The 64,045-nt window shown below is 35.1% G+C and overlaps 7 protein-coding genes across 8 annotated transcripts; 1 reads left to right on the forward strand and 6 right to left on the reverse strand.

Moving 5' to 3' along the window:
- Window positions 1-1,514: 1,514 nt before the first annotated feature.
- Window positions 1,515-4,021, forward strand: LOC143530684 (TPD1 protein homolog 1-like). The gene is made up of 3 exons (XM_077026152.1): window positions 1,515-1,644; window positions 1,752-1,874; window positions 3,518-4,021. Exons 1-3 carry the CDS (start codon window positions 1,548-1,550, stop codon window positions 3,880-3,882), a joined length of 585 nt encoding a protein of 194 aa, XP_076882267.1. The 5' UTR covers window positions 1,515-1,547; the 3' UTR covers window positions 3,883-4,021.
- A 1,547-nt stretch (window positions 4,022-5,568) lies between these two features.
- On the reverse strand, window positions 5,569-7,100 carry LOC143530685 (uncharacterized). The gene has a single exon (XM_077026153.1). It carries the CDS (start codon window positions 7,009-7,011, stop codon window positions 5,665-5,667), a length of 1,347 nt encoding a protein of 448 aa, XP_076882268.1. The 5' UTR covers window positions 7,012-7,100; the 3' UTR covers window positions 5,569-5,664.
- A 4,265-nt stretch (window positions 7,101-11,365) lies between these two features.
- Window positions 11,366-13,058, reverse strand: LOC143530703 (bidirectional sugar transporter N3-like). Its single transcript, XM_077026170.1, has 6 exons — window positions 12,879-13,058; window positions 12,730-12,766; window positions 12,419-12,629; window positions 12,160-12,321; window positions 11,902-12,021; window positions 11,366-11,825 (listed from the first exon to the last, which is right to left on the reverse strand). The coding sequence occupies exons 1-6, from the start codon at window positions 12,922-12,924 to the stop codon at window positions 11,520-11,522; spliced, it is 882 nt and encodes a 293-aa protein (XP_076882285.1). The 5' UTR covers window positions 12,925-13,058; the 3' UTR covers window positions 11,366-11,519.
- Window positions 13,059-18,062: 5,004 nt separating this feature from the next.
- LOC143530702 (bidirectional sugar transporter N3-like) lies at window positions 18,063-19,729 on the reverse strand. The gene is made up of 6 exons (XM_077026169.1): window positions 19,532-19,729; window positions 19,409-19,445; window positions 19,119-19,329; window positions 18,882-19,043; window positions 18,635-18,754; window positions 18,063-18,565 (listed from the first exon to the last, which is right to left on the reverse strand). The coding sequence occupies exons 1-6, from the start codon at window positions 19,575-19,577 to the stop codon at window positions 18,242-18,244; spliced, it is 900 nt and encodes a 299-aa protein (XP_076882284.1). The 5' UTR covers window positions 19,578-19,729; the 3' UTR covers window positions 18,063-18,241.
- Window positions 19,730-27,200: 7,471 nt separating this feature from the next.
- On the reverse strand, window positions 27,201-29,005 carry LOC143530704 (bidirectional sugar transporter SWEET9-like). Its single transcript, XM_077026171.1, has 6 exons — window positions 28,916-29,005; window positions 28,794-28,830; window positions 28,362-28,572; window positions 28,107-28,268; window positions 27,902-28,021; window positions 27,201-27,677 (listed from the first exon to the last, which is right to left on the reverse strand). The coding sequence occupies exons 1-6, from the start codon at window positions 28,959-28,961 to the stop codon at window positions 27,378-27,380; spliced, it is 876 nt and encodes a 291-aa protein (XP_076882286.1). The 5' UTR covers window positions 28,962-29,005; the 3' UTR covers window positions 27,201-27,377.
- Window positions 29,006-39,456: 10,451 nt separating this feature from the next.
- LOC143530687 (bidirectional sugar transporter SWEET14-like) lies at window positions 39,457-41,702 on the reverse strand. 2 transcript variants are annotated; one of them, XM_077026155.1, is made up of 6 exons: window positions 40,879-41,700; window positions 40,749-40,785; window positions 40,371-40,581; window positions 40,117-40,278; window positions 39,906-40,025; window positions 39,457-39,791 (listed from the first exon to the last, which is right to left on the reverse strand). In XM_077026155.1, the coding sequence occupies exons 1-5, from the start codon at window positions 40,922-40,924 to the stop codon at window positions 40,020-40,022; spliced, it is 462 nt and encodes a 153-aa protein (XP_076882270.1). In that variant the 5' UTR covers window positions 40,925-41,700; the 3' UTR covers window positions 39,457-39,791; window positions 39,906-40,019. The 2 variants fall into 2 exon arrangements, with proteins under 2 accessions (XP_076882270.1, XP_076882269.1); XM_077026154.1 differs by lacking the exons at window positions 39,457-39,791; window positions 39,906-40,025 and having other exon boundaries at window positions 40,053-40,278; window positions 40,879-41,702.
- LOC143530666 (bidirectional sugar transporter SWEET15-like) lies at window positions 39,492-39,974 on the reverse strand. Its single transcript, XM_077026142.1, has 2 exons — window positions 39,906-39,974; window positions 39,492-39,791 (listed from the first exon to the last, which is right to left on the reverse strand). The coding sequence occupies exons 1-2, from the start codon at window positions 39,972-39,974 to the stop codon at window positions 39,492-39,494; spliced, it is 369 nt and encodes a 122-aa protein (XP_076882257.1).
- Window positions 41,703-64,045: the final 22,343 nt, after the last annotated feature.

Consider the following 64,045-nt stretch of genomic DNA (forward strand, 5'->3'; position numbering starts at 1 on the left):
TAGGATTTATTTTAATGTATGTGAACCAAGTATTTAAAAAAACCTTAAATTTTTATTATATGTAAGCTATAAATATGCCTAAAATATTAAAACACCTCAATTTTTATAGAAAATTTAATAATAAACAAGCTGGGTTAACCAGCCACAAACATTCTTGAGCTTTTGACGAGCTAAGCTCAACATTTAAGCCCGTTAAGATAAACGAGCCAGATACGACTCATACAAATCACATATTTTAGATATATGGTCATCATATAAAAAAAATTCTATACGGCCGTATAGGCCTATACGACCGTATAGGGCTATACGAGACACTATAAACGATGCCCGACAACATCAGACACAAACTGACACGATTCAGGTGCTATACAACCGTATAGCCCTATACGAGCCGTATAGAAAAAAAAGTGGTGTGTGAAGATCATGAATGGTGTGGAAGGATCCCTTTGTTCATCTAAAATTCAAATTCCCCATTTGTTCATTTATCAACTCGTCAACGGTTCTCCCCTCAATGTTTAGAATCTCTATATAAAAATGAGACATTTTGGGAATTTTCTTATTTAAATATCCAAAAAATATCTCAAAAAGTACAATTCCTTAAAACACATAATATATACCCGAAAAAAAAACCCGTAAAACCCAAAAATAGTGTTTTTTGAAAATAAAGTATTCAAGTACCCGACTCTATACTCAACGCGAACCCGATGCATATGGTATAGTTTTTAAAGACAATACCCAACCCGTCTCGTGAATTCCTGATACCCGATTTTTCAATACCCGGTCATACATGAACCCGATTTCTTATCCGAAACCAGATATTAGAATAACCCGATTTATCCACCTCTAATAACACCCACGTCCAAACACTACAAGATATTATTATTACCATATTAAAACCCTAACTCCCCTACAAATGCACGGTTACCGGAGCTGATTATTATCATTCCACGGTCTCCAAAACATCCAAAAGGTATCCATTCATCCATGAATCTCACACTATTTGCACCAGCTTTTGATTTATAGCTTTCAGTTTCAGCAGTCTATTCATTCATTAATGGTATACTGCAATTACATACTTTCATGCTTACCATTTCACTGATTCACCTCTTCTTTTCACTGCTTTTTCTGTATTTTTTTCATGCTTTTGTCGGAATTATTTCCGTATTCATCCGCTTCGATTATCCATCCGATATCAATATCTAGTTTCTGTATACATATAAGTTTTTATAAGCATATTTATAAGTATATGAAGTTTGACGTGATGTTTATGTTCTCAGCTTTAAGTTTATATAATAATAATAATAATAATAATAATAATAATAATAATAATAATAATATGAGTTTATAAGTCACCGGTTAATCAAACACAATATTATCTCAGTTTCTGCAAATATTTACAGATTCAATTTATGCTCTCAGCTTTAATAAGCTTATTCTATAATATAATAATAATATGAGTTTATAAGTAACCGGTAGATAAACACAATATCATCTCAGCTTCTGTAAAATTTTGCAGATTCAGTTGAATTTCGTCAATCGGAAGTTACATGACGACTGAACAATCATCTAAGCAGCTGATTCGAGTGGCTATGGCGGCAATTTGTTCATTAATCCTCATTATTTCAATGATTTCGTTCGTTACAGGTGTGTTCATCTGTTATCTGTTATTCATTGAATGATTGATTGATTGAATCTATTATTATTATTATTATTAAGTTAGATTCCAATTAGCTCTGTTTTTTCGTTGTAAGGTGTAACGCAATACACGGTGGAGCTAAAGAGCAGTGGTACAAGTGGCAATGCAGAGAGTACAAACGTCGACAGCGTTAACCGTTTTGGTGTCAATCGGAAGCTGCTGCTGCTTGTTCGTGAAGGTAAACTAAATACTAATTCAAATTCTATCGTTTTTGTTTATTTTATTTTAATTAATAAATTATATATACATATATATATATATATATGTATGTATATGTTTGTTTGTTATTCGTGTGATGGTTGGGTCCACCGTGTTCCCTTGCCGGTGCATAGATAGAACGGCGTCGTTTAGGGTACAGTTTCTGTTGTGGAAATGGTGGATTGGTGGTAGTGATGGTGCACGTATGAATGATTCTAGTGGCTTATTTCACTGTTTCTTTTGTCATTTACCTACACACGTGTAAACGACAAATGGAATTTAATGAAATTGAGATTTAATTGGAAAGTATATTGTAAGATACGAAATATGAATGTAAACAGTTAATGCAAAATGATCAAACTGGACATTTAACCATTCATGGACATTTAATCAAAAACTTCCTTAATGATATGACCGAAATTTTAACCAACCAAATTCTGCCATGTGTTATTAAACTGTCGGATAGTTACTCTAAACATTATCGGAGCCCATCGAGATTTATTTTAGCCCCCGACGGGATTTTTTTAACAATTGACAGATGCTCGTTGGTTAAATATCTTGTCGAGTAATGTTAAAGAGTAATCTAGTTGTCAAGTTTTTGGTCGAATATTATGAACATTGGTTGATTAAATGAAAATTTTGTTAACATTGACGGCTTCAATAGACGTTTTGGTCATTTTTCTAGCAATTAAAGGTTAAAAGTCTTTTAATTTCATTTTAGTCATAATAGACAATTTAAAAAAAAAACTCACAATAAACATTTTGGTCATTCTTCTAACAATTAAAGGTTAAAAAGTCTTTATATATGATTTAAATTAATTCCAAATCATAATGGACAGTTAATAAAAAACTCATAATTAACATTTTGGTCATTTTTGTAATAATTAAAGGCTTTATATTTGATGTAATTTAGTTCTAAACATAATGGACAGCTTAAAAAAACTCATAATAATCATTTTTGGTCATTTTTCTAACAACTATAGGTCACACTAGGGGTGTGTGGTTCGGTTTTCGGCTAAAAGCAAACCGAAAACCAAAACTTCGGTTTCCGTTTTGGTTTCGGTACGGTTTTTTACATTTGAGCTTGGATATTTTGGCCGAAAAAAAAGTTGGCAAAAAATAATGAATTTAGGTATAAATAATTTCGTTAATTGTAAAATAGTATACTATTATAATTTGACTAAAAATATTTGAGTTAGATATTTATTAAATTCTTACAAAAGATTTAATATAAAATATATAAAAAAAACAAAAATTTAGGAATTCGGTTCGATTTTTTCGGTTATTATTATATGCAAACCAAAACCAAACTGTTAGTTCGGTCTTTTCATAAACATAAAACAAATCATCAGTTTTTGCTTCGGTTCGGTTTTCTCGGTTACGGATCGGTTTTTTCAGTTTCGTGCACACCCTTAGGTCAGACAATCGTTTTTCTTGGTTTGATTTAATTTAATTCTAAATTACTAGTCATTTCAGTATTTTCCTAACATGTAGCAATTTTTTTTATTTTTTTTAATAAAGTAACAATTAAAGGTCAAAAAGGGTTTTTATATTGATTAATTTAAATAAATTTAATTCCAACTTTTATATTTATATACATTTTGTCTTATTAACTTTCTGCAGGAGCAGCAGAACCAGCACCAGCTCCACAAATACCTGCCCACCCGACCCGAATATGGGGCGACAAATGTTCAAAATCCGACATAGTAATCAACCAGGGGCCCACATCACCTCTGCCAAGTGGCATCCCAACTTACACTGTAGAGATCATGAACGTTTGCACCACTGGCTGTGACATCTCAGCCATCCACGTGTCATGCGGCTGGTTCAGCTCGGCTCGGCTCATCAACCCACGTTACTTTAAACGCCTCCGTTACAATGACTGTCTTGTTAACGGAGGCAAGCCGTTACTTAACGGCAGAACGGTATCTTTTCAGTATGCTAACACTTTTCCGTACCCCATTTCCGTTACCTCCGTTGTGTGCTGATTGATGGGTTTGTTTGTTATTATTAGTTTGGGAAATTGCATTTTGTACCCTTCAAGTTTGAAACTTAACTGAAGTTTAATTTGAAGGGTAGAAAATGGAATTTTTTTATATCTTTTGAGATGCATGTAAATGGGATGATTAGAGGTGAAAAACAAACCATGAGGAGTGCCTTATTTTGTAAATTTAGGGGCCAAGTTCATTATAACCTTTTTATATATTGATTATATGTTGATGAATTGGTGTCTTGAGAATTGAGATGATTGGAATATTATGATTATATGTTTGTGAGAGTGAATTGGTGTAATCAGGTAGAGCTAGTTAATCGTGTCGTATTTTGTTAATCTGGTTAAACTATTATGTTGAATACGACTATTGATAAACTTGATACACAACACGTTTAACATTATTAAATAAACATGGCAAACTTACAACCTGCTTGATACTTGAATAAATTGTAAAATTCTTATCACTTATCAAATCTCACATAACATCATTGATAATCTATACGTAACACTTGGATAAATGCATCTTTATCGCAAACATGTTATAAATGTGTTGTGTACAATTATACATGCTAACCTATTTAACACGGATAAACATGCGTGTGTGTGTGTCATAAATGGGTTAAGTGGGTTGAAACCTTTCATGAAAAGTTTTGATTATGTCATTAATGTGTCGACTTGTTTATGACTAAAGCACATTTACCTCAGATACTAACTTCGTATTGAATCACATCACATTAACGGCTCTTCAATGAGATACATGGACTAGTGAGGCATTAGAACCATAATATATCAGCCTTTTCAGATTCGGGCTTATCGGCTAGCTAGACCGGGTTTGGCGGAAAAAAAAAGGGAATCCTCAAGCCAAAATGCTACTTTTCTTGGGGGATTAACAGCAGTTAAAAGTTAAGTGTGCTTTGGAAAAATGGGCCTAGGTTCAATATTGTTTATAGGTTTACACCTCCTGGGCCTGGCTCTTGCAAATGTAAGTCCAACAAAAACCACACGAGTTCATTAGTCATTAGTGAACATCATGCATCCAATAACCGCATATGGGCCGAATGGTAATTGCTTTAAAACTGCAATACTAGTATGTAGAGGTGTAAAAAAACCGGTTTGGGTTTAAAACCGGTTTCACACACACCGGTTCCCAAACCGACTCAAACCGTCAGTTTCAGAACCGGTTCCCCATAAGATCTACCAAACCGGTTTTAAAACCGACCCGTTTTGAGGAAACCGGTTAAACCGGTTTATAAACTGAACTGAACCGTCATGACCAGGCCAACCTATCTTGCTTTAAACCGATTTATAAACCGAATCGGTTTGAGTTAAACCGGTTTTGAGCAGCTGTTGACCAAACCGGTTCGGTTTGGGTTTAAAACCGGTTTTGTACACCTCTACTAGTATGATACATATCTTGATTTTTTAATATATGAATTTTTTAAAGGGCTAAATGTTAGACTCCTTCATATGAATCCTATTCTATATCCTATAAAGTAACCTTACCAACAAGTAGGAATCGTTTTTAGAAATCATTTGAACAAGTCTTTTAATTTTGTAGACTTCAAAATTGCAAACCAAAAGAATCAAGTAACATAAACAAAAAATTGCAAACCAAAAGAATCAAGTAACATAAACAAAGTCACCATCTATCCAAAAACTCAATAATGGAAAGAGTACACAATTTATAAAATCATACATAGTCTCACAACAATTATTATCCACTTAACTCAAAACCTACAAGTAACCAAATCCACACACAATATTGTTATTATTATTATCACACAAGCTTAGCAAGCACATTTGGATCAAAAGACTCCATTTCCTTCCCAACAAGTTTGCATCTAATCAAACTCCCAATTGTACTAGACACCATCTTAAAATCCTCCCATCCATTCCCCTTAGCCAATTTCTTATACAAATAACTTTCAAAAGTCATCCTTTGCACATACTCATCCCCACAAAGCTCAACCAGTGCTTCCCTTGCAGCATTACTCCCATAAAATACATGTTGCAACAAATCCAAAAATCTAAAAGTTGTTAAATACTTAGAATCCCATTGTTTTAAATACTCTCTTTTTAAATCACTTTCATTAATCATCCTCTGACCACCCTCCGACGCTTTCACAATCGCTTCCCCACACACCCTCCCACTCTTCGCCGCAAAATAAATCCCTTCGCCCGAACATTTCGTCACGTACCCTGCCGCGTCCCCGACCAGAGCCACTCGACCACGAACCCTAACTGGTCGGGGATGTTCAGGGATCGGGTGGGCCTCCACTTTAATCACCTTCCCACCCGAAATCTTAGGTAGGACCCGCGACCTGATCCCTTGTTGGTACTTTTTAATATTGGGTTTCGAAGAAACGGTCCCGGTCCCCACCGCCACGTGGTCACATTTCGGGAACACCCACGCGTAAAAGTCCGGTGAGACGTCGTTTCCGACGTACATCTCGGCGAGATTTTCGTAGTACGCCATTTTTTCGTCCGGGAGCCTGATTCGCTCCTGGAAGGCAATGGCGCAGGCGTAGTCACCTGCGCCAATGGACTTTGCGACGCGGCTGTTGGCGCCGTCAGCGCCAACAACCACGTCGACAGAAAGTTTTTTTATTCTATTGTTGACGGAGTAATTAACAACATAAGGTTGGTTAACGGATGTGGGGACGTCTAGTTTCGTTACTAGTGATTTAACAATCGTGACACCTTTTGATTCGGCACGTGATCTAAGGTACGAATCGAGTACTTCTCTACGCAACATAGAGATGTACTCGTGGGACTTTAATGTCTTACCGAAGTCAACGGTAAGGTTAGATGGGGATATTATCTTCATATGGGTTACTTTTCGGTCTATTAGCTCTGGCGGGATAGAGAACTCTTCCAGCATGCAGAGCGGGATAGCACCGCCACATGGTTTTGCACCGGTGGGGTCCCGCTCAAAGAGATATGTCTCTATCCCGCCTGAAGCTAATGCCTCTGCGGCCGAAGATCCTGCTGGACCGCCGCCTATTACTGCGGCGGTCAGCTTTCGGCCGCATAAAACCCTGAATTTAAGGGTGGGTTTAAATTTGGGAGTTGGGGTTTTGAAAGTGATATTGAGAGAGTGAAGTGGGTGAGTTATGGCGGCCATGGTTGTGGATTCAATTAGGGATTTAGGGCTTAGGATTAACAGTAATGTTGTGATTAGTGGAGTTAATAAAAAAAGATAAAGCACAAAGACAAAAGATTCTTTGTTGAGACTATATATTATTTTCTTTTGTCTTTAGATTTAAAATAATTAATAAACTATGCAAGCACATGCAGTTAGTTATAAATAACTTATTCAGTGTGACTAGTGGGATCCCACTATTACATGATTAGAGTATATTAATTTGTAATTGAGCCAATGGTGAAATTGTAAGAAAAAGACGTGGTGTTTTATATGATTTAGGTTTGATTATGTCTTTAATATTTAGTTTTAGAGGTACCAGGTGATGATGAAAGACTAGGAGAGTGAGATGACGTTCACTAGTTGGATCATTGAAATGGCTGGTTTTATTTCAGGCGAGTATTCATGGGCATTGACCTTAGATGACAGTTTTCCTCATATCAAAAGACGAGTGTATTCCGATGTGATGAATTTTGCCAGCCGCTCATTTGGAGGATTTGTTGACCGTTAATTTTTTCTTTTATAATTACGTATTTATGCTATCTAATTGTACAAAGTACGAAACTTTGATCAAATTTATTAGCTTTGTTTACTTATGATTAAGATAATTATAAGGTAATTTCATCGAGTTACTCTATTTAAAAATATGAAAAAACGTAATGGAAATTAACTGGATTTTAGGTTTATACGTGAGTGCCACTGTGCCAGTGCGCCATAAAATTGGAATTTAGTGTTGATAATTATACCTTTTCTTTTTGTCTGTTTTAGCACTTACAATTTTTTTTATCAGGACTTGTTAATCCCAAAGTAACCAAGATCAACACTCAAAGGCCTAAGCTCTAGATAATCATATTAAGCCCAAATACTGTTGGGCTTTGATAAAATGGGCCAATATGTTACATAAACATGGATTATGAGGCTGTGCAATAAACCTTTCATTTATTCAGTTGGTTTATTCGTTTTAAGGATACTGTACAACAATCTCTTATTGTTGTAGTCTTTTTATCTTACAACAATCCATGAATTGACATAGTTGTAATTATGGAACCTAAATTACGCACCGAAAGTACGCAATTAGGCATGAATTAAAAAAATTACGCATGAAGAAACGTAATTACGTATAAAAAGTGTAATTAAGTATGAAGAAACATTATTACGCATGAAGCAAATTTTGCAACTTATAAAGTAATAACACAACCTATATATTTCCATGCATTTACAATTATGCAACCACGTTTTTCTAAAGTGAAATCAAGTGTCATTCTCTAGTACGCTTTAACACGATAATGGATTATTGTACTGTATCCTTTACTTATTTGTCTAGTATAGTCTCCTTTTCCAAACACTTGGTGATGAGATTTTTAGAAAAAAAAAATCAAATTTAGGAAAGATATAAGAAAATGACACATGCGACCTTTAGTTATGTAACATCAAAAGCAATAAAGCCTAAATGAATGAAGAAGAATCACACAATTTTGCCATGATACAGTTAATAGTACCAAGTGAGTTCTTATCTTCACTTTCTATCGCATTAGATATGAAAGTTATGATCTCTATTCTACGAAATGATATCTCGTGGTGTAGGGAAATTGGGACGTCCACGTAGTAGATCGATTTGTTACCTACCAACGACGTGATAATGAACATGATATCTAAAAAGTTAACGAAAATTGTTTGATTAGATTGCTCAAAGTTAATATTAGTTGTGTACTAACTGGAAGTTTGGTTGATTTTATATATGGATGATATTAATATATAGATTGAAAACTATACTTTATTTGTTGGAAAATGTATAGAGTATATCTAATTGTTATCACGTATACTGAATTTATAAATCTTTAAGTCGGATAGAAAGATGGATATGAGTACATTAATCATTTTAATATTAGCTGTATACTCTTTTGGACTATGCTTTAATTATTACATAGTTTATTGATTTTGTTTTCTTTTAAGCAATAATGTTTAATCAAGAGTTTCAGATAAAACCAATGATAAATTAATGATGTAGCTTTATTAGATCTACTATGTGTCATGGTTTGGCTAGTTAAAGCGAACTGTCATTGTTGGACCAATAAAAGTCTGGATAAAAATCTCACTTTTAAAGTACCAGCAAATCATTGATTCTTGGTTAAAAGTTTTCACCAGAATCAACAAAAACCCAAGACATGCTCATCGGTAATATGTCAGTGACAACAAACAACAATCGATCTTTCTAGGTTACCGATTCCGTTGGTAAAACATTTGTAATTAGCATTTGATTTCCAATGACTACTCTAATTTCCCTTTCGATTCTTTTTGGCTTTTTACCGAATCCCCTTGGTTGTAATTTTCTATCGGCGATACACGAATGTATAGTAGTGATTGTCGTTCGATAAAATAAATTTATGTCACAAAATTAAATAAAACACATACAAAGTGTTTAAATGAAGTTTGATTGAGTTAGGATGAATAGAGAATTAAAGGTATAAAACGCTTTCCCAACATGGGTCAAGTAATCTTAAATCACCTTCCAACATTATGGCTACTTTTTATGGTCCTTTTTATCTTAAAATTAAAACAAGATTATTAATTATTGCTCGAGCAACCTTATCGGCAGAGCCACTGGCCTCCGACCATACACCACTGAATCATTTCATACGTCATATAATATCAAAGATAAAAACGACACTAAAACATGTTGATCATGTGATATATAATTAATTAAGTCACCTATATATCTTTAAACTTTGCATTCTTTTTATGTCTTTAATTAAGGGGAAACTTAACGTACAAATTATATTAACGTGCTAACTGTGCGAATCAAGTAGTGTAGTTATATATATACAAGTAGTGTAGTACACTACTTGTATATATATAACTACACTACTTGATTCGCATAGTCAACATGCTAATTTAATTTGTATTTGATCCAAACCCTATTAGATTATATAGGGGAAGATTAACGTACAAATGAAATTAACGTGCTAAACGTGAGAATCAAGTAGAGTAATTATATATACAAGTAGAGTAATTATTATAGACTAATTATGTAAATACTCTATAACAATTACTCTACTTGTATACATAATTACCCTACTTGGATCTCACGTTTAACACGTTAATTTCATTTGTATTTGATCCAAACCCAGATTATATATATGCTAAACCACATCCTTTTTTTTCTAATTTTATGTGTTATATAACTAAGAAATAAATTTACGACCGATTCTTATGTGAATGTTAGTGACAGCAATTGTGACAATTTTTTTTCCGACTATTTTGAAACCAAACTTTTGAAATCAAAGACAAAATCACAAAAACGACACTAAAACATTTTGATGTGATACATAACTAAGTCACTTATATAATTCGCATATGCATCCTTTTAATTATAGGATATATTACTAAACTATTTTTTTTTATAATTTGATGTGTGAAATATAATAAGCAACAACTTTGCGACTGTTTCTTTGTGATAATATAACGCCAGCAATTGTAGCTAAACTTTTTTTTGATTTCTTTTTCTTTTTTTCCCTTTGCAACCAAACTTGTTAGCATCTGAATTTGCGACGAAAATTGCAACAGGAATTAGAATGTTGAGAACCACGAGCTACCAAGCCCATATGAGCCAGGAAACCGAGATTTGCAAGGAGTTTTGTTGAACATAATGTTGATTGTTAATCCAATCTCACCAACTTTTGTTTTTTCTGTCCGGTGGAAATTTACAGATAAGATGAAGGAGGCTAGGATTGGTTTTTAATTAATGAGCCAAACATGAGCAAGCCCTCGCTAGCTCGTTTCGCTTTGGCTCGTGAACAACCCTATTCACATATAACGTTGTAATTCGTTCTATGTCGATGTTGTTCTTAATCATCACTTCAATTTATATTGTAAACTATTTAGCAACTTTTAAGTAAACACATTTTGATGTGAACTTGACATTTGTCCTTCTAGCTCTCGGATAATAAATTTCATATGATAATTTCCGAGAAAAGAATAAGCGTCAAATTTCCTACACAATTCGAACATGGTAGAAAACCCTAATTAAGAGACACTTACATGACAAATAGCGACAAACTAAAAACCCTCGGTATTGTGTAGGTAAAAAATGTCTCGGAAATGTGTTGGAAAAATGTATGTTGAAAATGTGTAGGAAAAAAATGTGTCAAATAATATGTGCCAGAAATGAGTAGGACATATTAGGCTGCTGTAAAAGTTTCACACGACAGATTTTCTGACGAAATTAGTTTTGTCAAAAACCCGTCGCTAAAGGTTGTTTCTTATGCATTTTCGACGATTTGTTATAAGAAACGATCCAATTTTTTAGTAGTGAAAAAAAGGAATGATAAAGACATTTTTGAAGCTCAAACAGGTTTACATTGATGACCATTAACTTCAAAGAAGAATAATACAAATATAAGTTGAAAACTACATTTTAAGCATAGATTAACACACATCATATTTGATTTCTCCGAATCAAAATGAAAAGGTATATAAATCTATTGATCACATCATGCAACGACTTCAATGACGTGGTTTGGCATATTTGAGCGAGCGTGAGGTGCAACATCATGCTCGTTTTCTTTGAGTTTGCTCACCACCGGAAGAATATCAGAAGAAATTAAAGCGCTTAGCTTCGCAACATCTATTGTTTTGTGGTCTATTTCTTGGATCTTTTTCTCCTCCATTTCACTGACCGGATACTTTGTGGCTTCAAACTCTGATATCTTTTCGTTAGAATCAGGCTTCTTGTTCTTGTACATGTAATATAGTATCATTTGAATAATACCAAAGGTGAATCCAAGAACATTTGGAACCTGTAAAAATGAGTCATTTACAAACCACAACCTCTTCAACTTAAAATTGCATAACGCAATGAGGGGTTTTTCGTACCGCAATATTGAAGTCATGAAGAAGAAGACCGTAAAAGAACCACATAACTGCACTCATGGTAAGTGCCACTGATAGTAGAATCGGCATGTACTCGACACTTTTTGTTTTAATCACTTGTCGCTGCAAAATAAAGTGAATAAATATTAAAATTTGGTGCTTATGTATTTTGAGGAATAAACCTAGGAAATGAAATATATTTTTCTAGTTCCATATGATTATAATTTTATAAATATATGCTTTTTAAGCATTTATACTTACCAAAACTCCTAAAGGTGCTACAAAAACACATAAAGAGAACACAAGGCAAATCCATCCAACTATGACACCCCGAGTTACTCCGTGTGCAAAAAATTGAGTCAAGACAACAATCAATCCAAAGCCAACAACTATTAGTAGTACAATTAGCTTCAAACTCTCCATCTGCGTAACCAAGTTTCTTCGGTTAGTTTTTATTAACCGTATTTATATCAAGAGTATGATCTTGAAATTTTAATGTATGTATACAATAAGTACGTACCCTAGCCTTCTTTGGTGCGTAGAAAAGAAAGAAACAGATGTAGACGGTTTCAATGACGATACCAAACGAGTTAATGGTAATGAGAAGCAAAACATTGGTTTTGAGCATAGCGTAATATATCCAAAGCATGGCACTAAATAAGCCTACCACATAAGGCGCTGACTGAAATCCTTCTGTTGATTTCTTTTTGTAAACTTTATAAAACGTCGGTCTGCATTTAAGTTAGATTGTTTTAGGAAGGTTAGGTAATAAGTAGATGGAGGCCTTAACTATAGCATATCACGAAATCATGATATAAAAAGGAGACTTACATTGGAGCAAGAAATACCATAAACGAGACAGTATTGCCTGAAAATATTACGAATCAAAACGTTAACCGCAGAACCAAGTAAGAAAAATAAAAGTACTAGGGAAGGAAGGGGATATTAAAAGTGAAGAGAGAAACAAAAGAAGTATATACCAAGAAGGCCAAATGCTAGAGTGAGGTGAGCTAATGCCTGCGTCATTTTACTAAATCGAATATTATAACTATCTTTCGCCAACCGATTTCACAAACTCAAGTGCTGTTTAAGCAAATGCTACCTCTCTCTATATGTGTTCCTTGGTACTCCTGATCAATGATCTGTGTGTTATAGATTTTTGAGTGACCCCTTTATATAGGAAGCAATTGTTAAGGGTGGTGGCTCCACCAATACATCCAACTTTCCGCATTTTCCATTAAAATTGTGGCTCAAAACATATTAAAAATCTAATTTGAGTTAGTACATAGTGGTGTATTTGTTTAAGTAGTGCACTGAATGGCATCGATCAGTAGCACATTATTTTACCGACATGTAGAATTAGCTAAAGAGTACGAGCTTACAAAATGGTACAATTACTTCAACAAAGTACGATTATAACAAAAATGAAAAATTAATTTAACAAGTTACCTCCTAAACTTGTCCTAACCGTCCTTTTATAATTAACTTGAAATCACTTATAGCTTGATGACCATGTCGTCAACTAGGCTCGCCTTTTCTTTCTATTTGATTAAAATTATCCTTTTCCGAGCGATGTCTCAAATTTCAAATTAATCCCAAATTGAATGTCTATTGAACTGAAATGATCAACATTTAACGTCATATTTTAAACTTATTTACTTATCGTTATAGTATAGAGTAGATCCAAAGTTAGCAGATTCATTTTTGGAGCAACCAATAAAATCACATGAACTAGAATCTGCCTTCGACACATTTGGATCCCTAGCTCCCGAGGCGGTTCGCTTCTTGGAGCGAGTGCAGAAGGTGGTCCACAGTGACTCGCAAAGCCCGAGGAACCAAGGATTTATATTTAGTAGGATAGGCTTTGCGATTCAAAAGTGGATAGCGGCGCAGCTTGTTGCTCGCTTACCCATTATCCAGATGTAGCTCGCTTTGTGTTATATAAAATATTAGAACCAAATTGATAGCTCCTCTTTAGAGTTACGGGGCATAAGATGTGGATTAAAAGCCTCAACGATGCAGATTCGGACCCAAAGTTCATTCATTTAGAATCCCTTATGGATTTTCATCACTAGTTTAGCCATTTTGACCTCGTTAGTTTCCATTGTAAACGATCTGGGGGCATTTGTAGACATGGAAAAATATTTGTTAAAAATATATTAAACAACGCATTTGATTTACTCATCTGATATCAACTTCGGTTTTAGTTTACTACGACTTGGTAATACGTGGTTAAGTTTAATATATATTACGTGGTTAAGTTTAATATATATTCTTATAGATAGAGTTTGATGTAGTTATTTATGCATTAAAATTTTACGTTTAACCGTCATTCCCACTTTAATAGGATAATGAGGTTAGTGTTCAATCCCTATAATGTAACACTTAGTCGTTGAGAAAAAAGATGTATGATAACCCATATAACCTAGACTTAATTATCTTTGTAATAACACACAACCCAAGTCAAAGTCTAAATGATTAAATCCCAGTTTTGAACAAGTGAACTATAAACAACTAAATTGGAATTCCAGTTTTTTTTATTATTATTATTTAAAAAAAATAGTGAAAATGAACAACTAATCAAAAGACTCCCGTTCAGAAATAGAAGTCCCTGACCATGTCCCACTGACCGACAGCCCAAGCCCAGTTGATTTAACTATATAAAAATATCGATCTGTGCTTTACTAAGTTATCTAGCTTTAAGGCTCGCTTTTGTTCTAGTGCTAGCTAGATTCAAGATAATATCACCACTATAAATCATATAAACACTAAAAGCATTATACATTATCATCATTTTTGGATAAATTATAAAAAAAACATTACTTACAGTTATATATATAGTCTATAACCAATTAAAGATATATACACACTTAAAATACATAAATATATAACATATAACTTACACTTATCAAAAGTTTCTTCCTAGTTTGAGAAAAAGGTTATTTTTTTTTCACTCAAATGGTAATACTTTATAAAAAAAATGCCTGAAAGGGCCAAACGAAAACAAGACAATCTATCAATCATACATAGTATAAATCCTTTCAACAACAAAACTATTGGTAGGTTTGAGAAATGTGAGATGTAGACAAACCATATCTCCATTCATAATATAGAGAGGTTGCTTTTAGAGAGACCCTACTCCGAAACCAAGTGTATCAACAATATAGGTAGCAATAAAAATAACAATAGTAATATACTAAAAGTCATAATAATAAATTGGTTTTGTTTTATAATAATAATTAACTACTCCTGAAAGTCAATAACCTTAATCTTACGTCTCCAAAAGTTTATATCCTTGATAATGTCCTCTACGAGGTGAAGGTCTAGTAAATCATGTCAAATCAAGAAATTGAAACAACATAATAACACAAAGTTATAACTTACACCAATCTAATCAAGAAATTGGTAAATATTTAGACCCATTAGAGAATCATAGGTAAGTTAGTGCCTTGATATCTTCAAGAATTATCCTCGGTTTGCTTCCGCATTTGAGAATTTTACCTCATTCCTAGTATTTCAAATACACCAACAAGCGATGACCAAAATGCTATGAATTATATCCTTGAGATCTTCCTTCGGACCAGTTGGTAGAGATCGAAGATATCTTCAACCGTGAAGGCGGAAATAGGACTAACCTTGTACAACTTTTAACATATTGATTGAGGAAACGTAACAAGAGGTGAAGATGTGGGTTGCGTTTCTAAAGGGAACTCAAGTGAATATTTCTAACCGAAAGATCACACTGTCTAGGTCGAAATTAAGCTTATCCATCTCCGCTCTCCAACCGAATATATTGCGTTTACTATAGAAACCCAATAGCATCATTTGAATTGTACAAACCCAAGGAGTTTTTAATTAAATACAAATTTTGTAACCATTTAAATTCTGAGATGAAAATCAAGCCACATAATCTTGGTGTACAAATAGACAAACAAGATTTAGATAATACCAACACTTTTAACGAAGTGGGATTTATATGGATCTCGTCATCTAAGGTGCCCTTTAGTTTTGTGGTGCCCTTTTAACAACCTTTTTAACATCGAATAACAATTAGTTCCAACCTGTAAATATCACAAATTACTACAGTCATGTGTCCACTTTTACCTTTAAGAGAATAAACTATATGCTAGTTTAAAGAAAATGCATTTTTTTACCAACATATGCTTTATTAAAGGGATGTTTGGGTGAACTTTTAAAAATTGTTTATTTGCTTGCTGAACGTGTTTGACAAACTCCTTCAAAAGCTTCAAATTTGAGGTTTTAGAAAGTTGCTTTTACTTTTCAAAAAGCAAATAAACAAAAAAAAAACAATTTTAAAAGCTCATCCAAACACCCCCTTAAGTTTTTTGCAAGCAATTACCTAAGTGACACATGTGAACGGAGTCATGATCAAAGCAATTGGCGGCATCGTCAGGGCTAGCTCACGTATTTTGGTGGCCAGCCTAAAGCAAATATGTGAAGGAGAATTGACTACCGCACTAGTTCTATCGCTACCCAACTTTGATTAAGTCTTTGAGCTAAAATGTGATGCAAGTGGAATATAGGGATACATGTATAGTATTGATTCAAGAAGGCAAGCTAGTTGGCTATCACATTGTAAAGCTCAAAGAAGCATGCCAGAAATGGTCAAGTACTTATGACCAAGAACTTTATGCAATTGTATGCATGCCATAGGACGGTGCGAACATTACTTGATCCATAAGGAGTTTGTGGTTTACTCAGGCCACCCAATGTTGGGTTCGTAGGCCTTGTTGGCCTGATTTATTATTTGAAGTCCAAGTGTCAGACATGTGTAGGGTGGCCAGACCGAAGCCCGGCCCGGTTTAGATTTCTTGTTTAATATGATACAAACCCTAGTCGTATCTCTATTTAAACAACGCCGTGTACTTGTAATTGTCACTCAAAAAAAGTTGCCACCTCATGACGTAGGCGTAGGTCAGTTTAGACTGAACCACGTTAAATCCTCCTGTTCGTTTATTGCTTTCGTGTATTGTGTTCGGTTCATGTGTGTGTTTAATCCTAACACCCAACTCTCAAGTATTTCCATGTACCATGGTCAAAAGCACAACCCTAGTTTCGCCAACAAAGTAGCTAATGCCCGTAGTAGGAGAAGAACCCTCCTTTTGGCTGTCCGGAATGAAGTCGTTGCTTTGTTGGATTCGAATATCTAAAAGACTTATATATGAGATATATGCTGATTTCAACAAGGTTAAGGAAGAGATTGACACTAAATAGCACATAGGAGAATTTTATACTTCTAGATGGTTACTAGTTCAATGAAAATCACATTTTCCTCCCTCGAACCTCATTAAGGGAAAAAGCAATCATGGGACGTTTACATGCCCACTTTAAGTCACAATAGAGCCCGGAACACTGCCCCTGGGATGCTATGGGGCGTTTTGTGGAAAGCGCCAATGGAGGTTTGACTTCGGTCAACCAAGCTCCACCCAATGATTAACAAGGTGAGGGGGGGGGGGGGGGGGGGGGCTATTTAAGGTTTTATTTAACTATCAATCCATTCATGTTTTTGTTCTTTTTCTCGGGTCACTTTAACAGGGTGTCTCCTTATATGTTTTATTTCACCATTCAAAAAAAAAATCTAAATAAAGGGTGTGACTTTCATGTTATTACCCAAGTACGAACCAATAGCATCATACTAAATCCGTGACTTTGTAGTTGGTAGTTTCCTAGCACTACAAGATAGTATTGGATTTGTGACTCTAATTTCGGTTGCAAATCTGTTGCATAAAGTGTGTGCAAACAAAACATTAGTGGCAAAAACCTCTATGGTTGCGATAAGTTTGCGACCATATTTTCGGTGGTAAATAGCATTTTGTGAACGAAAACATGGTGTCAAAAACCTCTGTAATTAATTTCGTTTAGAGGTTGATTTGATGAATATTTGTGACTGGAATCAATTAGTGACCAAAGTTTCAATCGCAAAACTTGCGACGAGTTGTAATTGTTACCAAATTGAAAACAACTGTTGGAGTGCTTGGCAATTTCACTGTTTTACGAGTTACGACTAGATCTTGGTTGGTCGTTAATTTAGCAATTGTATTTTGACCGCCAATCAATATCGCACTTATATCATACAATCTCAGAATATGTGTGTCCGCAGTGTAATATATATATATATATTTTTATCACTTTTGAGGGATATAGAGAAAATAAAAGTGATAATGACATTAGATTCTAAAGCTCAAAAACAAGTTTACATTGATTTCAGTGAATAAAAATACACATATATGTTGGAAACTACATTTAAGACATATGCCTGATCACCACCCATACATACTTGATTTTTGCAAATGCAAATGAAAAACTATATGGATATATCTCATCATGCAGTGACTTCAATGATGTGATTTGGCACATTCGGGCGAGGTTGAGGTTCAAGTGCTACATGACCGGCATCATGTCCGGTTTCTTTGAGTTTGGTCACCACTGGAAGAATATCAGCAGATATTAAAGTGGCTAACTTTGCAACATCTATTGTTTTATGGTCTACTATTTCTTGGATCTTGCTTTCCTCCATTTCGCCGACAGGATACTTTGTGGCTTCAAACTCAGACAATTTTTCGTTCGAAACTGGCTTCTTGTACTTGTACTTGTAGTATAGTATCATTTGAATAATACCGAAGGTGAATCCAAGCACATTTGGAACCTGTAAAAGACACAATAAGTTAATTTGAAGATAGATTAATTTTGTTAACATAAGAGAGTTTTTGCATACCGCAATATTGAAGTCACCAAGAAGAAGGCCGTAAAAGAACCACATAACTGCGCTGAGGGTAAGTGCTACGGATAATAGAATTGGCATGTACTCTACACTTTTTGTTTTAATCACTTGTCGCTGCACAAATATTGTAAATGAATATAAAAAATTGGGCGCATATAAAATTCGAGAAAGAACTAGGAAATGCAAATACAATTTTCTTGTTTAATAAGGTTCGTATCTATATTTATACATGTATACTTACCAGAACTCCTAATGGCGCAACAAAAACGCATAAAGAGAACACAAGGCAAATCCATCCAACTATCACACCACGAGCAACTCCGTGAGCAAAGAATTGAGTCGAGAAAACAATCAATCCAAAGCCAACAACTATTAGCAATACAATTAGCTTCAAACTCTCCATCTGCAAAACCAAGTAACTTTGGTTTTAGCTTATATCAACCTCATTATATACAAGGATTAATTGATTAGTACATACCCTAGCCTTCTTTGGTGCGTAAAAAAGAAAGAAACATATGTAGACAGTTTCAATAACGATACCAAACGAGTTAATGGTAATGAGAAGCAAAACATTGGTTTTGAGCATAGCGTAATATATCCAAAGCATGGCACTAAATAAGCCCACCACATAAGGCGCTGATTGAAATCCTTCGGTTGATTTCTTTTTATAAACTTTATAAAATGTCGGTCTGCATTTAAGTTAGATTGTATTAGGAAAGGTTAGGTAATTATTAGATGGAGTCCTCAACTATAAAAAAAGAGACTTACATTGGTGCAAGAAATACCATAAATGAGACAATATTGCCTGAAAATAATACAAAGGAGAATGTAAACTACAATATCATGCATGAAAAAATAAAATTGAAGAGAGAAACTAAAAGAAGTATATACCAAGAAGGCCAAAGGCAAGCGTGAGGTGAGCCAATGTTCCTGTCATTTTTCTTAATTGAATATTATAACTATATCTTTCTCCAACCGATTTCACAAATTCAAGTGTTGTTTAAGAAAATGCTACTTGCTTTCTCTTTGTGATGTGCATAACAAATTCTTGAGTGACCTCTTTATATAGGAAGCAATAGATAAGGGTTGTGGGCCACTGGCCAATCAATATATTATATATAACTTTCCTTTTCATTAAACTTTTGGCTTAACACTAAATGAAAATTTAAACATGAGTACTGAGCACTTAATCAAATGACACCGCCAGCCAGTGGCACAATGGTTTACAGAAGTATAGAATAAGTTAAAACGTATCTTAACAAAAAGTACAATTAAATTAACTAAGTATGTTTTAAATAAATGATAAAACCAACTAACAAAGTTACATATACTTGGCCTCTATGTCTAGTTACTTTGAATGCAACCGGTTATAACACCGTGCATGAGTTTCTGACCACATGGTTGACAAGTTCCTTTAGTGATCAATAGGCTCGCCTGCTTGGCCTCTTGGTATTGTGACATCTGGTGTTTATTCTCTTAAAGTTGTAGTTAAAAATTCACGTGACATGGATGAAAATGCCTTAACGAGCCAAAAGACTCCAAATTCCTTCATTTTGAATCGTTATTACTGAGAATTTTTCAAAAAGCCATCCATTTTGAAGCTTATGGCTTTCTTTTTAAAAATGTTTCAGTAGTTGATGTAATCAGCATTTGTTCAATATGGTCATCTTATATCATTTTCTGGCTACAGTTTTAGTTTAAAATTTGACAATACTGGTTTATATATTCAAAATTTATCAATTTTCTCTTAACAATTTTTCTTTATTTATTTGAAATTCTCCTCGACGCTATAACAACAAAACATATTAGTTTGACCCAAGTAACATAAACTAATCCCTGTAGAAAATAAACACATTAAAAAGTCAATAGTACTACTACTAGAAAACTGGCCTATTCCGTCCAAAAATTACGACCAGGATAAAAACAGCCGTGAAATTAGCGACTAACCAAGATATGATTACAAGTTTTTGCGACCACCTTGTTTCAGTCGCAAATTGTGAGTCATAAAAATAGTAAAATAAATAAGCATAACTAAATTATAAATACCGGTCACAAACCAGTCCCAAGTGTGTGAAGATAAAAAAAAGCAAACAAGAATAGAATAAGGTCACAAATTAATTGCAAAAATCGTGCAACCTTTCAAGGGCAGTCACAACAAATGAAAAAATAAAATAAACAAAAATTTGTCACAAATCAGTCCCAAACTTTGCGACCGGCTTTCTACGGTTGCAAACTGTGAAAACGAGCTATATATTTGATCTATTGGTCGAAAATAATGTTTTAAGTTAAAAATAAATTGCCAATGGTAAATAGTTGAATCTGGATGATAGTGGTGATTTTCTTTCTTTTAGGATGATTTTGTAAATTTGGGTTGTATTTTGTAACACTAAAATGTGGAAATGTGGATGTTTGGCTGTTGATTTGTATATTTTTATTAACTTTTAGATTTGTTTGATTTGACTTTTTTTGTATATTTCTGTTTAAAAATTTGAATATATTTGTGAAATGAAACACGGAAAAAAAAATTCAAATGCTTTTTTAGACCATTCACAAATCAGTCTCTAGAAGCGGTCACAAATAAGTCGCTAAAAGCAATCGCAAAAATAGAGCTAAAAAGCGATTAAAAGTTGAATATATTTGTGAAATAAAAACATGGAAAAAAAAATCAAATGCGTTTTTAGACTGTTCACAAATCAGTCTCTAGAAGCGGTCACAAATAAGTCACTAAAAGCAGTCACAAAATAGAGCTAAAAAGCGATCACAAACAAGTTGGAAAGAAGCTGGCCACAAATCACAGTACTCACAACTCGGTACCAAAGATATGAAAACTAACAAGTAAATTAAATATAGCCAGTCGATCACAAAGTTGCAATCGCTTATGGACGGTCGCAAAATTGAAAAAGTAATAATCGAATCTAAAAACTAAATATACGTCCCCAATTTTGCAACTGGCTTTCTACGACGGCAAGTTATGGAAACAAAATGTAAAATATAAGTATCGGTTGTGAATAACCAAAAATAAAACTAATTAACCTATAATTTAAATAAAATCCAATTGTAAATCGATCTCAAAGTAGCGTAATCTAACTATCTAGGTAATAGTGGTGAGTTTCTTTCTTGATAAAGAATGACTTTGTTAATATTAGTGTATTTGTTTGATTTGTAAACAGATATGGTTATTGTTTATTTGTACTAATATTATTAACTTGTAGAATTTTTTGGTTTGATGTTGTGTCTGTATATTTTTATTATAAAGAACTTGAATATATATGAAAACAGAAAAAAAAAAAAAAAAAAAGTCGAGAGTTTAAAATGTGTTTTTTAAGCTGGTCACTAAAAGCAGCGGTCGCAAAAAGAAGATGTGGTTGCATAACAGTCGCTAAATGGTAGTCGCAGATCAGTAGTTTAAGGCGGTCGCAAAACGTCGTAAAATAAGCCAGGGCCGCAAAAGTTGTGACATGCCGCCCTAATGGTCGCAAATTTCGGTCACGAAATAGCTACCGGTCGCAAACTAGGATTACCCACGAAGGTTTTTGCCATCAAAATTTTGATTGCACATAGTCGTTGGTGATAATTTTATAGTCAAAACTACGTTTGTAAATGCCCAGTTTTCTTAGCAGGTTCATATATATTAGTTGCACCAATCAAGAAAACTAGTTTTATACCCTTCCGGTGGACGGGTTTTTTAACGTCATAACTAATTTTCTTTGCATTTCAAAAAGTGAACTATCAACAACTAAATCAAAAAACCAAATTCAAAACAACCGGTTAACAACTAACAATCCAAATGAGTAAGGACTCTTTTCTAGCTATCTTTGACCCGCACGTTTTAGCATATCTTGATTGATTAGTAGTACTCACACTACATCGAAAATTTTCAAAATTTTACACGAAGATGACGATAGAATGTATTTTGGGTACTGACAACTTTCCTAAACTTGGATGGCTTTGTAGTCTAAATGTATTTCATTGTATTCGGCTTTTGTTTTTATTAAATAAAAAAAGTCGCATAAGGTTTGTGTAATATCGTGTTCGATTTCTTGATTCACTTGATCTAATAAGTTCAGTAGTTACAACTTTCTCATGAGTCCGCCGCTCAGCCATTTAACCGGGTTTAAAAACATGTAATTGTGTGCTACCTCACTTTTATTTATTTATTTATTTATTTTGCTGCTATATTGAACAGAAGGTGCTCCTATTCAGCAATAGAAATCCCTAGCCATGTCACCACCAGTTATTGAAGGTGGGTCCAAATTCCACAATCTTGGTCTGGATTTACAGCCAGACATCCAGTTGATCAACTAACCAAAAATATCGATATGTGCTTTACCAAGTTATCCAACTTTATTGTACGCTTTTGTTTTAGTGCTACTAGATTGTAGATAATATCACCACTATATTGCACGGAAACACTAAATACATGATACACTCTCATCATAATTGAATGATTGGATCAATTATAAAAACATTAATCATAACTAATTTATATATAGTCTATAACCAATTAGGCCCATGGGTATATTTAACGCCTAGCACATTAAAGTTAAGTTGTCAATGGTTATTGAGTAACACACCACTTTCTTCAGATGAGTTAAAATGTTTATGGGCTTTAAAATTCTTAACGCACGCACACAATAATTTAATAAATCAATTTTACATTAAATAAAGAGAGGTAAATGATTGTTAAACAGTTTCCTTAGGGTGATGTGAAGTGAAATTGTTGGGGATTTCTGCTCATATATCTTAGGAAATCTGAGAGTCGTGAAACACTTTCAGATCAAAACTATTTGTTGGTTCCCAAATGTTTTGACCGGATAAAACTCAGATTGAGTGCAAGAATCTGTATGGTGATTGAGAGAGTTTATGAACCAGAAAAAACATCGTATGATCAAAATGACAGTTTTAATTAGGGTTGGGCAGTTGTAACTGCCTTTGCAGTTATCTGATTTTGAAATTCAAAATCATGAAATACGCTCCTTTATTTGTGACAAATAAAAACATACGAAATTTAATTTAATTAAATTTCTAATGCGTTTTCTAATATAACAATATATGTCACAAAAAAATTTTCCAAGCTGACCTGGCAGTTCGACTCCAGCCAGGGGCGCTGCCCCCGGACCCCCGCCAAGGGGGCGTTGGAACCCCCATGCCTTATGGGCTTCGCCCCTAAGTAACAATAGGATTATAAATTATAATAAGATCAAATAAGTGTGCACCCGCACCCGACTTATTTAGATTCGTATTACAATTAACTGGATCAACAAGTTAATCCTTAATTACACTAAAATCACTAACAGAAATAAGGTAAAGTATGTAATGTAGGGCTTACGTGGAGTTAATGAGCGTGAATGTATACCCCATGACCTTAAAGATTAATAAAACACATAAATATTTAACTCTTAACTGATGCACCACAAATTTAGGACCTCACTATTTATGAATTTTTTTTTTAAATAGGAAGAACTTAAATGATAAAATGGATTTTAGGGGAGAGAAAAATTTCATTATAAAAATAGGAGATCCGTCATTTGAAATGGCGGATGTCAACAAACAAGTAGGTCCTGTCAGACCTTGTCTGATGAGGTGGATGATTACTAGGTGTTGCGCCATTTCAAATTGCGGATCACAAATTTTTTATTCATGTTCCGCCATTTGAAATGGCGGATGTTAGTTTTGATGATCCGCCACTTTGACTGGCAGGTCACAATTTCCAAAGTAGGCTACCCATATGTGTAAAAGTGTATTTTGATGGACATCCGCCATTTGAAATGGAAGATGTCATCTTGACATCCGCCATTTCAAATGACGGATGTGAATAGTGTTTTTCTGAGTGATTTGACAACACACCAGTTCTTTTACTTTTTATTATTCACTTATTTTCTAATCTAAAAACATTTTTTTTAAATTATAAAAAGTAAATAAGTGAATAATAAAAACGTTTTTATTAGTTTAATCTTTGTTTAGTGACTATATTAGTTTAATCATTATATGTGTAACATTAATACACGTAGAAAACTCATGTATCCAATTAAACACCACCAAGAAATAGTTTGGAGAATCATTCTAAAATCCACAGCTAGTATTAGAATTGGTGACATTGTCAACTTTGTCACAATAAATAATTCGTATATTGAAACCTTATAAATAGTCTCACAATATACCATACATCTCACAAACACAACACCAACAGACAAATGGCAAAGTAAATACGTGAACTGGTGGTGCGATAAAAAATGTTTTTATATTAGAAAGTAAGTGAATAATAAAAAGTAAAAGAACTAGAAAGTAAGTGAATAATAAAAAGTAAAAGAACTGATGTGTTGTCAAATCACTCAAAAAAACACTATTCGTATCCGTCATTTGAAATGGTGGATGCCAAGATGACATCTTCCATTTCAAATGACGGATGTCCATCAAAATACACTTTTACACATAGGGATAGCCTACTTTGGAAATTGTGACCTGCCAGTCAAAGTGGCGGATCCCCAAAACTAGCATCCGCCATTTCAAATGGTGGAACACCTAGTAATCGTCCACCTCACCAGACAAGATCTGACAGGACCTACTTGTTTGTTGACATCCGCCATTTCAAATGACGGATCTCCTATTTTTATAATAAAACTTTTCTCTCTCCTAAAATCCATTTTATTATTTAAGTTCTTCCTATTTTAAAAAAAATTTCCACTATTTATAGGTTTTATAAGTTTCTTCCAAGTTTAAAAAAGGAGTTTCTAAATATACATTTTGAATCGCGGAAGAATTATAATATTCGATTTTGATAATCCTCGATAGCTTGAGCTACGATCAACAAAATACCTATACTATATGCATGATCTTGTTAACAAAGAATTGCTCTTTGTGATGAGATGAAAAACAAACCACAAAGTCTAGGGTACAACTAGACAAACAAGATATGAACACTTTAAGTAAGTGGGATTAAAATGGATTTCGTCATGTCATCTTTAATTTTGTGGCGCCCTTTTAACGAGCTTTTTATCATCACATAACAATTAGTTCCAACCGTATAATTTTTGGTCCTAATCGATCAGCCGATCCACATGTTTTTTGCATGGTTTCCATACCATTTTTTCACTAAAAGAAAATTATATAATTTGTTCATATAAACAACATGTGCATTTGATGATACATAACTTAGTGTACTCTTTTTAACTATATAAAAAGTGTCTATAGTTCCGCTAAATATGAAAAACATAACACTGATTAAAATTGCTACCAATTTAATTACAAGTGTTGATTGAAGCTTAGTAGGGTTTATCCAATTTCTGTTCATCTACATATATGTATTGAACCTAATACGTTTGATTATTGGAATAATATACCTTCGATTATCTGTTTACTATTCAACTTTGTAAAAGTAACCTAATCACACATGATAGACGATGGTGATTAGACTCGATACTTCCGAAGATGATGATTTTGACCATCTTCTGGCCATAAAGGTAAATGCTTTGGTTATTTTCATTTTTTTTATTGACATTTAGTACACATAATTTCTTATGTTTTGAAGTTTGTTTTAGAAGTTCGTTCGATTTTTGTCTTTGAAATTGCATATATGAACCTGTTTGATAGGAAATTAGGGCTGCACTACTAATTAATTTTGGGTTACTTGAGTCTATGAGTGTTATGGTTTGAATTGTACGTGTTTGTATCTCACTACAACAATTGCATGATAGACCCTATAGGAACGACATTTTTCGTCAGCATAGATGACCTGTGGCGACGACATATCGTTGCAATAGGGTGAAATGACGACGGCATATCGTTGCAACTGACATTTTTCTCATCAATTTTAGTGACGACATGCCATCGCAATTGAATGGGGGGGAAATGTCTAGCGCCAACTGAAAAATGTATAGCGACGACAAGTGATTGTTTAAATAAAAGAAAAAAAAACTTGGGGCACAACCTTTAGTGGTGGAGAATCTAGGATGTTTTTCCTATGGGTTACCTTTTTCGGTGTTCAAATTTGTACAACCACACGTGAGATTTTTCTGGGCGGTCGTATATTTTATAATTCGATATCATATAATAAAACAATATGTTAGTTTTAAAAACACGTAATAAAACTAAAAGGTCGTTAAAAATGAAAAAAAAATTACAATCGTGGGTTGTGAAGACATGATGTGTGAATAAGTCTAGAAATTACCATAAGTTGAAAACATTCTTCTTTTATCTATTTAAAACCCCAACTTTAAGAGATTTTTTTAACAAAATTAGTCTTAAAAAGACAAGAACTTGAGACCTTTCAAGAGTTCATAAAAGTTTTAGGAACAAGGAGTTTACAGCTTCACTATCTCAAACTTTTTAATACTAGTTCACTTCTATAAATCTTATGGGTTAACTGAAACTTTTTATATATCGTGTTGACGTAAAATTTGAGTATCAATGGGTTCTCGTGAACCTGGGTAACCCGTAATGGATCCGCCTCTGTCTTTTACCAGTTTATCTACTCAGGAGGTAAAGGGTTAAAAAAATGAAAGAAAAGAAAACGAAAAGAAAAAAAGCCTACTAAACAACATTAATATATGGCATACCAATATATGAAACCTCAAACTCTTATACATTGGATATTATTTTGGGAAAGAAAAAGAAACATGTGCTAGCTAAGAGGTTGAGCTACGGAGAGAAACTTTTGCGTCAAGCGAAACATGAGAAATCGATCTAGAACCGATTAAACCTACAAATCTAAAAAGAGGTACTGCTATGAAATACAAACTTATGCAGGGATTTCAATGGTGTGATTTGGTACATCTGACGGGAATTTAGGCTTATGATCTCCATGATAAGCATCATTTTTTTGTAATTTTGCTGCAAGAATATCAGTGTTCCTTAATGTTTCCAGCTTTACAATATCGATGATCTTCTGGTCTTTAAATTCTGGGATCTTTTGCACCATTTCACTGTTTTTAGCTTCACATGTAGATATCTTTTCGTCCGTAACCGGCGTCTTGTTCTTGTACATGAAGTATAGTATTATTTGAATTATTCCAAAGGTGAATCCAAGAACATTTGGAATCTGGGAAAACAAGTGGTAACAAGATTCAATACAAGCACATTTGAATATAGTGTTTTTTGTTTAGGAATTAATTTGTTAGGATTACAATTAGTTTTATCAATCATGGAATAACTTTTGCATCAAGTATAACTTCAGTTTTATGCTAAATCAATGAAAACTAATTTCATTTTATTTTAACAAAGAAATAATTACAAGCAGCTCCAATTATGTATGTTTGGTCGTACCGCAATATTGAAGTCACCAAGGAGTAGGCCATAAAAGAACCACATAACCGCACTTAGGGTGAGCGCCACAGATAGTAGAATTGGCATGTACTCCACACTTTTTGTTTTAATCACTTGCCTCTGTAAAAAAATAATAAATGAATATTAATTTTCGATCGATCATGGAATACTAAGAAAAAAAACAATTATTATTTCATGCACTTACCACAACACCTAAAGGCGCGACAAAAACACATAGTGAAAATACTAGACAAATCCATCCAACTATCACTCCACGGGTAACTCCACTTGCAAGGTACTGAGTGAGGACGACAATTAATCCAAAGCCAACAACTATTAGCAATATGAGCAGCTTCAAACTCTCCATCTACACAATCAAGTTTGTAAGTAATTAGTTTAATTAAACATCTTCTTAAATGATAACTATGATATATGTATTGAAATAATGATTGTTGCATACCCTAGCCTTCCTTGGTGCATAGAAGAGAAAGAAGCATATGTACAAAGTTTCAATGAAGCAACCAACTGAGTTGATTGTAATGAGTAGCAATACATTGGTCTTGAGCAATGCATAATATATCCAAAGCATGGCGCTGAATAAGCCCACCACATATGGTGCAGACTGAAAACCTTCTGTTGATTTCTTTATATAAACTTTATAAAATGTCGGTCTGTAATTTCATATAAAAATAGTTCAGACTTTAGCAAACATGAAGTCTATAACTAGAAATACATATATCAGTGGTAGACCAGATATTTCTTTTTATAGGGGGCGATCGGAATTTTTAGATATATTTGTTTTAATGGAGAGCAGCCCCCCCCCCCCCCCCCCAATTTATTATATATAGGTCAGCCTCTCACATATAAAAACGATTTGACATAGAGAACTTACATAGGTGCAAGGAATACCATAAATGAAACAACATTGCCTGCAAATGTCAAGAAGAAAAACATTGTTATCTTAACATGCAAATTAATATAGCTTTTTAATGTGCAAGAGGGAGAGTTATATACCAAGAAGGCCAAATGCAAGAGTGAGGTGAGCCAAGTTCCCAATCATCTTCTTTAATTAGTAGTAACACAGACTATATATATGTATCTCCTCTTTACAAAAACTAAGAATTGGCTTTTTTTTAATATAAGTGACTTCCTTAGCTCTCTGATTTTCTTCTTAATTAGTTTCTGAGATGAAAATGGCTGTTGGATTTATTTCGTATATATAGGGTGGAAAAGTGTTTGATAGTGGTGGGTCCCTATATCGACGAATACAATCACATCTTTTCTTTCATTACTAATTTCTAGGAGATAAAAATATAGTCTGTCTTGGTACGTAGTTCCTTTATTGCCTCTCTCTCCATTTTGTCCATTTTTTTACGACGATTTTCTTATATTTAAGCTATCGTACTTTTTAAATTTGAAAAATCTCGATGTTCTACTTTAACCAGACTATGTTATGTCTACATAATTTCAATAATAAGTTTCTATTAAAAACAAACAATATATGTTATATGTTATTTTCAAGGATTTCTAAAATTGTTATTGAAGAAGAAAATTTTTAAAATAACATTGAGTTTTTCTTTTTACAAAATTAAAATTAGTCATTGCTAAAATTGGCCAATCACATATGATAGCATAAACATGTTCCACTTCTGTTGGCACCACTTGGGCCGGTACCGGAAAACATGAGAAGTTGGTGTCGCATGACCATTTGTGACCCCATTGAGTCCCGAATAGGCTACAGAGAAGCCGAAAGAGGTATGAATAGCCTAGAAAGGCGTTAAAGCATGTTTCCCCATATATTCTTGGTAGAAGAGTTGAGCACCAATGTATCCAAAGTGCTTATAACTATGTTCCAATGTGATAACGCGGCTCCAATGAAAAGGGTATTATATATGAAAAAATTTGTTTTCTTTTTAGTTCATTTTTAGTTCAAATCCCGGAGACACATTTTCTTTTTAAAATTTAGCAGTCATTTCATTTTACTTGTCCCGAACTCAGGAACTTTCAGGGGTTATCAGAGAGACGGCACTGACGTAAACCACATTACATTTTATCAATTATCACTAACCTTGTTATTTTTATCATGTGTTTTTCTTTATATAACTTTTGACAACAACCCACCGGCCATTCGAGCATATTTAAGCCACGTATACAACATTTTTTTCCTTCGAATTTTGCTCCTTATATATGATTACGTCTTTTTTACTTTCTATCCTAGGAAAAAGTTCATCCCATATCCAATAATAAATGGAGACCAATACGGAATAATGTGGTGGACAATTGCCATGTGGACATGTGCTCATCTCTTTGATCTCTAGTTACAAATGATTGATTGATTGGCCATCTTTTAGCGTATGTGCATGCTTTTGTAGGCTTATCCAACTTTGAATCGTGTGTTAATACGTGTATATATAGACAATTGTACACATGTATTAGGAATTGGAAAACACCTACGCCATGTAATTACAAATAACCTTTTAGTTAATAATTTTACATATTAGTTTCACCATATTCTAAAACTATAATTTATTGAACAAACACGCTTCAATTGCTATTCATGAAATATCAAACTGCTAAGTAAAGTTATGAATATGTTATGACTTTAAGAAACGGCAAGATTTTCAATGGCGTTAAGACGAGTCATACTCAAATCATGGAGAATAAAAATATCCTAAGCTTCGTATGCGTGATTTCAAGAAGATCGAAGAAAATTTAGGTCGATTAGATTAGATGGTGTAAGTTTGATGTTTTAGATTTTGGTTAGGGCTTTTCTATCCAATTCCGGTTGTCTACAATGTAATTTACTTGCTGTTAAAAATATCGATTTTTTAAGCTTGTAAGTTAAATCTTTTGTATATTGAGGGCTAGTTGTTGCTAGCCCGTTTTGGGGTTACAATACCATCATTAGAAAAAAACTAAGTAATTCAGTAGCAATTAATATATATTATGGTTAACTTAAGCATTCAACAAAATCGGTGGCTTGTGTTATTGGTGGCTTGTGTAATTGGACAAATCGCTTAGCATCATGTCGATTGCGTCGTCCACTTAATTAGGGGATCTGCTGTGGTTCCAACAAATAATTCGTTGGCCAAAAAAACTAGAAGGAATCCATATTAGAAAATAGAGAGAACATAGACTAATTCATTATCAATTCATTCATTCCCAAAACTAGAAGGAATCCAGATTAGAAAATAGAAAGAACATAGACTATTCATTATCATTTCATTCATTCCCAAATGGAAATACTTTGTGCCGTTATATAGCCATACAATAGAAAAATACTAACTTCTTTAAACTACCTACTAACTAAACAAATAACCGACCACTAATTTAATCAGAAGAAAATGCATAGAAGCAAAACTACTAGTAACCCACGTTGTGTTTATGTGTATGGATGGGGCACACATCAGGATCACACAACGATTGCTATTGTTCTTTATCTTCCCAAATGGATGAACTTGCACATAATAATAATAATAATAATAATAATAATAATAATAATAATAATAATAATAATGTATCACTAGGGGATTGGATTAATGATTTGGGGGTGAGTGTTTTACGTCACTTTTGGTCTTTTTGTTTTGTTTGGTAGTACGTTATTTGAGGAGATTATGTTATCTTACATGTCGTAGAATTTGCACTTTCCTTTATGATATTATTATCTTATAAATACATAGGTTTGTCAATCATTGTTCATATAAGTGGAGGGTAATGAGAAAATGATTGTTTGATTGGGATGTCTAGCTACTTAATAATTTTTCAGAACAGGAAGACAAACTTAACAACTTGTGTTCAAGTGGATGATATCATGATACTTGATAATGCAACTAATGCTATGAATCTAGATATTTGTGATCGAAAAATAGTTGCAAATTTTGCGACGGAAATCACAACCTTCACAATATTAGGTAAGGCAACCAATATGGCTGCAAAATAATCGTGAAGTGTAATCTTTCTATTTCGGCCGTAAATAAGACACAAAACAAAGAAAATAAAATTAAAAACAAAGTTAGGCTACAAATTTGCGACTCATTGATGTCGCAATCAATAGCAGTTAAAGAAGGGAATGGTAAAGTAAAAATAAAGTTCATTCGAAAAGCAGTCACAAAATTTGTAATAGTTTCATTTAAGCTACAATGCAGCCAAAAAAAGTAGGAAAAATAAGTTAAAAATATAAAAGTAGATTATTGGTTGGCAGAAATGGGAAAAATGATTTAAAACAAAACAAATCCATGCGTAACGGTTGAAAAATGTGAAACCATTTCAATCCGGTCACAAATATGGCAAAGAAAAATGGTGAAAAAATAAATAAAACGTCCAGAAAGAGGGGAAAATGAACAAAAATTATGAAACAGTTTCGTTGTAGAATTTGCGACCATTTCATTTTTGTCACAAATTTGTTGGCAAAAAAGAGGGGAAATGCAGAGTATAAAAAAAGGGGGTACGTGCCTTGTAATTATTGGAAATGACATAAAGAATTGCCTTTTTAAAAGGCTTTTCTTAATGCAATTGTGCTTCAATTTTGTGCACATTTAAATTTAGCTTTTGCCTCCATCGAAGGACGCGTTTTGTAAATAGAGGGAATGCATATGTAATCACAGTATGATAATCGTAGATGATCGATAACTAGAATGCAACTCGTTTATGTACTAATGTGAATGCGGAAAAAAAAGTAAATAAAAAAAAACTATGAATCCTATGCATAATAAATAAGCATAATACCTTATTTAACAAGTTGTGTTTGATTTTATATATTTGGTTTTATGAATTATTTTAATTCAGTCTAGATATTGAATATCTTGGCCGAAATTAAATATAGACTCATTTGTAATGCATAAAATAGCACTCTGATAATAATATAATATTTCTCCTAAACATGTTTTTATCTAATCCTTCGCTATAACGTATCTAGCTTTTTATGGCTTTCGAACCACGACGGATAACATGATGATTAAGCTTTATATAATTAGAACGAGAAAGGGGAATTGAAATTTGAATTCATGAACTTGAAGGTATTAGTTAGTATTTCAAAATTGGTAAGCTTCAAATTTAATTATAGTGACAACATATAAGAGAAAGTTATCGAGTCTTGACACTATAGACTTTAGAGCATAGAAAGTCACCCGTTTCATCCCATTTTTCCTCATTTTATTTGGCATGCTATATTAGTGTCAGATTAACTTTTTCTAGTTTATTCTCATTTTTCCCCAAACATCATGTTATGGTCCCACTTTCTCTCATATCTTCGCAAAGCCCAAAACCTCTTAAAAATTGAATCTGGAGAAACCGGCTTGTACGCCCCGAATTCCAGATCAGAAATATACCTGAGATAAACCGGTGAACGGTATTCCCAGCCGGCCTGTTTTTTCCTCCCTTTCCCGGTTCCCCGTGGGATCCACTTCTAAATTAGAAAATGCTATTCTAACTTCTTATCAAAGCATGCAAATAGAGACTTAACAGAAACCACACTTTTAAGATCATAAGATGTATTGCTTAACATTTAGAGTAACTACTTTTGAAAAATATCGGTTCATGAGCTTTTGACAACAAAGTTTTTGCTCACAAAAAAATTACTTCTAAAAAAGTATTCTTATAAATTTAGAACGAGAAGATTGTGATCATTATTAGGAAAATGACATCCTGAAAGCCTTATTTAATCATTGGTTCACCTTTTTGGATCAATTGAACAAATCCAGGAACACGAGTGTGAGATAAAAGGTAGAAGGCAGCCATGCATATACGTGTAGTTTGATACACCATAGGACATAGGTTAAAAGAAGAGTTTGATTACTACATTATTGCTGGTTGATTGATTGACATACCTATATGAAACAACCTTGAATTTATACACGTACATACATCTTTTTTTTTTCTTTTTTTAATGTATTAGACGTTAGATTGGTTTTATTTTGATTCTTCTTTATTTATATACTATGTCAGTTGAAAATGATCACACTACCAGAAAACAAGTCATTTTCTCACAAAATTTCCTACAGATTTCTTACAACAAGTAGTTTCAACAAAAAAATAAGCTCCAACTTTGCTACAATATTATCTAATAAACATTATGTTAAGTCAAAATAGTTTTTTGAGGAAAGTTGTAAGAAGTTTACAACCACATGTTTCTGTAACAATTTTGTAAGAAAATTTGTTGAAAAATGGTTGAAAACGATTTTCAAATATTTGTTTTTCCAACGTAACTTTTGTTGAAAAATTGTTAGAAACTGGATTTTCCAACAAATTTCCTACGAATTCAATTGTAGAAAAACATCTCCTTTTCTAGTAATGAATCTATGAATGGATTCACCTTTAAATAACATCAAAGAATAATACTTGAATTATACACACGCACATATAGCCACCGATTAATTATTTCTTATTAGAACTAACGACGTGCACTTAGCAATGGTTCTGTTTTATCGGTGAAGGTGGTTGTGACATTCGTCAATTTCGGGTCACTTTTGTTATGTAAACCCGACCCGTTTGTAACCCAAACATTTCAAATATATAAAATATTGGATCTTGTCATTTAAAATATATAAAATATTGGTTTTTTTTTTATATTATGCATTGTTTGACCATTTAAACATACCCATTTTTATGCAAACCATAAAAGAATCTTTATACCCAACCCTTCACTCATTCCCTATATGGCACTCATCTTCTTCATTTTACTCTTGCTACATCTCCAAAAACTCTCTCAAAACTCCATAGATTCAAGGTTGTTATTTCTTATGTATTCTTGAAGTTTTGACTTCTCAAGTCAAACTAACTATAATCTTTCATTCTAACTTGTTCATCTAACATTACTAACTCTTGAATATGGTGGTACAACATATATATAATACACACCCCTTGTTTCCTTTATTTGTTACTTCACCGACTCTGGTTGGTTAAGTTTTGAATGTCATAAGGCAAGGCTTCATGGAGGACTTCGTGTTCTTGATATATATTTACACACACATAACTTATTATACATATCACTTATGACTAACTTATAACCCTTTAGTTTGTTCATCTTATTTACAAGTTCCATGGTGTGGGTTTGTATAAGACTAACCTCGGTTTAACCGAAACTAGTCCAAACCGGAAACCGAACTTTTGTTTACTAGTTTTGTTAAAATAGTTGTTTAAACATGTTTGTTGCTAGATTTGAGTTTCAAAAATCATTTTTACAAGTTCTTTGATATTAAGCATATGGAATCCATCTATGAACTCGTTGGGAGATGGAAACCAAACTAAACCGAAACTTTTGTTTAAAAGACTTGTAGTTAACTTTTTTTTGTTGTAAAATTTAAGTTTTCTTCATTTATAAACCAATATACAAGTTCTATGATATTTGGGCATGTTGAAACCATCTATGAACTATTTGTGAGATGGAGACCGAACCAAACCGAACTATACCGACTTTTACTCGCTTAAGACACACAAGTGTGTTTTTAGCTATCAAGACTTGTATATTTCTTTAAAAAATAGTTTACAAACTGATTTTAATTATTTTCTTAAGTACTTGGAATAGTTGGATCCAACTTGATCTCATAACATAGTTTGGACCGATAAAACCGAACACTCGCTTAACGTGCGTTGTTAGTTCTAAACAATAGATCTACATACTTGGTTAAGTGTTAGTATGTTTTAATGAGTTATCTCATAACAATTAATATTTTGGAAAGTTGACTTTGGGTTTGACCATTTGTGAAGACCCGAACCGACAACCCGAACACTCGTTAAAAACCCGTTTTAGTATCTTTAGCCTAATGGAACTTGCATTTTAGCATTTTCCCCACCTTATTACTTAACATTGGTTAAGTAAATATTAAGGTTAGATACTTTAACCCGGTTTTGAGCAAACTTACATTTTTTAAAAGGGTTATTATTATAAATTCTTAAATAGTTACATTTTAAACCTTGAATTTTGATTGATTAGTTTTTGCAACAATTATTTTATTTAAAGATCTTCAAGACAACCTTTCTAAATCCAAGACTTTCTTTTATTTAGGCTTCATACGTTAAACTCGTCATTTCGGCAAATCTCCAAATAATCAATCTTTCAAGTTTATTACTTGAACGTGAGTAACTTCATACCCCGTTTTATATCTTTTATTTTGGGGGTGACATTTCAGCTTATCTAAACTAAATGTTTTATACTTGGGTCTTAAACCACAAACGTTGTTGTATACCTTACTTGAATAATTGCTCGATTTGGTGTTCTATGCTTATTTGACTATGTGTTTATCGCTTTTGGATGGTGGAACTATAAATCCTAGACCATTTGGCAACCCCTCATGGCAATGTGTCGTTAACGTAATGCAATTAACGATAACTATAAAATCCTAAACTATTTGGCAACCCCTTATAGTTGGGTGTCGCTAACTTGTTAGCGATAGCTATTTATCCAAGTTTATAGCTATTATTTATGGTTTTGTATACTAGTTTTGTGGCTTTTCATACTATATATATATATTGTTCAAACTTATGAATTGCTCACCAACCTTTGTGTTGATAAACTTTATTTTATGAAATGTTACAGGTTTGCATCTAGGTTGATTATGGAGTTCGGTGAAGAAAACGTCACAAATACCGTTAGGATATTAGCAAAAATGAACAATATTTGATTTGCTATATTTTGTTATATTTTGTTATATTTTGTTGTATTTGAGTTATGAATATTTGGTTATGTGACATTTCGATGTTGTGAAATGAAATGAGTTTGTTAAATATTGTCGCTTTAAATAGTGTCATGCGCTTATGAGCAATCGTTGCACCCCGGCATGTTCCGCCGCCTTTGGTCGAGGTGTGACAGTGGTTACTGACAATAAACTATCGATGAAAATCTATTGGAAATCATAAGTTACTCTTTTGATTTATGACAAATTACCGATGGATATTACCAGCACATCACTGACATATATCAAAGAATCTATAACACACCACAATAAAAATGTGGTTTGTGACACAAACAAAGGGTGAATAAAAAACTTAAGACGGGCTAAGAACCCAAATTACAAGAACGGGCTGCCTCCACCATGCCTAACAAGTCACGGCTAAGTGACGGGGACTATAACTAACGTTGTAAGTAATATGGTTAACTATAACTCAAGAGAGACCAAACATGTGATTTGCATATATTCTTTAAGGTGACATGCAGGCATGTAGATTGCACACATCAACAAAAGCAAAACTTTTAAAAGCATTAATTTTTCTCTTGTTGCATCAACAAAATTAAGTGGGTGATATCAATAACGTCATGGCCACTGGCTTTTCAATTAATATCGTGCACTTTCTTTATCCTTTTCCGTATGCCAAATGATGGTTAAGATTTGTTCAATGTTCATAGCATCTAATTTTTAACATAGTAGATAGGCATACACATAATCAGAAGTATGTACACTAGTTGGATGATCATTGAATCTTGGTCGCATGTATATGGCAAAGCTAGTCATGAGGATTTAAGTGCCCTATACGAGCTGAAGAAAAAGGCCCTTAAGACCTAACGAATTATATAAACTAGTTTTTTTAACAATGATTAACGTTTAATTAACAATAAACATAGTAAAATCATAGTATTAGTTTTGAGGTTCTAATGTATTATGTTGAGGGACCAATAAGTCTGTCGGTTTTTATACATTAAAATATACATATACAATATTAAGGGCCAGGAAAACTATAGCCAGACAGGGAATCCGACTCGCCCTTGCCTGGGATCGGCCATGGTATAACGTAGCAATGATTGATGAGTCGTAGGCCAACGTAGCAATGATTGATGAGTCGTATCATGTAAAGAGAGCACAACCTAATTGCAAAGGTCAAAATGGAGCACTAACCATCAATGGTATGCATGATACAATCTAACATTCTTGTGATCCTTTTCTAGTTTTCTAGATGTCACCACCTTCAAATTATCATTGCCTTCTACTTCTAGCCGCAACTCTTTAATGCCCGTGGCGAAACTTGAACGAAAACGCAAGATAGGCCGGACCCATTACGTATGAAAGTTTTCATAAATGGTGGGGGTCTTAAAATTTTTGGACGAAAGAGAATAAATTTACACCGCGTATAAAATTTTCAGAACGAAAACAGATAAATTTACACTATAGCGAAAGAAAAACCGGGAAGGGGCAGGGCCACTCCTGGCCTAAGGGAAGCTTTGTCCATGTAACATTTTTGTATATATAAGAATAAAATATAATTTAGTTGTGTTTCATGTGTTTTTTTCCGTATGTTTCTCGCTTCTAGTTTTGTTTTGTGTTTGAGGGTCGTTTTCCTGAATCAGTTTTTGTAATATTTGTGTCTCGCTTGGTTTAATTCCCTACTTGACTGGTTTTCTAATATAGCCACTTAATTAAGTTCATCTGGAAAAAGGTGCAGCTAGAAGACCCTCACATAAAGAGAACCACTACTTAATATTTGAATAAAGTATTCAAATATCCAGAGTACCATTACACTATAATTGCCGTCTTGCTAGTGTTCGATCCATTTTCATCATTTTAAAACTCTACAAGCAATATATGAATTAACAAAGCTAACTAATCAATACCTATTGCCAATTTTGGGTGGATTGGTATTTAAGTAAATTGGATTTGAGTGATCCAAAGTACTAGGATCCAGTGACCAATAGTTATTCCTATTGGAAATGTGACTAATAGATGAATGATATATATTAACTGATTAAAGCATAAATCATAATGTTCTAGATTGATTTGGAATGACATATTTGTAAGGGACATACAAATTTACTTTTCCGTTCACTGCAAGAATCTCACGGTTACGTTACAGTAAGATTGCCATTGAACGAAGGTAAAAGTTTGGAGTGTCGATCACTTGCTAATTACATTAATATCTATACGGATTATTGGTGAATATGTAATAGTTTGGATTATTAAAAGCTAGCTAAATAATTGGTGAAGGTTTTTTTTCTTTCTTCTTTGGTAAAGCTTATTTCACATTTTAGCTCTAAATTAGAAGTGAAACTCTTAACCAGAAAAGTAGCATAAACTCCGAAACAAAACCATAAATCCCTTAATAAGTTCTACCATATCTTGAATAATAAACAAAAGAAAATGTAGATAACTGAAAAAAGAACAATATTAGAAAAATGTATTTGATTCATAGTGCTTAAAGTATCTTGAATTTATATGCATAAAGTTAAATAAGCTTAACAATATACAAATCTTGTTTCCTGTGTTTAAGCTCACTGCCACTAATGGCCCCCAATTTCTCCATTCGACGATATACTATATATAATTGTGTATAGTTTAATGATCGAATTGGGTCTCACGTTCACTCCAACTGAAAATTAATTAGTGTATCGCGAATGTTTTAATAGAAGGAGAAAGGAGTTTTGGGCACAAATGTTACTGGTTTATCAAGTGCAGGAAGTAGAAAGTTTTTTTTTTTTAAATAAAAATAAATAAATAAACTATATGAAACCTCAAACTCATATATATCATATATGAAACCTCAACCTCATATACATTGGTTATTATTTTGGGAAACAAAAGGAAACATGTGTTTTAGCTAAGAGATTGAGCTAGAACAGATTGAACCTAGAAATATCTGAAAAGAGATAATGCTATGAAATACAAACTTATGCAGGGATTTCAATGGTGTGATTTGGTACATCTGATGGAAATTTAGGCTTATGGTCTCCATGAAAAGCATCATTTTTTTGTAATTTTGCTGCAAGAATATCAGTGTTCCTTAATGTTTCCAGCTTTACAATATCGACGATCTTCTGGTCATTAAATTCTGGGATCTTTTGCTCCATTTCACTGTTTTTAGCTTCACATGTGGATATATGTTCGTCTGTAACCGGCGTCTTGTTCTTGTACATGAAGTATAGTATTATTTGAATTATTCCAAAGGTGAATCCAAGAACATTTGGAATCTGGAAAATAAGTGGTAACAAGATTCAATTACAAATAAAAAGGAGATGGTAATAGATAAAACAAAAATGTCAATATATACAAAATCCCTAATTATATATTTTTCGTCGTCGTACCGCAATATTGAAGTCACCAAGGAGTAGGCCATAAAAGAACCACATAACCGCACTTAGGGTGAGTGCCATAGATAGTAGAATTGGCATGTACTCCACACTTTTTGTTTTGATCACTTACCTCTGAAAAAAATTCATAATAACTATAGATCATTAATACTAAGAAAAAAAACTTGTTTTTCAACGTTATTATACGTTGTAATCATGCACTTACCACAACACCTAAAGGCGCGACAAAAACACATAGGGAAAACACAAGACAAATCCATCCAACTATCACTCCACGGGTAACTCCACTTGCAAAGAACTGAGTGAGGACGACAATTAATCCGAAGCCAACAACTATTAGCAATATGATCAGCTTCAAACTCTCCATCTACACAACCAAGTTTTAAGTAATTAGTTTAATTAGACGTCTTGATTAATGATAGTTATGATGTCTGGATTGAAATAATGATCGCTGCATACCCTAGCCTTCTTTGGCGCATAGAAGAGAAAGAAACATATGTAAAAGGTTTCAATGAAGCAACCAACTGAATTAATTGTAATGAGTAGCAAAACATTGGTCTTGAGAAATGCATAATATATCCAAAGCATGGCGCTGAATAAGCCCACCACATAAGGTGCAGACTGAAAGCCTTCTGTTGATTTCTTTTTGTAAACTTTGTAAAATGTCGGACTGTGATTTCATATTAAAATGGTTCAGAATTAGCTAAGAAGTTCATAACTATAAGAACATATATATATCAATGCAGACCAGATATGCCCCCCCCCCCCCTTCCAATTTATTATGTGTAGGTCCGCTTTTGACATATATAAAGGATTTGACATATATAGAGAACTTACATAGGTGCAAGGAATACCATGAATGAAACTACATTGCCTACAAATGTCAATAAGAGAATTAAACATTATCAACTTAACATGCAAATTATAGCTTTTAATTAATATGCAAGAGTGAGAGAGAGTTATATACCAAGAAGGCCAAATGCAAGAGTGAGGTGAGCCAAGTTCCCAATCATCTTCTATGATTAGAAGTTAACACAAACTATATAATTATATCTCCTCTTGAGAAAACTAAGAATTTGCTGTTTTTAAAGAAGTGACTTCTTTAGCTCTCTAATTTTCTCAATTTGTTCTGGGATGAAAATGGTTGTTGGATTTGTTTCATATTTATAGGGTGGAAAAGTGTTTTAAGAATGGTGGGGTCTCTATATCAACGAATACAATCACGGCTTTTTTTTCATTACTAGTTTCTAGGAGATAAATAATAATGATATAATATTCTGTCTTGGACGTTGCTTTATCGCCTGTCTCCTTTTTGTGCCTACATAATTTTAATAATAAGTTTCTTTTAAAACAATACATATTCATGCATAGAATTTCCAGTATGTTTTATTTTCTTAAGAATTTCTAAAATAGTCATTTGAGTGTTTTTCTTTCTTTTATTCAAAACTAGTCATTGTTAAAATAGGCCAATCACATATGAACACATTAACAGGCTCACCTCCAATAAACACCATGTAGGCGGTACTAGAAAACATGAAAATCTAATGTAGCAAGTCAATTTTGTGGCCCGATACCTGAATAGGCTATGGAGAAGTCGAAAGAGGAATAATTAGGCTAGGAAGGTGCCGAAACACGATTCTTTTATATTCTTGGTAGAAGGTTGGGTTGGACACCAATGTAGCCCAAGCTCTGATTATTCCGTTCAAATGTAGACAAACCATGATTTTCTTATATTCTTGGAAAAAGACTTATGCTTCAATGTAGTGCAGCACTGATAACGCAACTCCAATTGAAAGGGTATAGTATATGAAAACAAAGGTTTTGAAATTTAAATCCTTTGAGTAACATTTTCTTTTTTTAATTTTAACAGTCAATTCGTTTTACTCATCACGGACCTAGAAACTTTTAAGGGTTATCAAAGACGGCAATGTCATAAACCACATTATATTTGTGTGTGCTCTTCTAGTTATTTTACATATTATCATTAATCTTGTTGTTATTATCATGTGTTTTTCTTGATATAACTTTTCACAACCCACCGGCCATTTGAGCTATATAAGCCACGTATGCAACATTTTTTATCTTCGGATTTTGCTTCTTATGATTACGTCTTTTTTAACTTTCTATCCCAGGAAAAGTGGTTTCCATATCCAATAATAAATAGAGAGCAATCCGAAATAATGTGGTGGACAATTGCCATGTGGACATGTGGACATGTGCCCATGTATCTCTTCTCTAGTTACAAATGATTGGCCATCACTTAACATATGAGCCGTCGATACGACTTACGAGGTGTCTTTAATCAAACTTAAAAACCAGGATGTTCATGAGTGCCAGCTTTTTAGCCTTATCCAACTTTGAATCGTGCGTTGATACGTGTATATACAATACTCCCTCCGTCCCATTATAAGTGTTCTAGTTTAACTTTTCAAGTCTTTCTTTTGCAACTTTGACCGTAAATAATTTTGTTCGTGTCATATACTACTTGATGAAAATTATATCAATGTAAAATACATTTAAAGCCCAATCCATTCATATATTTTACATCAAGTATTATATAACACAAACAAAATTATTGTCGGTCAAAGTTAAACAAGAAAGACTTGAAAAATCAAATTATGATACTTATAATGGGACGGAGGGAGTATATATTAACAGTAATATAATATTAAGAGGGCAAAAAAGATGGGTTCATCCTATTTCAGCCAATGTTATTTTAAATATCTAATTAACTAAACTTCTTAATTACACATTTTTTTATTAGTTAAAGGCTTAAAGCACATTGTTTATGTGTCAGTGACTGACGTTTTAACTTACCTCTCTAATACACACGTAATATAATGGTGCACGTGACATATAAGGATTTAGAAAACACGTAAGTCATTGAATTACAAATTATAATCATTTAATTATAAATATACATATTCATCATATTCATTATAAATTATTGAACAAACATGCTACAATTGCTTTTTATGAAATATTAGCAAGAAAATTATCGTAGTTAGGGTCCATTAAGTTCGGGAATGCCATAAACAAATAGGGTGAAAGTTAGGAGTGTAAGAGTCTGTTACAAATCTGCCAATAGGTGACTCTAGAACACGGATAAGACAAGGTAATATGGTGCGGTGATTCTTCAAATAAATTTTCAGTGCGAAATTTGAAAAGTTTGTTGGTGAGTAAGCATACGATTACTCCTACTTATGTATTTAAATGGAATAATTTGATCTAAAGGGCCGTACTTGGAAGGCTACCAACGTTCATTACATTGTCGAGAAGGAATATTATGGTCCTTCTATTAGGGTTGCAATGGTGAGGAGGAGACAGTTGACCATGTATTTCGTGCTTGTTAGATTAAGCAGTTTGGTGTTTACATGCTCAATGGTGCAAGGTACCTTCTATATATGTGTTTAGTGTTAGACATTTGGTAGAGTTTTATACGTTCTCGCACATTTTTAAAAAAAAGCTAAGGTCTTCCATGCGATTTGTTTGATTACGAGATGGAAGAAGAGAAATGTGTTAGTCCATAAAGGGGTGCCGATACAATTACATAGCTTGGTCGAAGAAATTAAAGTGTTTGGCTTTCCGTGGGAGGATTGGTATAGCTTTAGATTATCGTATGCATCTTATTGTAATTTGTATTGTGTCGGTGGTTGGGCGTGTTCCAAATGTGTATCACATTCAATTTGTTTTGGTGTTTGTAATTAGTGGTTTCTAGCGTCTTGCCAAAGAATAAGGGATATTGGTTTTAATACTCCCAAGTCCCAACTTTCACCTATTGACTGGCAACACTCCAAGTTTCGATTTGTTATTCATCACTCCCAACTTTCACCACTTTTGTTAATGCTTGAGATAATCATTATTATAATATATATTTTTTGAACGACCGACGAAAGGTTTTATATTGCTTATTCTCGGGATATTGATTTTTAATACCTTCAACATTCACTTGCTAACTGATAACACTCTCAACTGTCAATTTGTTAACCCCCATTTCTAACTTTCACCATATTTGTTTTCGTCACTCTTGAATTTAACGAAACCTAGCTCTCTTAGTTTTCTTGATGACAGAGTTAGGGTCCGTTAAGACTGTCTGTCATTTTGATGTTGTTTCGTTAAATTCAGGAGTGACAGAAACAAATATGGTGAAAGTTAGAAATGGTGGTTAACAAATCGACAATTGAGAGTGTTATCAGTTAGCAAGTGAAAGTTGAAAATATTAAAAACCAATATACGGAGAATAAACAATAAAACCTTTTGTTGGTCGTTTAAAATATATATATTATAATAATGGTTATCTTAAGCATTCAACAAAATTAGTGGCTTGTTATTGGACAAAAAGCTTGGCATCATTTCGATTACGTCGTCCACTTTATTAGGGGATCACACAACGATTGCTATTGCTCTCTATCTTCCCAAATGGATGAACTTGGCACATCATCATCATAATAATAATGCATGTATGATCACCAGGAGATTGGATTAATGATTTGGGAGTGAGTGTTTTACGTCACTTTTGGTCTTTATGTTTTGTTTGGTAGTACGTCATTTGAGGAGATTATATTTATTTATATTGTCTTACATGTCGTAGAATTTGCACTTTCCTTTATTGTATTAATCTTATAAATACGTACGTTTGTTCATAGTGGAGAGTAATGATAAAATGATTGTTTGATTGGGATGTCTAGCTACTTAATTTTTGTCGGAATATGAAAACAAACATTAGAACTTGTGTTCAAGTGGATGATACATAATATCACAAATTGTAAAGTAAAATTAAAATTCACTTGAAAAGCGGTCACAAAATTTGTGATTATTTCTTTTCGAGTGCAAGGCAGCTGCAAAAAGAGGAAAAAGAAGTTAAAAAAAACAGAAAAATCGGTCGCAAACTGGTCGGCAGAAATTGAAAAAAATGGATTTAAAACAAAACAAATCCATCGTTTCACGGTTGCAAATTTGTAATCATTTCAATCCGGTCACAAATGGCAAAGAAACATGGTGAAAAGTTAAAAATTAAAAAAGATACATGAAAAAAGTGGAAAATAAACTAAAATTAAAAATCAGTTTTGTCGTAAAATTTGTGACAATTTCATTGTTGTCACAAATCATTAGGAAAAAAGGGGGGAAATGTATAAAATTTTATAGAAACTTATCTTGGTGTATGTGCTTCGTAATTATTAGAAATGATGTTAAAGAATGGTAAATGTCAAAAACTCAAAATACAAAGGGTCATATAGGTTAAAAGTAATCATTCATTCATCTTTAGGTTAAAAGGGAGAAAGCACAAAGCAGGTGTGGTTTGATACACCATATAGGTTAAAAGTAAGGTTTAATTACTACAATATTGATCGTTGATTGATTGACATATATACCTACATGAAACAACCTTCGATATATACAAGTACGTACATACATCTTTTTTATGTGTTAGCTAGCTAGACATTAGAATGGTTTTATTTTCGTTCTTCTTTATTATACTTATGTCAGTTGAAAATGAATCTATGAATGAATACACCTTTAATTAACATCAAAGAATAACACTTGAATAACTCATTACAAAACAATTGATATTTACCGATGGTCGGTCACATCTTCTGGTGAAGGTGTTGTTTCCGACAGTAATCCATCGCTAAAAATCTGTCTTAAATCATATGATGCAATCCTTTTGATTTTCGACAGATTACCGACGAATATTGTTTGCATTGATATATAAAAGTTGATTTATACGAAATGAAGACATATATAGATTCTTGGAATTAGTCAATGAATATTGGATTTTCCACGACAATTATTTGTTATTGTAATGTAATGGCCATGTCTCATGATTCTCTTTTATTTTTTGTTAGGCTAAGAAATGGTGTCAGTTAGAGGTGCATATACTGGTTTCTGGAAAATCGGTTATTGCTAGTAATCGATTATGGCTCTAATTCCTAACCGAATATTGGGAGTAAAACATTACCGGCGGTCAATATTAGTGACGGGATACCAACAAGTTACTAGTAAATGCGGAATTTGTTGGAAGATCCAAATAGGCTATACCATTTGGTTTCAAGGTTGAAGGGTACCAAAGAATCACTACAAGAAAAATGGTGGTTTGTGACACAAATACAAAGGGTAAAAATAAGTGTTGATTATGCAAGTGAAAAGGATGTCACTGAAGTTAATAAATAATCAGTCACGAAATTTATTAAATAATCAGCCATTGAATTGTTTTACCAACGTAAAAAAGTACAATCGCAGTAAAGTTTCATATTTAGGTGACAGAAATATATTGAATAAATTTCTCAACTTTTCTGAGGCAAGTTTGCATATAAACGAGTTAATAAAACCCGTGCGTTGTCACTCATATACACTAGACAAGAGTAATTATAATATTGTGGAATATTATTACCGTAAGAGAAAAACATACTAACACTTATTTCGTCCTCATATAAGAGAAAAACGATTCTAGTGTTAAGCATATGTTAATTTCTAGTGTTTAATCATATATAAACAATTCCCAACGTTCACATTTATGTACAACTCCTCCGGCAATTTTTTCCGGCAGTATCAGTTGGAAAGTTTCCGACACCAGGTAAGTTTCTCTTCCCTTCTTCACCCCCTTGTCTCTACCACAAGCCCACCACAAACCACCCGCACGCCACCGCTCGAAACCGAAGGAGCGGGACAACGAGATTGTAAGACGGCCGGCGAAATTTTTTACGTCCTATTTATAGTTTTTGCGGTACACAGCCTGCCGATTACTCAGACGAGCAACTGGAGTGCACTACTAACAGCAGACACATACCGCAAAACCGTGACTCTTTTTTGCACTAGATCTTGGGCTGCAACTTCAAGATCCGTTTTTGCATTTGCATCAGATCGGATTGAGATCCAAGTTTCCGGCAAGATTTCATTTTTTTCTGGCGAGGTATAAGAGAGTTTACGGCGAGATCTGTTGACGGCTGACCTCGTCACTCGTTGCTGGTTCTTTGCTGGGTTTTCATAAAACTTGGATTTAAAAAATACTATTACTATATTTGGATTAAAAAACCGGTTTATTTTCTGAACGACATCACTTTATACAAAATACTTTGATTAACAAATAGCATATATTTAATAAGGATATTATTATTAGAAGTATTATTATTGTTACTATTATTATTATTATTATTATTATTATTATTATTATTATTATTATTATTATTATTATTATTATTATTATTATTATTATTGATTTGGTGTTCTATTGCTTGTGTTTGTGTGATTAGTTGTAACCATAGAGCGTACGAACCATGACTATTACTTGAGACCATGTCCTGAAACGAGGGGTGTAGGAAAGAGTAAAGATAGGGAGCGTATATTGCGTTTGGCTTCTTGGAATGTAGGAACATTAAATAGTAAGTTGCTAGAATTGGTAGATGTGCTTAAAAGACGTAGGGTTCAGATAGCATGCCTCCAGGAGACTAAGTGGAAAGGATATAGAGGGGCTGAGTGTAATGGGTATAAGTTGTGGTACTCGGGGTCTGATGGAGCTAGGAATGGAGTGGGGTTTCTAGTGGCTAAGGAAATACACACTAGTGTGGTGGAGGTGATAAGACATAATGACAGGATTATGGTGTTGAAATTAGTACTAGGAGAGGAAGTAGTGGCAGTAGTCTTCCCCTACGCGCCTCATGTAGGCCTAGGGGATAGGAAAAGAGAGAATTTTGGGATTGCCTAGACGCAGTGGTAGGGGGCATACCTAGGGGGGAGAGGATTTGCATAAGAGGTTATTTTAATGGACACATTGGTAAGGCTAACGATGGTTTTCAAGCCGTACATGGGGGTTTCGGTTTTGGTGATAGGAATGAGACCGGAACAGATCTTCTAGAGTTTGCGGTGGCACATGACCTAGGAATTATGTAACATCCCGAAATTTCAAAGTGATACTAATTATATTACTTACTAATAGAGAGAAAGTTTACCCGGGTTATCAGGAAATAAATAATATAATAGGAGTTGGTATGGGTCGGGCTAGTGTTGGGTAATGGATGTGGGTTGTGGACTTGGATTAATTGAGATGGGTTAAATGAGAATTGGATTTCAGGGATATAAATACCCCCAAAATCCCAAAATATCTTCATTTTCCCCCACTCTCCTAAACACACACATACACACACCAAGCACACCCAAAACCGCCGCCGGCCGGGCCGAGAAAGAAGGAAGGATCGAGCGAGGTCCGGGTAAGAGAGAAAGATTAGTGGTGATACCAAGATAAACGAGATCCAAACAAGCTCAAAAGGTATGATTCTTGATCTTGGAAGTTTAAAGATCCGAGCTTTTAGTGTATAAACGACCGAAAATGGTCGGGAAGTGTAGTGGGTGGTATTGAACCTTAACAAGGGTGTTAAAATCGCCCGAAATGTTGATCAGAAACCGAAACAGCGGACATCTGGGCAACTTCGCCTTCATCTGGGCAACTTCGCCTTCATCTGGGCAACTTCGCCTTCAAGCGATGAACTTCGCCTGCAAGCTAAGTTCGCCTGATGAACTTCGCCTGCAAGCTAAGTTCGCCTGATGACAAGTTCGCCTGAGGTTTAAGTTCGCCTGATGATAAGTTCGCCTGAGGTTTAACTTCGCCTAGAGCTAAGTTCGCCTGAGGCTTAACTTCGCCTAAAGCCAAGTTCGCCTGATGACAACTTCGCCTAAAGCTAAGTTCGCCTAAGGTTTAACTTCGCCTAAAGCTAAGTTCGCCTAAGGTTTAACTTCGCCTAAAGCCAAGTTCGATTAGAAAATAAATTAAAAATCTAATGAAAAATGTGTTAAGACAGTTAATGTAAATAAAATTTTTCCAAGCTAACCTGGCAGCTCGACCCCAGCCAGGGGCTCTGCCCCTTGGACCCTGCTAGGGGCTGCCGCCCCTAGACCCCGCTGCCAGGGGCGCTGCCCCCGGACCCCCGTTCGTTGTAGGTAGTAGTTAAGACTGGAAAGATGATATGAGAAGTGATAGTTAATTGATACGTATACTTGTTATACAGTCAGCCGTGCACAACTGAAGAAAGGGATTACGATTAACGGTGAACGTAACCGTGTTCAGGTGAGTTTCTAGCCCCATTCCTTGTTATGTTTTCGGGGCTGTGTGCATACTCGATGTGAAGTGTGAATACACTTACCTTAAGTGGTAAGTGTATGCTATAGATGTTATACGAGGTATATATTTTATAATGCTTGTCGGTACGTGAACGATCTTCGGATATTGCACGTACCGCCAAGGATAGTAAATTCCAAGTGGTTGATAGTGTGTACGAATGTTATGATGTGACTGGTTTATTACGTAAATACCGAACTGATATGAAGTGTGATATAGGCAGGTAGAGGTAGAGTGTGTTAAAAGTGGCAAGAGTCTAGCAAGGGTGTTAGTGGCATAACGTGAGCGCGTGATAGGGAAAGCCTGTACGTGCCATCGTTATTATGTGTGTATGATTGTTGATGTGACATGCTTATTATGTAAATGATATGAAGTGTGTTGTAGACAAGTAGAGGTAGAACGTGTTAGAAGTGGCAAGCGTCTAGTAAGAGTGTTAGTGGCATAACGATAGTACGTGGTAGGGCAAGCCTATACGTGCCTTCGTTATTCAAGTGGCAAAGTGGCATAACGTTTTACGTTATTAAAGTGGCAAAGTTGCATAACGTTATACGTTATTAAAGTGGCAAAGTGGCATAACGTTTTACGTTATTAAAGAGGCAAAGTGGCATAACGTTATACGTTATTAAAGTGGCAAAGTGGCAAGGTGGTAGGTGTAAATAAGAGGCTAAGTGGTAAGTTAAGCAGGTTAGATGCGAAAGTGTGAATACACTTACCTTAAGTGGTAAGTGTATAGATGTTATACAAGTAGCTATTATGTAATGCTTGTCGGTACGTGAACGGTCTTCGGATATTGCACGTATCGTCAAGGAGAGTGATTGTCAAGTGGTTGTTAGTGTGTATGTATTCTATGATGCGATTGCTTATTATGTAAATATTGCATTGGTATAAAGAGTGCTGTTGACAAGTAGTGGTAGAGTGTGATAGAAGTGGCAGAGTCTAGTAAGAGTGTTAGTGGCATGACGATAGTACGTGGTAGGGTAAGCCTATACGTGACTTCGTTATTAAGGTGGCATCAAGTGACATATAGTGGCATAAGTGGCTAAGCTGTAGGGGTAATTAAGAGGCTAAGCTATAGGGGTAATTAAGTGGTTAAACAGTGGCATGTTAGACAGTGGACTATGTGTCTTCGGATACGTATATATTGTATGAAGTGGTTGTATGATAAGTTGCTTGATTAACTAGAACTCACTCAGCGTAGCTAACTTTTAGTATGCACGCAGGTGAGCTGATTATAGAGTTAGCATGAGGATGACACACGGCATGGATTGAACGGCTGGCATCTGAAGAAAGAAGTAAAGATGTTTTAAATATAAAGTTTTGTGTTATGGTATCAAAGAAAAGATTTAATGTTTTGTAACAAATGATTGATGTTTTATATTCCGCGAAAAGTTTTAATAAACTCTGATTTGAAGAACTGTGTTTATGAGTAAATCCGACGCTAACGTAGGGTCACCGGGTTCGGGGCCTTACAAGTTGGTATCAGAGCATAAGTTCGAGAGATTTAAGCATCCTACATGCTTAGACTCGAACAGAGAATGGGATTTAAGTAAGAAAGGAAAGAAGATGCCAGTTCAAGAATGCCATGTGTCGCTCAAGCAAGATCAGTAAAGGTAAAGTGCATGATTAAATGATATATGTTAATGAGAAAGGAAAGATATGTGAACGATAAGGATAGAAGTAATTGATTGTTTGATGTGACTAACTGCTTAAGTAGAACCAGCACAAAGAGACTCATAAAGGGAAGTGTATAGGACACGGAAAGCAATGTGATCAGCTAGTCACAGCTGGCCACTGTTATTACCTGTTAGCCTTGCTATCCTTGTACTAAATAGTTCCTTGAGTGATAATGTTTGTGTTGTCCCTTTAAGAATACTGATGGCTGGAGCTGGAGAAGTTGTGGGAACTGGGGGTCGCACTGGACGTCGTGGCAGGCCTCGTCTTGTCCGGCAACCCTCGGTAGAAGAAGCTTCCCTCACCGAAGATGAAGGATGCGCCGCTGGAGGAGACCAGAACAACAACGAAGAGGTTCAACTTAGCCCTGCAGTTCAAGCAGCCATTGTTCAAGCTGTAGTTGCTGCTGTGAAGAACCTGAATCCCGAAGGATCTGCTAGAAGCCGTGAACGAACTGCTGAAGGGGCGGGTGGTGATGGTAGGAAGGATGGGGAAGGAGAAAGAGGGGCCTCGAGTGAGGATAAGTCTGTGAAAGTCGATGACAGAAGAAGAGGCCAAGGTGGGTGCAACTATAAGTCCTTCAAAGGATACGACCCGCCAAAGCTAACTGGTTTGGGAGACGCAATCGCTACTATCCAATGGATAGCCACTATGGACAAGGTTATCCGCATTAGCGAATGCCGTCCCGACCAAGCAGTGGCTTATGCCACACAGTCATTTGAAGATGAGGCCATGTACTGGTGGGAAACTGTCGAACAAAGGAAGACCCGAGAGGAGATTAAGGCCATGAGGTGGGATGACCTTAAGGAGTTAGTGATGAAAAGGTTCTGTGATGATGCTGAGGTTGAGAGGGCCGAGATGAAATTTCTGAATCTAAAGGCGGACAAGATGACACATCGTGAGTACACCACTGAATTCAACCGCATGTCTAGGCTGGTTCCTGACATGGTGAACACCGAGGCGAAACGGATCAAGTGCTACGTTAGAGGACTTCCCCAGAAGGTCCGCATGTTGGTCAGGGCCAACAAACCTGTTACCTTTGAGTCTGCGGTCGAGTTGGCGGAGATGGTCTATGATGATCTGGCGGCTGATGATGTGGAAGTGGAAGGTGAGGAAAAAGGGAAAGGAACTAAAAGAGCTGGGTATGTCGTGGAGCGTGCAGGGAGAAAGACACAGAAGATGGCAGGAAGGGAAGCATGTAAGGTGTGCGGGAAGATGCACTTGGGGGAATGCAAGGCTGGTCCAAATCAGTGCTACCGATGTGGGAGGAAGGGGCACATCTCACGTGAATGCACCGAGGACCAGAAGTGTTACAAGTGCGGTAAGTCAGGTCACATAGCTACGGAGTGTGGAGAAGCCGTGGCAGTGGGGGAAGGAAGATGAAACGCGTGAAAGGATGGTCTATTAGCTGCTGAGGAGGTTGCAAGAGAATAAGTGGCATGTCACAGTTGTTTTATGTTTAGTAGTTAAAGAGTGTTTTATGTTACAGTTGAACCTATGTTTGTTTAGCAAGCTTGAATAATTTCCTTTTATGTTATGAAGTACTTGTGACTTCTTGTGTTTTTGTATGAACGACCTAGGAATTTATCTTGAATGCATGTTGGTTATGGTAAATAGTTGTGTGATGGTAAAGCGTCGCCTTAGGAGTTAGCGTTATTATAAGAGATGGTTCCTCGGGAAGGCGATACGAGACTTGGTACATCGAGGGCTTCATGGACAAGCTACCGTAATAGCTAAAACACATGATCACCGCTCGACGACTACAAGTCAGGAGTAAGAAGGATAACTCAGAAAGCGAAGGCGATTCAATAAAGCGTGTAAATATAAGAAGTTTTCCTTTTATAGGGAATAAGTTAGCCGAAACCTCTTTAAGGAGGGAAGACTTGTAACATCCCGAAATTTCAAAGTGATACTAATTATATTACTTACTAATAGAGAGAAAGTTTACCCGGGTTATCAGGAAATAAATAATAGAATAGGAGTTGGTATGGGTCGGTCTAGTGTTGGGTAATGGATGTGGGTTGTGGACTTGGATTAATTGAGATGGGTTAAATGAGAATGGGATTTCAGGGATATAAATACCCCCAAAATCCCAAAATATCTTCATTTTCCCCCACTCTCCTAAACACACACATACACACACCAAGCACACCCAAAACCGCCGCCGGCCGGGCCGAGAAAGAAGGAAGGATCGAGCGAGGTCCGGGTAAGAGAGAAAGATTAGTGGTGATACCAAGATAAACGAGATCCAAACAAGCTCAAAAGGTATGATTCTTGATCTTGGAAGTTTAAAGATCCGAGCTTTTAGTGTATAAACGACCGAAAATGGTCGGGAAGTGTAGTGGGTGGTATTGAACCTTAACAAGGGTGTTAAAATCGCCCGAAATGTTGATCAGAAACCGAAACAGCGGACATCTGGGCAACTTCGCCTTCATCTGGGCAACTTCGCCTTCATCTGGGCAACTTCGCCTTCAAGCGATGAACTTCGCCTGCAAGCTAAGTTCGCCTGATGAACTTCGCCTGCAAGCTAAGTTCGCCTGATGACAAGTTCGCCTGAGGTTTAAGTTCGCCTGATGATAAGTTCGCCTGAGGTTTAACTTCGCCTAGAGCTAAGTTCGCCTGAGGCTTAACTTCGCCTAAAGCCAAGTTCGCCTGATGACAACTTCGCCTAAAGCTAAGTTCGCCTAAAGCTAAGTTCGCCTAAGGTTTAACTTCGCCTAAAGCCAAGTTCGATTAGAAAATAAATTAAAAATCTAATGAAAAATGTGTTAAGACAGTTAATGTAAATAAAATTTTTCCAAGATGACCTGGCAGCTCGACCCCAGCCAGGGGCTCTGCCCCTTGGACCCTGCTAGGGGCTGCCGCCCCTAGACCCCGCTGCCAGGGGCGCTACCCCCGAACCCCCGTTCGTTGTAGGTAGTAGTTAAGACTGGAAAGATGATATGAGAAGTGATAGTTAATTGATACGTATACTTGTTATACAGTCAGCCGTGCACAACTGAAGAAAGGGATTACGATTAACGGTGAACGTAACCGTGTTCAGGTGAGTTTCTAGCCCCATTCCTTGTTATGTTTTCGGGGCTGTGTGCATACTCGATGTGAAGTGTGAATACACTTATCTTAAGTGGTAAGTGTATGCTATAGATGTTATACGAGGTATATATTTTATAATGCTTGTCGGTACGTGAACGATCTTCGGATATTGCACGTACCGCCAAGGATAGTAAATTCCAAGTGGTTGATAGTGTGTACGAATGTTATGATGTGACTGGTTTATTACGTAAATACCGAACTGATATGAAGTGTGATATAGGCAGGTAGAGGTAGAGTGTGTTAAAAGTGGCAAGAGTCTAGCAAGGGTGTTAGTGGCATAACGTGAGCGCGTGATAGGGAAAGCCTGTACGTGCCATCGTTATTATGTGTGTATGATTGTTGATGTGACATGCTTATTATGTAAATGATATGAAGTGTGTTGTAGACAAGTAGAGGTAGAACGTGTTAGAAGTGGCAAGCGTCTAGTAAGAGTGTTAGTGGCATAACGATAGTACGTGGTAGGGCAAGCCTATACGTGCCTTCGTTATTCAAGTGGCAAAGTGGCATAACGTTTTACGTTATTAAAGTGGCAAAGTGGCATAACGTTATACGTTATTAAAGTGGCAAAGTGGCATAACGTTTTACGTTATTAAAGAGGCAAAGTGGCATAACGTTATACGTTATTAAAGTAGCAAAGTGGCAAGGTGGTAGGTGTAAATAAGAGGCTAAGTGGTAAGTTAAGCAGGTTAGATGCGAAAGTGTGAATACACTTACCTTAAGTGGTAAGTGTATAGATGTTATACAAGTAGCTATTATGTAATGCTTGTCGGTACGTGAACGGTCTTCGGATATTGCACGTATCGTCAAGGAGAGTGATTGTCAAGTGGTTGTTAGTGTGTATGTATTCTATGATGCGATTGCTTATTATGTAAATATTGTATTGGTATAAAGAGTGCTGTTGACAAGTAGTGGTAGAGTGTGATAGAAGTGGCAGAGTCTAGTAAGAGTGTTAGTGGCATGACGATAGTACGTGGTAGGGTAAGCCTATACGTGACTTCGTTATTAAGGTGGCATCAAGTGGCATATAGTGGCATAAGTGGCTAAGCTGTAGGGGTAATTAAGAGGCTAAGCTATAGGGGTAATTAAGTGGTTAAACAGTGGCATGTTAGACAGTGGACTATGTGTCTTCGGATACGTATATATTGTATGAAGTGGTTGTATGATAAGTTGCTTGATTAACTAGAACTCACTCAGAGTAGCTAACTTTTAGTATGCACGCAGGTGAGCTGATTATAGAGTTAGCATGAGGATGACACACGGCATGGATTGAACGGCTGGCATCTGAAGAAAGAAGTAAAGATGTTTTAAATATAAAGTTTTGTGTTATGGTATCAAAGAAAAGATTTAATGTTTTGTAACAAATGATTGATGTTTTATATTCCGCGAAAAGTTTTAATAAACTCTGATTTGAAGAACTGTGTTTATGAGTAAATCCGACGCTAACGTAGGGTCACCGGGTTCGGGGCCTTACATATTATAAATTCTTATTTTAGGAAACAAGATTCTCATTTAATCACTTTTAGCAGTGGCGGACGCGACACGCAAATTGACTACCTTTTGATGAGGCAAGGAGACCGACGTTGGTGAAGGGACTGCAAAGTCATACCTGGGGAGGCAGTTGTGACTCAACATCGACTACTAGTGACAGATATAGCCTTCAGAAATAAGCTGACTGTTCGAGAGAAGAAAGGTACACCGAGAATTCGATGGGGAAATTTGAAGGACGAAAATCTCCTACTGTTTAAGGATAAACTCATACTGCATACGCGGGCTCGACTAAATGGGGACTCAACTCATATATGGGAAGCTATGGAGACAAAGATCATCCAAGTAGCAAAGGAGACTCTTGGGGTCACAACAGGAAAGACAAGTGGGCATAAGGAGTCTTGGTGGTGGAATGACGCAGTGCAAGACAAGATAAGGGACAAACAAGGATGTTTTAGGGAGCTAATGAGGTGCACGAATGAGGAGGAGCGAGTGGAATTGAGGGACAACTACAAAACGGCCAAGATAGAGGCGAAGAAGGCAGTGGCGGAAGCAAAGAAGGCGGCCTTTAAACGGATGTATGAAAGTCTAGAAACGAAAGAGGGGGAACATGCTATGTTTAAGATTGCCAAAGCCAGGGAGCGTAGACGGCAAGATCTAGGACCGGTGAAGTTCATAAAGGATACATATGGGCATGTTCTGGTCAAGGAGCAGGACATCAAGCTAAGATGGCAAACCTACTTCCACAATCTTTTTAACAATGTGAGAGCTTACCAAGAAGAACATGACAACACAAACTTTCAACGACAACAATCGAATAACTGCTACTGCCAACGGATCACACGAGAAGAGGTGAAGGATGCACTTAGGAGGATGGGAAGGTCTAAGGCGGTTGGCCCAGACAACATACCCATCGAGGTGTGGAAGTGTCTGGGGGAGGAAGGAGTCATGTGGTTAACTTCTCTGTTCAATGGTATTCTCAAATCAGGTAAGATGCCAGACCAGTGGAGGAGCAGCGTTGTAGTTCCTATCTATAAGAACAAAGGAGACGCCCAATGTTGTGGTAACTACCGAGGAATCAAACTACTAAGTCATACTATGAAGCTATGGGAAAGAGTGATTGAGGTTAGACTTAGACGAGAAACTCAGGTTACGGTCAACCAATTTGGCTTCATGCCGGGGCGTTCCACCACAGAGGCAATACACCTTATAAGAAGATTAATGGAAAAGTATAGGGAGAAGAAGCGTGATCTACATATGGTGTTTATTGACCTAGAAAAGGCCTACGACAGTGTGCCACGACAGGTGCTCTGGGAGTGCTTGGAGGGTAGAAGAGTGCCCAGGAAATACATAGAGATAATTATGGATATGTATACCAGGAGTGAAACAAGTGTCCGTGCGCCAGTGGGGGATACTGATTTCTTTCCTGTAGAGGTAGGTCTTCACCAGGGGTCAGCGTTGAGCCCGTTTCTTTTTGCAGTAGTCTTGGATGAGTTGTCAAAGTCGATTCAGGGGACTCTCCCGTGGTGCATGATGTTCGCAGACGATATTGTGTTACTTGCTGAGAAAAAACAAGATCTAAACATGAGGCTTGAGGAGTGGCGAACAACCTTAGAGACAAAAGGTTTAAAGATTAGCCGATCTAAGACGGAGTACCTCCACTGTGATTTTGGTGGGATAAACGACAATGAAGACGCACATATCACAATTGAAGGGCAGGTGGTCCCGCAGGTAACGAAGTTCAAGTATTTAGGATCATTTGTACAGAGCGATAGGGAATTAGACAGTGATGTGACCCACCGAGTTCAGGTAGGATGGTGTAGATGGAAAGCAGCCACAGGTATATTGTGCGACAAGAGTTTCCCGACTAAACTAAAGGGAAAATTCTATAGGGTGGCAGTTAGACCTGCAATGCTATATGGAACAGATTGTTGGGCCATCAAGAAGGCACAAGTGCGGAAGATGGAGGTAGCAGAAATGAGAATGCTACGTTGGATGTGTGGGCACACAAGACTAGACCGAATAAGAAACGTTGTGTTTCGCGAGAGATTAGGGGTGGCGAACATAGCAGACAAGATAAGAGAGTGGAGATTGAGATGGTTTGGACATGTAAAGAGAAGACAGACGACGAATCCTGTTAGATCCGTAGAAAACATTACTATAGAGGGGAGGAGGGGTAGAGGACGACCGAAATAGACTTGGGATGAGAGGATTAGGCATGATTTGATAGACCTAAACCTCTCCGAGGACATGGTTGAGGATAGGAATTCGTGGAGAAGTAGAATTAAAGTTAAGGATTTTTAGAGAGAATTGAATACCTTAGGGCTTAGACTTAACTTATTTATGTCACATACCATAATGGTATTTCCCTTACATATATTATTATTATTATTATTATAATTATTATTAGCTTTTATATAGCTGTTAAACTGTGATCTTATTATTAATATTATTATAATTAGTAGTAGTTTTTATATAACTGTTAAACTTTGATTTCCTTTATTTTGCTTCATACACATGTACTTAGAGCCGAGGGTCTCTCGGGAAGCCACCTCTTTATTCCTTTGGATAGAGGTACGGTGTGCCTACATCCCACCCTCCCCAGACCCTACTTATAGCTTTGCTGTCGGTGGGATTTTACTGGGCATGATATGATATGATATGATAATCATATATAAATAATTTCTAGTAGATATTAGTTATGCATCTAATCAGCCCCTTAAAAGTTCACAAGTCTTTAAAGAAAGTGGTTATAAGCAATTAACAACCACTATCAAATGACTGATACAAACTATTCTCTAGCAATCCTCTCAAATGAGTGATTGCTATTATTACATCCAATCAAATGATGTACGTATATTATGGTTGTACATGTGTACGTAAGTTATCGCCCAATAAGCGATATCAATCACCGCTAAGGCCACATGTAGTGGGCAACAAATTTGGGCAATAAGGGGCGGAACCCCCCCCCCCCCCAACAAAAGGGGCGACGAGTTTTGTCGCCGGTGTGGGTTTGGGATTTAATAATATTATATTAGTATGTGTGTGTGTGATACATAATATATATTGAGCAACAACACCATTATACCCTTAAAACAAAAACCCTCTCTTTCCTGACTGGACGTCACATGACACAAAATGCTCCATTTTATAGTCACTCCACTACACATAGTCTAACTGACGGGTCCAGGGAGTTAGGGACTGTAATTAACGTTGTAAGTAATATGGTTAACTAAGAGAGACAAAGCATGTGATTTGTAGATATTCTTTAAGGTGACAGATAGATTGCACACGTCTTCCATATATTCATGGTAGGGAGGAAAACAAAAGCAAAACTTTTAAACCCACTAGAGTAACTAAAAGAAGAGGAAAATGGGCTGCTTTAAAGCATTAGTTTTCTCTTGTTCCATCAACTCGTACAACAAAATTAAGTGGATGATATCAAGAGCGTCATGACCGGTACATGGCTTTTCGATTAATTGCGCTTTCTTTATCCTTTTCCGTATGCGAAATTATGGTTGAGATTTGTTCATATCATCTAACTTTTAACATAGTAGACAGGCATCCACACTATCAGACGTACAATTAGGCCAACTAATGACTGATCACGAGTCCTATGTAAAGAGAGCACAACCTTGCAAATGTCCAAATGGGATGCCAACCATCAATGGTATGCATGATACAATCAGGGGCGTTTCCGAGATTTCAAATGCCCAAACAATATAGAAAGTAGGCCTTATATAAAAGCACATGTTTTTGGGGCTCAATTAAACATACACGGACTAATTGCTAAATTAGCAGACCCTTTTTTATATTTTTTTTGGCTCAATTAAATACAAATGGACTAATTGCTAAATTACTAGATCATTTTTACATTTTTTTTGCCTAAATAAACGTAAACAAACTAATTGCTAAATTACGTGCCATTTTTACAGATATTTTTGGCTCAATTAAACATAAACAAACTAATTGCTAAATTACTTGGCTTTTTTTCATATTTTATTGGTCCAATTGCACTTGTTAATGTTTCAAAAAAAATGTTATATATACAAAAAGAAAAAATAAAAATAAAACTTTTGTGCCTCAAGCGAAACCATGCCCTAAATGCCCGCCGACCCAGAATGAGATCCAATCTAACATTCTTGGTCCTTATCTAGAAGTCACCACCTTCAAATTATCAATGGCTTCCACTTCTAGCTGCAACCTTCAATGCTGTGGTGTACAACTTTTTTTTGTATAAGATGATCAAAACTATGTTATTTGTGGATTATTATCAACTATTTATAAAAGTATAAGTAACAATAGTTACAGGTAAAACCTAAGGAAATCAAATCTAAATATCTAATGATGTTTAAGAATTAAGATAACTACATTAAATTATTAATATATAATATAGCCACACTTACTAAGTGTGGAGACCTCCAATCAAGTTCATCTAGAAAAAAAAAGTGCATCTTGATTCCTCCTTTTTCTAGTAGACTCTGATCATATAAAGGGCTCCACTCAATGTGTTCATTAATAAGGTATTCAAATATCCAGATGAACCATTTCAGCATTATTCAAATATCCAGATGAACCATTTCAGCATTTGTTAACACTTGTCTAATTTATGTATTCCTTACTTGTTTTACAATTGCCATCTTACTAGTGTTCGATCTATCTCATCATTTTAAAACTCTACAAGTATATAATAAATATTGTTCCAAATTTTGGGTGGGTTGCTATTTAAGTAAACCAGATTTTAATAATGCAAACTATATATGATATCGGGTCAATAATAATTCATATTGGAAATTTGACTAAAAGATGGATGATATAGTTACTTATTCTTACATAAATCAGAATGCTGTAGATTGATTCGGAATGACATATTTTTGGAAGTTAGGGATCACTACAATAATTTCATGTTTACGTTAGAGTGAGATTGTCGTTACACGAAAGTAAAAGATAGAAGTGTCACGTTAGTCATTATAAAAATTAATATCAATACAGATTATTGGTGAATACGTAATAGTTTGGATTATTAAAAGCTAGCTAAATTGATGAAAGTTTTTTTTTCTTTTCACTTCGGTAAAGCTTATTTCACTTTTTAGCTCTAAATTAGAAGTAAAACGTATACTCTTAATCAGAAAAGTAGCATAAACTTCATATACACAATGTAAGAAATAATGAGCCTAATAATTAACAAAACCATATACCCTTTAAGTTCCACCATATCCTGAACAATAAACAGGTGAAAATGTAGATAATTTAAAAAAATAATAATTAGAAAAATGAATAATAGTGCTGAAATTATCTAGAATTTATATGCATAAAGTTAGATAAGCTTAACTATATGCAAATCTTCTTTCCTATGTTTTAGCCCACTAAGGCCACTGAATGGCACCCACTTACTGTAGTCAGGACCCATGACATGTAGTTCGTGATGATATGGCTAAATGCTCTATGTCACCACATTATTCTCATTAAATTTTGTTGTACCATATTATAAGCGCATTTGTAGGCAGAAAAAGTCCATTCAACACTATAATATATGCATAACCGTGTAAATAACTAAATACAATTTGCTATCCTTTATAAAGGCAAAAAATCCTTTTACTTTGAATATCAAAGGTTTAATGAACTTCCAAAAACATTTTTAAAGTGGGAAAAATTTTCAAGGTTAGAAGGGCACACTAAAGATCTCCAAAAACATTTGTAAAATAGTTAAGTTGACCAAAAATCGTCTCAAAATAGGCAATGACTTTTTAGAGTACCGAATTGTAGCTTAACAACTAAGCTCGTTCGGCAAAAGGGGCACTCGTGTAGCTGACATATAATAACACAAAAAAAACACTTAGAACCACACAATATCTAACCAACAACTTACACATGACGTCATCCAGCTAAATGAGAGACGAATAATATACTTCCCGGCAACACAGGAATCGGTGCCCCCACGACTATTAGAGAGCCAGATTACCTACTTTTCAGCTACACAAGAGCCCGCTAAGTCATGGCTATGGTATTTTTCAGCTCAGCATGCAACTGAGTTAGTCCATGTGTAAGATAGGTTGGATATTGTTTGAAACCAGAGCCGGCTCTTGGGTTGGGCAACCCAGGCGACCAGCCAAGGCACTTAATTTTTGGGGTCACAATTTATATATATATATATAGAGAGATGTTCAAAACGGGTTGGGACTAGGAACCGGAACCGGTTCCTAACCGGTTCCTATATTCAAAACCCCCTTTGAAACCGGTTCTAGGCTCGAACCGGTTAGGGAACCGAACCGGTTCTCCCACCCTCGGACCCCTAACCTATGGAACCGGTTCTTACCGGTTCCTAAACCGGTTCCTGCACTGTAACCGGTTCCAACCGGTTACAGTGTAAAAATTTTTTTTTTTTTTTCGTTTTTCGTTTGCGATTTGGATTCTAAACTTCGATTCGTATTTGTATAGCATGAAAAATAAACAAAACAATTAACATAAAATTCATTTTATTTACTTTAAGAAGTTCAAAAAAAAAAAGGTTACACGTTTTAAAATCTTCAAAAACAAACTAACAAAACATTAAACTTATAAATATAAAGTTGTGACATATTGTTTCTAGAAAAGCCTTCTTGTTCGTCGTAATTATTGAGCGGCGACTTCTTCCTCGGAATTACTTGTAGAAATGCCTTCTTGTTCGTCGTGCAATCGAACATCAAGTGGTGTTTCATCTTCGAGAGTGGTTAAGTGTTGAATACGATCGATTGAGTCCAAGTGATCCTTTAAGCAAATGCACATCTCCACCGACTCCGAATTTAGTCTTGTTCTTCTCACCGATATTACCCTGCCACTAAGAGAAAAGGCGGATTCCGAAGCTACCGTAGAAGCTTGGACAGTTAGTAAATCACGGGCCATGGTGGCAAGAATCGGAAACTCGGTTTCCTTTACCTTCCACCAAGCCAAAACATCAAAAGTGCCATATTCCTCTTCGGATAAACCGGTAGAGTAATCATTTGCACTATACCTTCCTAGTTCGCTTGAAGGGGTGTTACCCCTTTGTTTTTTAGCCGTTACGTTGCGAACGGTGTTCATAAGGCTAATCATGGGATCTCGTACTCTAGTAGCACTTGAACTTGATGAAGACCCCCCCCCCCCCCCGGCATAGGCATGTGTATGTTTGACCCATATTTATTTAAATAAAAGTCATACATAAATTTAAAATTCAAGTTAAAATAATTTTTTGCCTCTGTTGAAAAGTTTGGGTCAATTTCATGCAAATCTAAGGCTGAAAAAATTTCGTCTATCACACATTCAACCCCCGTAACATTTAACATTGGGTTTAAAGCGGCGGCGCAAGTAAAAACCGGTGGCAATTCAAGAAAGTATTTTTTTAATTTAAACTTCATTGGTAATATGATGTTTGAAAACATTGGACTTTTATTTTCAAATTCTTTAAGATTGTTAACCATTAAAAATAACTCCGAAAGAACCAAGGGACTTGTCGGATAATACGTTCCCGATAGTTTCGTAGTTGATGTTTTAAAAACTTCAAGAAAAGTCGATAAGTCATTGATAATTTCCCATTTCTCATTTGAAAAGGGGATTGCCAAATCATTCTCGGCAAGACTAGAATGAAACATTTGTAAAGTTTCTCTTTGTTCCAAAGCACTTTGAAACATTATGCAAGTGGAATTCCATCGATGAGGTACATCCCAATTAGCTCACAAAGCTTTTCTTCCTGTATCTTTACAAAATTTTCTATAATCCATTTGTCTTTTTTTTACTTTTCTTAAAAACTTCATGTATCATTAGTCTAAAATCGTTTATAACCGATGTAACCTCATCCGAAGCAAGTCCGTCTTGCACGATTAAATTAATGATATGTGCAACACACCTTGAGTGAAAAAATACACCATTGCAAATCGGCGTATATTTTAATTTTAATTTATCAACCTGTATTATTCGACGCGTTATCAAAAGCCATTGAAAATATTTTATTTTCTAGTTTATAAGTTTTTATAACATAATCTAAAATTTCAAACAAATTATCTCCCGTATGTGGATACTCAAAGAGTTCGAAAGCAATGGTGCGTTTCATCATTTCCCACGATGACGGGTCTATCCAATGAGCGGTGACACAAAGATAAGATTCGGGTAGACCATGTGGAGCCGACCAAACATCACTAGTTAAGTTTATTCCCGTATTTATATTTTCAAAATATGCAATTAGTACCTCTTTGGCCTTCTTCCACAATTTTAAACAATAACGTTTAAGAGTATGACGACTTACGTGAGTGTATTGTGGTTGAAGCGTATCTCGAATCATGGCGGTTAAGCGAGGGTTGTCGAAGTGGCTAAACGGCAAAGCTTCTTGAATCACAAACTTCGTCATACGATCTTGAACTCGATCAATTTGGTATGTAAATATTCCGCCTTCACTATCCATTTGCGTTTGTTGCGAATCGACGTTCTTTTTCAACGCCTTGCAATACGGTTTTTCGATGTGTTTCTTCAAATTTGAATTCGAAAGTGGGTTTAGATAAACCCCACAAAACTTGCACCGAGCCTTCAATGAATGGTCACTCAATTCAACCAAATCCCAATTGCACCAAATCTCTTGATTACGATTATGAGGTACAATACGAACGAAACTTGGTTCGGCGTTGGAACCTTGACCAACCGATGATTGTGAGGCAGCCATAACAACAAATATGAATATAGAAGAAGAGAAAACAAGAGATTAGAGAACTCAAAACGTTGTAATAGCGTTTTTTTGTATTTTTTTGCGTTCGGGTTTGCGTTTTGAGTG

This window comes from Bidens hawaiensis, unplaced genomic scaffold (assembly GCF_021521415.1).
Source record: "Bidens hawaiensis isolate Kalapana, Puna unplaced genomic scaffold, B.hawaiensis_p1.1 tig00008970_1, whole genome shotgun sequence".
NCBI lineage: Eukaryota > Viridiplantae > Streptophyta > Magnoliopsida > Asterales > Asteraceae > Bidens > Bidens hawaiensis.

Bases quoted from the DNA above. Each gene is read 5' to 3' on its own strand.
- LOC143530703 (XM_077026170.1), bottom strand. From the start codon at position 12,924: ATGACGCAGGCATTAGCTCACCTCACTCTAGCATTTGGCCTTCTTG. The intron at 12,767-12,878 runs GTATATACTTCT...TAATATTTTCAG, and splicing joins TCTAGCATTTGGCCTTCTTG to GCAATACTGTCTCGTTTATG. The intron at 12,630-12,729 runs GTAAGTCTCCTT...ACTTAAATGCAG, and splicing joins ATGGTATTTCTTGCTCCAAT to ACCGACGTTTTATAAAGTTT.
- LOC143530685 (XM_077026153.1), bottom strand. From the start codon at position 7,011: ATGGCCGCCATAACTCACCCACTTCACTCTCTCAATATCACTTTCAAA.
- LOC143530687 (XM_077026154.1), bottom strand. From the start codon at position 40,924: ATGATTGGGAACTTGGCTCACCTCACTCTTGCATTTGGCCTTCTTG. The intron at 40,786-40,878 runs GTATATAACTCT...TGACATTTGTAG, and splicing joins TCTTGCATTTGGCCTTCTTG to GCAATGTAGTTTCATTCATG. The intron at 40,582-40,748 runs GTAAGTTCTCTA...ATGAAATCACAG, and splicing joins ATGGTATTCCTTGCACCTAT to TCCGACATTTTACAAAGTTT.
- LOC143530702 (XM_077026169.1), bottom strand. From the start codon at position 19,577: ATGACAGGAACATTGGCTCACCTCACGCTTGCCTTTGGCCTTCTTG. The intron at 19,330-19,408 runs GTAAGTCTCTTT...ACTTAAATGCAG, and splicing joins ATGGTATTTCTTGCACCAAT to ACCGACATTTTATAAAGTTT. The intron at 18,755-18,881 runs GTAAGTATACAT...ATATTTGTGCAG, and splicing joins TTGCGCCATTAGGAGTTCTG to CGACAAGTGATTAAAACAAA.
- LOC143530704 (XM_077026171.1), bottom strand. From the start codon at position 28,961: ATGATTGGGAACTTGGCTCACCTCACTCTTGCATTTGGCCTTCTTG. The intron at 28,831-28,915 runs GTATATAACTCT...TGACATTTGCAG, and splicing joins TCTTGCATTTGGCCTTCTTG to GCAATGTTGTTTCATTTATG. The intron at 27,678-27,901 runs GTACGACCAAAC...TTGTTTTCCCAG, and splicing joins TTGGTGACTTCAATATTGCG to ATTCCAAATGTTCTTGGATT.
- LOC143530684 (XM_077026152.1), top strand. From the start codon at position 1,548: ATGACGACTGAACAATCATCTAAGCAGCTGATTCGAGTGGCTATGGCG. The intron at 1,645-1,751 runs GTGTGTTCATCT...TTTCGTTGTAAG, and splicing joins AATGATTTCGTTCGTTACAG to GTGTAACGCAATACACGGTG. The intron at 1,875-3,517 runs GTAAACTAAATA...AACTTTCTGCAG, and splicing joins GCTGCTGCTTGTTCGTGAAG to GAGCAGCAGAACCAGCACCA.
- LOC143530666 (XM_077026142.1), bottom strand. From the start codon at position 39,974: ATGGCACTCACCCTAAGTGCGGTTATGTGGTTCTTTTATGGCCTACTC. The intron at 39,792-39,905 runs GTACGACGACGA...CTTATTTTCCAG, and splicing joins TTGGTGACTTCAATATTGCG to ATTCCAAATGTTCTTGGATT.